This window comes from Carlito syrichta, unplaced genomic scaffold (genome assembly GCF_000164805.1).
Source record: "Carlito syrichta isolate Samal-C Ts95f unplaced genomic scaffold, Tarsius_syrichta-2.0.1 Scaffold312174, whole genome shotgun sequence".
Lineage (NCBI taxonomy): Eukaryota > Metazoa > Chordata > Mammalia > Primates > Tarsiidae > Carlito > Carlito syrichta.
Window position 1 is genome coordinate 389,512 of NW_007256270.1, and position 68,352 is coordinate 457,863.

The window sequence follows — 68,352 nt, forward strand, 5'->3', positions numbered from 1 at the left end:
AACATCCTTTAGAGCTCATTTCTGATGAACACTCTCCTGACGTTCACACCGGGCCCCTCTGCTTGTCTGGGGGCCTCTCTGCCCTCCACAATCTAGGGCCTGGAGTCCATCAGCTATAACTGACCACTTGCCCAATGACAATTTGCCTTAAACTATTTCCATTTGCTTAAACTCAACCCAATTTCTGCAAGCATTTTAAAATGTTTTTTAATCTATTTGTCTAAGGACATTTCTGATAATTGTATAATTCATGTATATACTTATCACATCTGTACCTCTGCGAAGGTTGGGGTTGTTTTGTTTCCCTTGGTTGTTGTTTTTCCCCCTCATTTTATCGACTTATGAACACTTTGAGGATCTTTTAACTAGTGTGTCCAAAAAATAATTCTACTAGATTTGTTGTCATGAATGCAGCATTTCATCTGAGTGTTGCCTCAGTGTCCTGCCTGAAGGTACCAACCCTTTTAACAGGACATAAATTACTAAGGCCTTTCCTTCTAAGCCAGAGGTTGAACATTTTTTCTATAAAAGACCAGTTAGTAAATATTTTAGGCTTTATGGGCCACATAGTCTCTGGCACAACTACTAATTCTGCTAATTTAGCCAGAAAGCAGCTATAGACAATACATAAATGGCTGTGGCTGTGTTCCAAAAAAACTTTGTAGACACTTATTTTAATTTCATATAATTTCCATGTATCACAAAATATTATTTATCTCTTGAATTTTTAAGAAACATTACAAAAATGCAAAAGCCATTTATAGCTGGAGGGTCATACCAAAACAGGTGGCCCATGGACCTTAATTCAGTGACCTATGCTCTAAACCACAAATTAATGCACAAGGATGGTGCTAGCTGGTATCTGGTTGTCAGTGATTTATTTTGTAAACAATACGGGTCAAGCAGGGACTCCTTGAGAGACACTCACTTGGAGGGTCTCAGAAGCAGAATCCTCTCAAGCCAGAACAGGGAGAATGGGAATTGAAAATCCCACTGCCAATTGGGAGGGAATACAGAGTATGATGTGGAGTTCATATCAGCTGGGAGAAAGCCTGCAATTGCTTGAGAGAAAAGGTAGAAACAAAGGCCTTGTAGAGGCTTTTCATACACTGCATTAAAGTTAAAATCTAATTTAGATGAAAATGGATGCATAAAAATTAAATGTGCATGCGTGGCTGTCATCATTAAGTTGTATACCCTGTAACGATAGCTTTACCAAATTTATTCCCTTGGTTTAAAAATAAAGATGCTTTTTGAAATTTGATTTTGTAGTTTTACAAATTGTTTTAGCTTTGTGAATAGTACAAACTCCATTTCTGATCTGCCTCAGACAAAAATAGAGCATTAAAGTGTTTAAGATTCAATCAAAAGCTTGCTGTGAGCGGCACAATATTAAAATAACAGAAAAATCAATTCAATTTTTATTTTGAACATGATTTGTCACAAATAGCATTCTAATAGATAACACTGATTATATGGTAGCAAATGTAATTTATATATACCAAGCGCTATGCCTTTGTCAGAGTCAGCATTAAGGAATTTGACACGTATGCAGGAGAACAATAAATGTCAACTGAAATATATACCAGTTAGATATAAATGGGATGCTGAAATGAGTGATATTGGCACACGCTATACTTATAAGTAATAATATGCAGTCTAAAGTAGCTTGAGTTTTCAAACAAGAACTCTCTTTATGTTGTCATTTAAAATATCTTATATTTCTGAAGGTCAGGAATAAATGGCACTATTAGCATTAAAAGCTAGTAAAAGAAAAAGTAATTTGTTGTTCATTTAACATAACATTTTATGAAATAGCTGTGTAAAGTATTCATTTTTTTCTCCCTATGGAGGCTGAGAAGACAGGATGAAAATGCCTGATTCTCAATGGAGGGCTTTTTATCACACCTTTGTTTGCAGTTAACATCTTGATTCAGCAAGATCTTTGTGGAGTTATGTGGTTTGTGCCTGGGCAGGTTAATGCTATGAAATAAAGATGTCTATCCAACTGTGGTTTTAGCTGTTTCCCACAGGGTGCTGACCTGGTCCTGGGTTTGGTCTTCATCAGTAGTGGTATTTGCTACAGGGATGACAGTTTGACACTAGGGACAAGTGGCAAGTCTATCAGAAACTGAGGATAGAGAGTTTTGATATGAAAGATATAGGTCCTCAAGAGAAAGAGGAGGGAGACTCTTGCTGTGTGTCTCGGAACCAGTGGCAGATAAATCAGGATGCAAATCCAAATACAGATGTGAGACCACCTTGGGGAAAGTCAGCCACAGGAACCCACTCAACCCCGGCCTCAGGTCCTGAGCCCCCAAATATTGTAAACCTCAACCATCTGAGCTCCTGGACAATCCTCTCAACTTCCCTAGTATTAATCAGTCTCTCTCTCTCTCTTTCTCCTCTTAACTTTGGATACAAAAAATTAAAGCTACAAAAAATTAACATTGACAAACACAGTATAAACACTTGGAATTAGCAAAGGAGAACCTTTAACATGTTTACTTCCAATTTCTTGCTAATGGAAAATCAATATGACATTACTAGGAAAGAAAGGTTTTAAATGGCCTAAAAGCCATATTTTGGTATTTCTTACCACATATTTGATAACTAGTATTTTGTAAATAAAAATGTACTTCAGTGGTAATTTCTGTATCTAAATGATATCTTCCTGACACTTGTTTTTCTCCTCAATAGGACATTTTGGGGATCTACCTATGTTGATACATGCGGATTCTAGTGTATCTAGTTTATTTTTATTTATTTATTTTTTGAGTAGAAGTCTTACTCTGTCACCCAGGCTGGAGTACAGAGGCATGCTCGTGGCTACTGTAGCCTCAACCTGTTGGGCTCATATGATTCTTCTGCCTCAGCCTTCCAAGTAGCTGGGATTTATTTGGTTTATCTTGCCAAATTGGTCAGGATGGTTTCAAACTCCTGGACTCAGGCAATCCTCTTGCCTCTGCCTCCCAAAGTGCTGGGACTACAGGTATGAGCCACCTACCTTATTCTTTTAAATTGCTAAAGTTGTACTTTGAATAACCTGGAAGACGTGAATGTTATTTTGTTGGTTTCATTTGTTATTTTGTTGGTTTCATTCCCCTTATTACTAGTGAGGTTGAATATCAAACATTTTTTTGTTTACTTTGTCCCCGTGTGGGTTGCCCGCTCATGTTCTTTGTTCATTTTTCTATTGGGTTGTCCTTTTATTTATGTATTCTGAATACTAATTCTTTGTTGCGTCTACCTCAGATAGCTTCTCTGAGGCTCTCTCTTTGTCTATCTCTTTGTCTTTGGTGTCTCTATTAGCATTTTTTTTTTTTTTTTTTTTTTGAGTTGGAGTCTCACTCTGTCGCCCAGACTGGAGTGCAGCGGCCGCTCCCGGCCACCGCAGCCTCGACCTGCTGGGCTCCAGCGATCCTTCCGCCTCAGACTTCCGAGTAGCTGGAACTACAAGCATGCGCTACCACGCCCGGCTGATTTTTTTTTGATTTATTGTAGAGATGAGGTCTTGCTGCCCAGGCGGGTCTCGAACCCGCGGGCTCAGGCAATCCATTCACCTCAGCCTCCCAAAGGCACGGGATTACAGGCTGAGCCACCGAGTCTGGCAGTCTTAAAGAATAACTCATGCCAACCATTTCTTCCTGCTTCATTTAGTGGCTATTTATTATGTGACAGGCACTGTAGCAAGTGCTCTGCATGCCTTAGTTTATATAATCCTAACATCCATCCACCCTTTGAGGCAGGAGTACTATTATTCCTGATAAGTGTTGAGGTCAGAGAAGTTAAACCCAGGGAGTACAGGTAGAAGGAGGCAAAGTTTCGATTCAAGGCCAGCTCAGCCTGACTGCAGAGCTGAGCATTTAGGTCCTATACACTAGGAGGATTTGTACAAGTAAAGATAGAATGTGTCATTACCAATTTTTACAAGGAAATATACTCAGTGGTTCTCCACTTTGGCTGTAAATCTCCTGGGGAGCTTTACAGAAACCCATCCCAGAAACTGATTGATCTAGGAGACAGCCTGGACATGGGATTTTCTTTCAAAGCTCCACATCGATTCTAACATGCAGCCAGGGCTGAGAACTTCTGTCTAATAGTTGATAGTCTTACTGAGATCTAGAACATCAAGTAGGTCTCAGACAAGGACATATTTTATACCAGGCTAAGGTATTTCAGTGTACCATGCTGTATAGGGCTTAAAAAAAAAAAAGAATTTAGAAAATGCAAAGAAAATGAAAGGGGAAAAGGAGAGTGAAACACATCCTAAGCTATTGAGCTCAAGCATTTCAGTTCCATTATGGATTAGAGACTTCCCCGTAAAGGAAGAGGCAACTCCTTTACCTGCATTCTCTGAATCTCAGTGAATAAACCACAAGCAATTCTCTTCAAGCCCCAGCCAATGCTGTCACGATGCCATTCCCTCTATCTGCTAGATGAGGCCATTTCTGGACTTTAAGAATTGAACAGTGACTGTTCCCACCCTGGCCCAACAGGTGCACCTTAGACGATCACCCACCTCAGGCCCCCCCAATGACACTCTCTGCCTGGCACCAGCCCAGTTACTCACTGGGGACCCCAGGAATGAGTGGGCAAGTCTCCTGGAGGCAGGGAGAGGCGGTGTGTAGGCAGGAGGGCAGGCTAGCAGGGCTATACTCCACACAGGCACCAGTAGCTCTGTACTGAGGAGGTGCCAAGTCCCCCAAAGCTGGACACAGCCTAAAAAGACCATACAGGCCAGTATTAGGCTCAGGAAGGAAAGCTGGAAGCATGGGTTTGGCTGCCGCCCTGACCAGGTATGAGTTCAGGTGGTTAAAGCCCTTGGGACCCTGAATTGTAAATAAAAATTAAAAAAAAGAAAACCTTCTGGGAAGTTGCTGGGATCACAGGCACCTGAACAACCCTCCAAATATGAGCTGGGTACAGGCTGGCCAGATACAGCCTTGTGAACAGCTCCTGTTTCCCACTGACTTCCCTTTCCATCCAGGGTGAGGAATAAAATTAGCACAGTATTTGCATATGACAGATGATTTCAATTTTCTTGATATTAAATTTAAAGCAAAAATTATATTTTAAAATGCCTAAAGTTGGCAAAGAATTTGACCAATTCACAGAGAAATACAAAGCCATTATACACTGAAAAGATATTCACCTTTATTTCTAATAAAATAAATGCAAATTACAATGTAAGGAAAAGCACATTTACCTATAAAATTGGTAAATATTTGACAGTCATCATGTTGGCGAGGGTGTAAAGCACTCTCATATTGTAATGAGCTATATGAGATTGCCAACATTTGACTTTTCTGACCTGCAAAAGTGGCAATTTCATATGGTTTAACCTACTATGTTGTTTGTTGATGTGTAAGTGGGTACAGTCACGACAGAGGGTATTTTGGCAATACTGATAAAAATAAACATATTCTAGCCGGGCTCGGTGGCTCAGCAGGTAATCCCGCGCCCTTGGGAGGCTGAGGCAAGTGGATTGCCTGAGCCCGCGGGGTCGAGACCCGCTTGGGCAACTTGGCGAGGCCTCATCTCTACAATAAATCAAAAATCAGCCGGGCATGGTAGCATGCATTTGTAATTCCGGCTACTCAGAAGGCTGAGGCGGAAGGATCGCCGGAGCCCAGTGGGTTGAGGCTGTTGTGGCCAGGAGCGGCCACTGCACTACACCCTGGGTGACAGAGTGAAACTCCAACTCAAAAAATAAATAAATAAATAAACATATTCTAAATATTTGTTGGTCAGATATCAATAATATTGAAAGTATCATAGAAGGATATTAATCGTGTGAATGTTTATAATAGGAATATATCCTCACCATACATACCATATACATCTCTCAGTGGAATCTATGAGGTCATATGAAGAATGAAGATGTGCTTTCTGAACCACTAGAGATCAATATCCAATTTATTGTTAGTGAAAAAAACAAGATGCAGAATAGCATGTATAGTATGCTGCCATCTGTGTTTGGACAAAAAGGGTATGACAGGGTTGAGATGCATAGGATAGACATATATTAATACATATGTATACGTAGGATATTTCTGGAAGAAACCCAAGTTGTCTTCTTCTCAGAAGAAAAACGGGGCGACTTGAAGGCAAGATAAGAAGAGACTCTCCTTTTATATAAAATACTTTTTGATAAAAATACTCAGTATGAATTGTGTACCACATGTGCATATTAACCTTTTTTTTTAAGCCTCTCTTCCTCCATGTCACAAGCAAATTTTAACCAAAATTATCACGGTTTGGAGCTGCACATACCACGGGCTGCTCTTATGTGTGCATACGCCCTGCCCCTAGGATTTTAAAAGCTGGGTGGGCCACACATGGGAGCAACAATGACCTTTTCAAATAGGACAGAACTTCACTGTCTAAGGAAATAAAATACATTAGAACAAGGCACACAGAATGTCCGAAAAGAGAGAGATGGTGACAGAGGTAGGTGGGTGGGAAGTTCCAAGCATCAACTGTGGCAAACTTGTCTCTAGTCTCAATAATTGTTTCGGAAATATGACCTCAGGACATGGAGAACGTCAAACTAACACCTCAGTCTCAAACCAAGTGCATTCAAAAATTTATTACCACAAAGAGACAGGAGCCACACCATGTTTTTTAACAAGGGTAAAGAGTTTGTAAAACGTCTTCCCGCACCGTGTCACTGCTACAAAAATTATACCTGTGGAGGAAAACATTTTCAGCATGAGGCTCTTTTGCTTATGGAAATGTGACTTCAGATGAGTAAACAGTTTTTAGTCAGCCCCCTAGATCTCAGTTCCCTTTTGACTGAAAAGGTCTGCTATACCAGGCAGAGTCCAAGTGATTCTTACTAAGTAATCCTGCTCAAAGAACATTATCCTCTCTTTGTGGGCACTTGATGGGCTGAAAGTGAAACAGTCACATCAAACCAAAGCTTTCCAAACCTGAGGGTGGGCCTGCTGCTATGGGCTCAGCAATGAGTTCCAGAGGCCAGGGGTAACCTAGACAGCCCAGAGGGGATATGCCCTGTCAAGTTAAAACCATAGAGAGTTGCCTCATACACCGCTTCTGGGAATGTAGACTGTGACAGCCACTTTGGAAACAGCCTGGCAGTTCCTTTAAAGGTTAAATAGTTATCACACAGCCCAGTAATTCCACTATGTGGTATATTCCTAACAGAAATAAAATAAAATCTTGAACATGAACGTTCTTAGAAACATTTTTCATAATAGCTTCTTCAAATAGTTTTCTCCAAAATAATTGTGTCTAAAGTGGAGACAACTTAAATGATTGTCAACTAAATAAACGGATAAATAAAATGTGGTAAATCCATAGTAGAATATTATTTGGCAATAAAAAAGAATGCAGTACTGATACATGCTATATGAATGAACTTTGAAAACATTATGCTAAGTGATTGAAGCTAGTCACAAAGGACTATATAGTATATGATTCCATTGGCATTAGATGTCCAGAATAAGAAAAACTGTAGAGAAACAAAGTAGATCAGTGGATGCCTAGGGCTGGGGAAAAGGAATGTGTGGATTGGGGGTGATGATGGTTAACAGGTATAGGGTTTCTTTTTGGGGTGATGAAAATGTTCTAAAATTGATTGTGGTGATGGTTCCACAACTTTGTGAATATACTAAAAGTCATTGAATTGTACACTTTAAATATGTGAATTGCATGTTTTTGGAATTATATTTATATTTTAGAAAAAACGAGCACAAAGTGTTATCAGTCCTGAGGATGTGGAGCCTGGTCGGGTCACCAAGTCATGAGATGCATGCTCTCAGTCTCCTCCTTCCTGGTAGGTGTCTTTGGCTTAAGAGGGCAGTGGGGTCATGTCAGCCTTCCCTCAGGGCTTAGCTTCAGGATGTAACTTCTTAATGAGGGAGCTCTTATGTGGGGTGGTAACTCTGATGTTTGGAATATATAGTGTGTGAGTCTAAATTGTACTTAAAAACAAGAACTCCCCCCCACCCCACCTAAATACTGTGAGATCCAGACATTTCCACAATGCGTTGCACTGCCAGACTTTACAGACTCCACAACTGCCCATCCGATTGGATGACCAGTGGGCACACTGGAAATAATTCTGGATGGGACATCGGAAGACCTGGGTCCTTGTCGTGCCTCACACTTGAGTACAGTAAACCACTCCCCCTTATCTGTGGTTTTGCTTTCCACAGTTTCCGTTACCCATGGTCTGAAAATATTAAATGGAAAATTCCAGAAATAAACAATCCATAAGTCTTAAATGGCACATCATTCTGAATGGCTTGATAAAATCTCATGCTGTTCAGCTCTGTCCTGCTCAAGATGTGAGTCAACCCTTTGTCCAGTGTATCCACACTATACAGTATGTATGTATAGGAAAAAAGCATGGTGTCTATAGGGTTTGATACTATCTGAGGTTTCAGGCATCCACTGGGGGTCTTAGGACATATCACCCACAGATAAGGGGGACTACTGCACACAAAGTGATGGCACACCAACTGTGACATCTGATCCAACAACACCACTGAGTAACCAGAATGACCACCACTTTTACAGCCAGCAAAGTTAAGTCATGCAGCTGAACAAGATTTTGGTGTGTTTTGTTTTCTTTTCTTTTTTATTTTTTTTGAGTTGGAGTCTCACTCTGTCGCCCAGAATGGAGTGCAGTGGCCGCTCCCGGCCACCACAGCCTCGACCTGCTGGGCTCCGGCGATCCTTCCTCCTCAGCCTTCCAAGTAGCTGGAATTACAGGCATGCGCTACCACGCCCGGCTGATTTTTTGATTTATTGTAGAGATGAGGTCTCGCTGCCTAGGCGGGTCTCGAACCCGCGGGCTCAGGCAATCCACCCACCTCAGCCTCCCAAAGGCACAGGATTACAGGCTGAGCCACCGAGCCCGGCTTTCTGAAAATATTTTGATGTCCAATATTTTTCCTTTTAGCTCCTCTATGAGACCTTAGAGAAGTTACTGGACTCCAAATATCATTTTTCTCCTCTTAAAATGAGAGCAGTTGAGAGGTGACATCTCCATTTCCTTCATACTTTAACATCTCATTATTTTCTGATTATCATCTTTTGAAGTGTCCTTCTTTTTTCTCCATATTTTAAAAACAATTATGCTGTCTCTCAACTCCTACCAATAAGATTCTATTCCCCAAGAATGAGAAGAGCTTGCCACTGTGAGTCAGATTCCCATTCTAGTCTGTATCCCTCTCATGCCATAGTCTCTTAGCAAGCCAATTTACATGAACAACTGCACATCAACTGAAATTAATTCAGAGATTTCCTTCACCTACTTCCTAGGTGTTTTCCTTATTGCTTGAGATAAAAGTCTCATATTTGCCTATTTCTTGGAACTATGCCTACAACCACTGCCTTGCCCCTGCCAAGTTGAATTTTGCCTGAAGAAAATGATGTTTTCTGATGGAGGGTTGAGATGAATAGTTGGGCAAAAAAATGGATGGATGGGAAGATGAGGATGGCTGGATGGCCAGAAGGATGAGATGGATGTCTGGGTGAACGGGTAAGTAGATGGATAAATTGTTAAGTGGATGCACAGAAAAGAACAGAGGAATGGCTATGCGGGTAGATGAATGGATGAGTAGTTGAACACATAGATGGCTATGTGGGAGACTGGATGAATGAATGGATGCATAGATAGACATATAGACACACAAATATAAATAACCATACTTAGCTAGAATAAAAGATACGCACTCAGTTCCATCTTCACCACTTTGCACTGTGATTTGGGAAGCCCCCAGTTTGGGCCGGAGGAGATTTATCACATGGTTGTTCCAGAGGAACTTAACCTTCTGGATTTTTCCAACATTGAGATCCACATCAATATCATGCATGTGACTTGCATTTGGTTTGAGGGATCCTCTGAAAATACAGACATAAAATGTTATATCAGTTGGATATATGAATACTTAAGATGATGGTAGTCTATTATTTGTCTAAATAATAGCTGCTGTTGTTGGTTTTTTGCAAATACCTCGAATGACTTCATGCACATCCTGGGGTTGCCCAAAGCAAATGTCTTTGTGCAGAATACATCTTTAAAAATATTGGACTCCAGGTTCCTAATGTTTTTGTTTGTCCTTAGAGAGAAGTCAAATATTTGTGGTGGCATACTAACCCTATAAGTTCATCTCAGGACCAGTTAATGCAGTGCCTTATGTTTAAAGATGCATGTGGTTCAGCAAGTGCCATTTGTTAGCATCTTCTATGTAGCATAGGAAGTTGTCAAATGAATTTAACTCAATACAAAAGTGATTATGTAAAATTTAGTGCAAAACAGAATCTAATTTTGCCACACAGATTATGCATTAATCCAACATATATTTACCAGCACCTGATAGGCCCAGCAAAACTCAGGTGTCGAGGCCAACATAGTAAGAAGGTAGCACCAAGCTTCATGTGTACCTATATGTGTGAGATGGAGTGTGTGTTAGAGATGTGCCTTACCTGAAGAGAATTCAATATTTGTAAAAATTTAAGCCAGGTGGAATGAGCACATGACTCATTTTAAATAGTGAGTTCCTCTTCTCTGGGTCTCAACTCTTCTTATAGGTAAAATGGGATGATTGAGCTAGATGTTCATACTTCCTTTTAGCTCTAACATTCTAGGATTTAATGGTTCTGAATAATAGATGCCAAGAATTATAAAGCAGTTTATACCCAATCTTATGAATACTGTAGTAGGGAAAGTGTGGTCACTTCACTTTGCTATTTAACTTACTTGAAAATCTCATATTGCTTTGAGTTTCCATTACTTCCATACAAAGCAATTCTTATGTACCCACTCACTTTCTTTTTTCCAGACAGTGTGACTGATACCTGATATCTCCAACCTGTCGAAAGAAATACAACAAGCAGTTCAATGAACTCATCCTACTGAACAAATGACTTAATGGAAGCATTATTGTTTCAAGTTCTGAATCCCCCATGGGTGAGAGGTAATGGGGATGAAACTTAATTGAATCCCTGGGGCTCAGGAATTCAGATTTTAGGTGGAGGCAAGGAACTCAGAGGGCAGTAAATATTATAGTTCAGCACAATCTCTAGCCAATACACCAAGGTATGTGCCCTTGGGTGAATGAAGGGCATGTGGTTACTGTACATGTGTATCTTGACTGATACTTGGTGCAATGGACTGAATACTTGTGTTCCTCCAAAATTATGTTGAAATCCTATACCTCAGTGTGATAGTATTAGGAAGCAGAATCTTTGGTAGATAATCAGGATATGAGGGTAGAGCTCTCCTGAACGGGATCAGGGCCCTTATAAAAGGGAGCCCAGAAAACTCTCTTGTCTTCCACCATGTGGGAGGATATAACAGGGTGGCAGTGTGCACCAGAACCCAATCAGCTGGCACTCTGGTCTTGAGCTTTCAGTCTCCAGTACTGTAAGAAACAAATTTCTATTGTTTATAAGCCACCCAGTCTATAATATTCTTTTATAGCAGCCAGAACCAACGAGACACTTGGTGTACTGCATGTTGTTTTATGACTTACCTTTTCACTTAATGTGCCATAGAGGTTTTCTCTTTTCAGTACACAGAGCTGTCTCTTTTCTTTTAATGGTTATATGTAGTATTTAATGTATACTATTTAGTCATTTACCATATGGCAGACATTTAGGTTTTCCTCTTAACCTTTTGCTATTAAAAGCAATGAGCGCCCTTGAGCATAAGAAATGCACACATGCAAGTATATTTCTATAGTATGTTCTGAGAAGCAGAGTGACTGGGTTAAAGCAATGTGCATATAAGACTTTGTAAATACTGCCAAATGGTTACCTTTTATGATAAATATTATGAGGATTACATGAAATACTGTATGTAAAAAGTGTTTTAAAGTGCTGTATAATTTTTTAAAATTTAAAACTCCCTTGGAAAATAAATGCTCTTTTCTCCAGCCATTATATAATTTTTATCTATAGCAAATGAATCCTGATGATTTTACTGTCTTGTACTTTTTAAATGAGAAACAGGGAAAAATGACAACACAAAGTATGTATGTATGTGTATGTATTGGGAGTGGGGACTGTCTGATTATCATCATTGCAGTGACTTCTCGATTTACAATGACTTTGTCTCATGCTGCCCTCTTGTTCTGTTAATAGATACATCCTTTCTGCTACTGGGTGGACATATGACCCAGTCTGGCCAATCACTGTCCTTTGCTCTATTGAGCAGGATTATTTCTTAAAGGGATTAACTTGAGACCCAAGACCAATTTCATTCTATTGTCCTTACATCACAACTTAACGGATTCTGTCAATTGCTACCAAGTGTCCTCAATAATAAGCCGGGTATATCTTTTAAAATTACTTGCAAGAATTTTAAGTGAAGAAAATGGAAACTTACGAGTAAAGTTACCACTCTCTCCTGTGTTCAGGAAAAAGGTTTGTCCCACAGCGCTGGTTTTCCCCTTAAATTGATCAGCATAGTGCCCCATTTTGGGGCATCCTTCAGCTGGACAAGGAAAACAGCCATTCTAGTGGGAAACACAAAACAAAACAAAACGTAATTTTTCTGTTAGAGGCAGGTCTTTGCCTCACTCACTTAATCAGTTCATCTATCTATGTAACCGTTCATCCTTTCATCTACCCATACAAGCATTTATTTACCCATCCGTCCTCCATCCCTCTTCTCAGGTATCCATTCATTTTTTCATTCATCCATCCATTGATTCTCCCACCTATCCATTAATTCATGTATCTGTCTACCCATGCACGCATATGTGCATGCATCCAATCTCAGAACTGTACTAGGCCCTGCAGAGTATCCAAATAAGTACCTTTAAAACTTAGAATGCAGCTGGGTAGACAAGTCATATCCAGGAAACGGTAAAATTAAAATATCAAAGGGAAATACAAGGCAATCTCTCTAGGGAGAAGTAAATGGGAAAGATAACAAGTTATTTCAAAAGAAGAGAGAAAAAGAAGATCCATGATCATTTTCACTTTAATGTGAATTATTTCTCCAGACTCATTGATTCCTATCTGGGTCTCTTCAAATGGTACTTCTTTAATTGGGCCCAGAGGAGGCAGTTTACTCTCTTCAAATCAGGGATTTTTATCACTTCATGCCACTGTGTCACTGTCATCTGCTCTTTGACCTCAAGTCACGTCCAAAAATGCATGGTGTGCAGAGCTATTTTGTGATTTGGAAATCATAAAACAAGTACTAGAAACCACGTTATTATCCCTGCTCCAACAATAACTAGACCAGTGAAGGCTACTCACTGAACATTCACAGACCTTGAGGATAAAATGTGATGGCCTTTTGGCCTTAGTTCAACCCAAGAATGTCAAAGGTCAAAATTATCTTGAAAATAAAAAATGTGAGTTTAAGCAGTTTTACTTTTACCTTTGAGAAAAATATTTTAAAATACCAAACTTTTGCAACCCCCAATGCGATAATTGATTCAGGAAAAGATCATCAACAGAAACTCAGACCTTTCAATGGGTTTGTTATTGGGGAAAAATATCACCTAATATGTAGATGACTTAAGAGAAATGGTGCTTTCATAATGGAGAAATCTGGCAGTAGCATCTTAACCAAGTAATCAAAATTTATGTCATTAAATAATGGACAAAGTGCCATTAAATGATTCCCCTTGACTGTAATTCACCAGGATGGACCTGATATCACTTATTAAAACACAAAGAAATAATCAAACAATTTCAGAGAGTGTGATATTCTACCAGATACCTGGTCTGGAATCCTCATAGCTATCAATGTCCTGTAAGACCAAGAAAAAAGGGGAAACTGTCCTGGATTAAAGGAGACTAAGCGGACAAGACAGTAAATGCAATGCAGGAAAAAGAAGGGAAGGAAATAACAAAAGGAAATAAAGAAAGAAGACAGACACAGCTCTAAAAGGCATTATTTGGATAACTGGAGAAGTTTAAATATGAGCTCTATATTAGAAAATATTAGTATATTAAAGTTAAATTTATTGAATGTAATACTATAGGAAAATGACCTTATTCTTAGGAGACTAAGACTGAAGTTTTTATGAGCAAAGTGTCACAAGTTTTTATGAGCAAAGTGTCTTTAATTTACTTTCATATGATTTAGAAAAAAGTATACACATATACACACACACACACACACACGTTAGCAACTGGTGCATCTAGATGATGGACGTACAGGTATTCATTGTGCTCTTCCTTTGACTTCTGTGCAGACTGGACATTTTTCTAAATGAAAAGCTGAGGATCTCAGGGAGGATCTGTGCCTTCCCCTTCCAGCCCATCCTGCTCCCACAGGAAGAAGGCTTTGTGAGGCTCAGAATTTCTATCACCTCCTCATTTCAGTCACATCTGTTTGTTCTAGTCTAAGTCACAGTGATAAAAATACCAGCCACAGGCCCACCAATATCTTCCCCAGCTCTTTGGAGTAACCTACCTCTTGAAACTCATGGTAGGAGGCACAGGCATAGCCTAGGAAGCCATCAGGGCTGATGATACTGCTTGAATAATACTTGTAGCTTCGAAGATGATTGCAAGCTACAAAGTCACGGGTTCCTAAAAATGCAAAGGCCACAGGCACTCAAAGGAAGCCTTTCACTTTTAAAATGTGAACCAATCTGACCTAGTGAGGAATCACCTCCATACTTCTCTGATCAGCGCTCTTGAACACTTTGGGGTATTTGCTGAGGAAAGCCTGCTCAGGATTAATCAACTGTGGAGGAGTGACAAGTTCTAACAAGTGCATATGTCCATTCACACAAGCATGTAACACAAATGGATTAGGAGGGCAGGGGGCCAAGATGAGGGTGAGGGAGAGGCAAAGAGAAGTGTGTGCGTGCACACACATGTGCACACACATACAAACACACACACAGAGTAGCAGAGACACACGCAGAGAGACAGAGAAACAGAGAACAGAGAGAGAGAGGAGAAAGATTCAGAGAGAGAGAAAGAGAGAGAGACAGAGACAGAGAAGCAGACAGACATATGTTTCTCTCTCCCTACACACACACACACACACACACACACAGAGAGAGAGAGAGAGAGAGAGAGAGAGAGAGAGAGAGAGAGAGAATGAGAAGATAGCAATCGTTTTTAAAAGAAATCCTACACAGCCCAGCCAGTTGTTGCTGTTAAAGCCCAAACTGCTTGGTCTTCTGATTGTTCATGAGAAACAAGAGTCTCGACTTGTACATGAAAATCTTCCCATGCTTAAGTGACAGCAGTGCACCCCCTTTTAAAAGACAGTCACTGTGCAGGGCCATCAAATGCTGTTGTGGATCACATTCTACCCATGTGTGGATTCTGGATCACCCCGGACAGACCTTTCTTTCCCAGGCACCAACATTTTCTGCGTCTATGGCCAAAGGCCGAGAAATTCCTTCTCTTTGCTATGCCAGGCACAAGGCAAAAGCAGTGGAGAACAAGGCCACTGTGGACTCTGGCGATTCTTTCACTGCATTTTATTTATCACTTTTTTCTTTAAACTAAAGTCCTTTTATTTAGGAGATTGTTTTTTTCATTTTCCTGGCTACTTGGTACAGAACTTCCCATAGAGTAATCCCCAGTGACCATGGACACACCTGGGGACCACTCCTGGGGGGGTCTGGTTGGCATTATTCCCCACAGAGGAAGAAATATTCTGCTTTGTGCCCAGAGTGACTTTGCTCTCCACAGCTCCTGGCTCTCTGTCCAGCAACTTCCCCTCAAAGCCGAGTTCCCGTGTCCCACACAGGCGCTCATCACCAGACAACAGAACCTGCTTCAAACTTAATTGTTTCTTTCATCCAAAATTGCTGCCCGGGGATGCCATAATGGAGGAGAAAGTGGATTTAATTGTTCCTTGGTGCCCAGCGCCTGGGTGACTCGGAGCTCAACACAATAGAAACACACACCAGTGTTCATGGGCTTGTTCACTCTAAATTGCCTCTCTAATTAAACCTGGACTTGTTCCTATTATGTGTGCCCTGCTCGTCATCTGTGGGAGGGGGCAGCTATTATTGTGACTCTGGTGTTCTTTCAGGGAGTGTGAAATAGCCACATCTTCCCAGGAGTTACCCGGTGTGGAGCCGAGAGGTCAAAAGCTCCGTTTATTTGTCAGCGGATGCTTTATCGACTGCCCTTTGACATTAAGCACAAGGAATGTTAGAATGCCATACAAGGCCACTCAACTCAATTTAAGAGTATTTTGGTGCCTGCTTTGGACTAGACCCTGAGCAGTATACCGGGGTTGTCTGGGATGCCCAAGACACAGCACTCAACCTTGAGGAAGTCCCAGCTCAGAAAAATAAAGGCAAATAAAATGATTACAGACCTAGAGCCCTGCTTTTAGAGAGGAGAGGGACACTTGGTCTCAGGGGAAGGGCAATAGGACTATAGGTCAGAACAAGGCGCCACTACGGCAGATGGTGCTGTGAGGCTGCCTGATGTTAAGGGCACAGATCCTGCTCTCTCAGTGAACCAAAACCCACACAAGGTTCACCAGCAGCCACCATGGGTCCCCCAGACTTCCAGGCCTCCCCTTCCACATACACACCCCAAACTTACTTCCTCCTTTGCCTTCTCACCAGCTCTTCCTCTCCTATTTCTAGCACTTTACAACAGCAATCAGCAAGGAAGCTCTTTGAATCTTTGCCTATGCACTGCAGTTCTGCAAGGAGCAAGTGCTGCAGGTAGCATGGGTGGCCAAAGCCAGAGGCAGATATTTGCCAAAGTGCCAGTCTGACCCTTGTCCTAGTATCCTGACAACTGGGGGAGATGCACAGGCTGGGGCATAAGATCAGGGATTTACAGTCAGAAATTGGGTTTAAATATAGAGTGGACTTGGAAAAGCTATGTAACTTTTCTGAGCCCCAGTTTTTGCCATCTGCAAAATGGGTCCAAAAAGAGTAACCATCTCATAGCACTGTTATGAAAATGCATGGCACAGAATAAGCATTCCATAAATGATGGGAAATTTCAGTGTTATGAAGGCTAGACCACACATTCTGTTTTCTTCCCCCAAAAAGAAATTGCTGTCTTACTTGAATTTACGTACCTTCCCATATTCCACTTATATCAATGATGGTTGAAAGGATATTTTTCTGACATCCAGGCATTTGCTCGCCTCCATTTGGAAAGAAATCCAGATGGCCCACCTTTTGGCTCATTCCAAAACCTGAGGCATTTGAAGCAGAGGTGAGCAGAAAGATAAGTGGTCCCAAAGTTAGGCTGTGGCCACAGCAAGATGTTCAACTTGCTTCAGTCGGAATCAGAACCTTCTTGGCAGATTCTCCCCTCAGCACCATTGCCTCTAACTCTGCAGAAAGTTCTCAAAGATGGGTGCTCAGCAAGACAAGGAGTGAGAAGAGAGCAGAAGTGAGAGGAGGGGGAAGCTTGGCCTTAGCTGATGTGCACGTGTGACTGTCTCGGGGAGGTCCTAGACAATACTGATATACCCTGATATCATTATGCATCAGCAGACACATATCAGGACTGTCATTTTTATTACTTTATCCATTTTAAAATTTTTATTTCTACATTTTATTGTTATATTGAGACCACAAAATGTTGTTTCATGGAGAGCCACAGCATAATGGCTAGGAGCTTTGGCTTTTGAGGTACACAGACCTGTGACCAAATCCTGGTTCTACTTACAGACTTTGCAGTCTTAGGCAATTACCTAACCTAATTGAGCCTCAGTTCCTTAGCTATGACACAGTGATAATAATACTCACTTTTTAGAGTGTTATAGGATTAATGAGCTATTCTGTGCAAAACGTTCAGTGTAGTACATGGCAAACACTCAGTAAGTGATAACATCATTATCATCATCATTAAAAAATATTCTTTATTGACAAGTTTTATGAGTGGTTATATAAGAAAATATTGAACAAAGAACACTGATTTTAGAGGAATTAAATAAAGGGATATACTTAGTCTCCAACAAAACAAACTGTAACCAAAGCTTTGACAAAAGAAGTAAGAAAAAAATTCGAAAGTTAAATTTGAATTTTGCAAGTACAGGTCAAGTACTAATAATAAATACACTACCACTTTAGTAATTGGTAGATTGGGGAAGGATACGGGGTTTGAGGACTGAGTGACAACCTTCCATGGACTATAGAAGGGTTTTTTGGGTTTTTTTTTTGTTATCATTTTTGTTTTTTGTCTAACACAGACCACAAACTGATACCACTGGCATTGTACTGGCTGTTTGAGGTTGGTCCATTTTGACTGGTTGGTGCCTGAGCCATTCCTGCAGTTTGTGTGTGTCTGTGTAGGACACCTAGACCCAATGTCATCAGTTATTGTCCTGGATGCCAGGAGATGGGATTGAGGAACTCACCTAGGTAAGGGACTATGGAAGCAGAATCTGTGTGAATCACATCCACAAACATGGCATCGGATGGGTCCAGCCGAACCTCCTCGGGTGTGCCCTGGAAGCATGGCTCTGCCGGATCCAGCCCTGAAAGGGAGGAAGTGGACAAATTTTACCCTAAGAAAAACCAGGATCTAAACCCCATACCAGCAAACTGAGAATGGGGATTCCTAGGCAAAGGGCTCCATATCCCAGCAGGTATGCTTCAGGGGAATTGGGTCTGCAGCTCCTGGTCTGCTTGGGAGAGAGCATGGGACAAATGCTGGGAATGGAGTCATTGCCTGTGGAAGAGCATTCAGAAATTCCTAGTGCCTGACTCCATGGAGGACCTGGATAGAGCCCTTGCCCCACCCCTCATCTCCTTTTTTCTTTTTTTCTTCACATGTTACCATTGGGCCACTCCTGTCAAAGACTGCAAGCCCCCCTGCCTTGTCTAGTCCCTGAGCCCTGCATGCATTTTTGTGTGTCTTTTTTCACACTGGTCCCCAGTCTGCTGCACCCTTTCCCACATTTCCCTCTATCTAAATCTTTCACATTGGTCCCCAGTCTGCTGCATCTTTCCCCACATTTTCCCTCTTTCTAAGACCCAGTTCAAACACCACCACCTCATGCTTACATGGAAAATCGAGCCCTTTTCCTTTCTCAACCCATTCCATCCACATTGTATTGTTTTGCATTTATTAATTCTACTGTGAATTTTATTTCCCTACTTAGTGGTCTGCCTCCTGGACTAGACTGTGGATTTCTGAACTAGGAGCTGTGCCCAGGTCATCCTCAAAGAGAAGCAGGGTGGGAGGAGTGGTACACACAGTGACCTGTATTCTTGCTCTGGTTCTGCTCCAGGTCAAATGCCTATCCTCTCTGAGTGTCAGTGTCCTTATGGGGAAAGCACGAATAATGACAACAACCTACATTACAGGGTTATTGTGAAAAGCCCATGAAAAGATGTAACAGAAAAGACTTTGCAAACTGCACAGTTCTACATAAACATGAACTATGACCCTTGAGCTAAGAGGACGCTCATTAAATGTTGAATTGAATTGTTTGTTGAAGTTACATGCCGATTGGGGCTGCACAGAATAAACAGTCATTCATTCATTCATTTAGTGTTTACTGAACACTTTCCATGTGGCCGGTCTCAGCGAACCATTTTCATTTTCTGTGTGCGCCTGGCACAGCAAAGGCTTTCAATAAAGTTTGGGAACTGATGACTTTTTTCATTACCTCACTGTTTTTTTGTTTTTGTTTTTTACCTTGCCAAACTCTAGCAATAATAACTTTCAAGTCATGGATTTAATAAGCTAGTTAAATCTTTCTTTTGAAAAATAAATGTATTTGGAACCATCCGTTTTCTAATATACATTAAAATATATGGACGTTTATTTCTAAATCAAAGTCTGGGCATCATCTAAATTCAGTTTCTGGCGGGCCAGCAGGGACGCCCCTCGCCGTGGGAAGCTCACTGACGGAAGTTTCCGTACCCCAGGTCTTGAGACCCCGCGACCCCTACCTGTGATCCTGCCCACGCGGCCCTCCAGCCTCCTGCCCGCCTCCGCGGCCGCGTGCGCGCCCAGGCTGTGGCCGATGAGGTGCACGTCTTCGGGGCTGAACCCCCGCTGGGTCTGCGGAGGGATGGCGCGTCAGGTGGCACAGCACCGCGTGAGGACTCGCGGGTAGAAAAGCGCCTGCCAGGGATGGCGAGGACCCGGGCTCGCACAGCAGGAGCTCGAGGACGCCGCCTGGGCCGGCTGCAGTCTGCGAGTCCCGCGGCCGGCTGGTGAGCGGGGCAACAGTGCTGACCAGCGGCCACCGTGCCAACTGCAGGCCTCCGGGGCCAAGGAGGCGCGCGCGCTGCCTGCCGCCCCCGCGCCCGGCTGAGGACGCCCTTGCCCTGTCCCTGACAGGGTGACGCTGTCGGGAGAGCGTGAATAGTGGGTCCGGCTCTGGGGTCTCCCAGAATAGTCTGGGCAGAAGGGTGTCCGGGAGCTTCCCTCAGGGACTGGCTGAGTATGAAAACACATCTTATGCCCTGAGAACTGCTGACCAGCACAGCCTGGAGCTCTAATTCCCAGAATAGACGGCCTTGTTTCAAAAGGGGAAACGGAGGCTCCACGAGGTTAGTTCGTCCCAGGCCCCACGGCGAGGAAATGATGGGGCGTGGTGGCTTCAGGAAAGTAGGCAACATAGGAAGCTTGCCGCTTCTTAGGAAGGGCCTTTCTTCGTTCGATCCTGGACTACTTGCTGCTGGCCCCTATCTTCAGGCTGCCTCTAGGTGCAAAGTGGCGCTTCCCTGCTCCTCTCTCTGCCACCTAACCACAGGACCCACCCAGCCCAGCGGGGTTTTACCGACAGCACTTGTATTAAGAAAGCGATCTCTGCCCCGACGACCCGGATGTTGTGCACGGCTTGAGTGTATGTTGTTCGGGCCCCGCGCCTCCAGTCCACACAGACACAGTTCACCTGCTCCACTTTAAACATTTTCTGAGGAAGACAAATAACAGGGCCAAACCAATTTATAAACAGCCCCAGACCGCACACCTCAGAGATAGGAATTCATATCCATCAAGCACCTAGCTTGTCAGAGCTTTCATATTCCTATGCCCATCATAACTTCATCCTCACTTCAACACCGTGAACGGGATATGCTAATACCTACTTAAAGGATGTGAAACTGAGGCCCGGAATGGGGGAGTGACTTGTCTCATGGATGGTTATTGACATGGCTGAGTCAAAATGATCCCTTTATCAGTAGTGAGCAAACTACTACCCGATAAAATGTCAAATTTAGCTCCTCGGTTGTACCACTCACATTTCAAGTGCTCAGTAACATTCTTGGCTAGTGATTCCTGATCTGGACAGTGCAGATATAGAACATTTTTTGCCATCACTGAATGGTCTATCCAATGGCAGTGCTTTAGAGGGTAAAATTTAAGTGTTTTTTTATGTCATGTGGTGGTTTTATGGAAGCCATCAGGAACAAATGCCAGATGGCTTACTGTAGTCTCCATCTCAGACACCTTTTGACTGGACTCTGGATCTTTTCTGCCTCAGAGGAGATGGTTGGCGATGCATTCTTAGATAGGGAGAGCTTTGCAATAGATGCAATAGAGAACCAGGCTTTCTTCCATGGTTTTAGGGAGAACTCATCTTTCCCTGGAGTATTTCCTTTCCCAGTCTTAGGGAGCTTTGGAGGTACAGTGTTTGAATCTGTGTGTTGGGCACTGGCCTCACCAGGGAGTATTCAGGTGTGTGTGGGGTTACCTTGCACATGTCTGACAGCCAGTTCTCCTCCCCCTTGTCTATGAAGCCATGGATGATGAAGCGTGTCTTGCGGTCCAGTTGGAAGTTTGAAGCTTCAATGGTATCTGGGTCGGTGGCAGTGATTAGCTAGTTTAATTTAAAAAGATAAATTTGAATGCTGACTTTTCCAGTCATGGGTCTGTCAGAGCCAGACTCATTAGGACTGAGATCACAGGCTCAAATCTCGTACAGTTGGGTCAGACTAGAAGGTGCTCCTGACCTGGGGCTATGGACAGAATTCAAAAAGTCCAAGCACATGAACCCCTAACCAAAATTTAATATTTCTGTTAAGTATGAAATTAAGCAATAACCACGGTGGTATTAGCAACATCTGTGACTCTGACCCAATTGAAATCACAGATATTTTCATGTCATATTATTGTTATTGCAGATATCTCAAAATACCTTTTACACTCATTATTATTTTAAATTATAGCAATTATTAGACCAACCTCTAGTTCTTGTTATTTAGTGAGATAATAAAGCAGCACGTATATGACTGTATAACATATTTATACTTTTTATGTTTTGATAACTGTTTTCCAGTATAATCGGTTTCTTTATAATGCAATATTTTTTATTTTATGCATTTAAAAATATTGTCCTGAGAAGAGGTGTGTAGGCTTCCCTCGGTGGTTAAAGCGGTCCCTGGCACAGGAAAAGTGAGGAACCCTTGGACCAGAAGCTTGGGTCTGAGGGCAGATTCAACTCAGTGGGGCAGTGTAACTTTTAGAACACATTCGTAAATGCCCTTAAGCTGGCTCAAGCCTCCTTCCCCCAACCCCCTTGGACAAGATGCCTAAAGAAGGATCATGAAATAAAAATAGCACAGTAAACATGTCCAAGTAGACTCTGGGCTGGGGACACCGGCTGGAAATTTGTCATGCAGAGTCCCACAGTGGATGACTTTGGGAACCCAGGGATAGACACCGGACTTTCTAAACTCTGTCAGGGCCCAGAGCTACAAGCTTCTTGAATTCTTAGCAAGGTCTTCCTTGAAACTACTCCTGGTCATTTCTGACGACCTAGAGTAAACTTGCTCCACTTCCACCTGGTAGGCCTGCTGGGAAGTGAAGGTTGCTCCAAAGGACTTTATCTTTTCTCTTTTGTGGTTAAATGACCCTCTACCTGCTTTCTAGCTCTTGGGAAGGATTTACACCCCTTCACCCCCAACACCTGTGGGGCTTCTCTCCTTCCCATTGCCCAGTCCAGAGAGGAGACAGTCTTTCTTGACTCGGTCTGGGGTTTGCTATACATGCTACTCATATTCCATTCTTCCCATTGAACAAGGTGCTTCTGCTGGAGTAGACCCTGAAGTTCTATGCACCAGCGTGTGTGTGAATGTGTACGTTTCTGGGTTAGGCAACCGTAGATTTCATTAGATACTCAGAGATTCAAGATCCTGAGAACTAAAATGGCTCCAGGTCTAGCATTGGTGAGACAGTATCATCTGGAAAGTCCTAAGACGGTGGATTATGCCTTCGACAGCCAAAGACTCGAGTGCAGGGGCCCACATATACCCACCACACTGTCATTATATGCCCACTCTTACTTGGAAGTTGTTTGGATTTTCATTTGTGTACAGAAGAAAGCGGGTATCGATGTCCTTGGGGGCCCAGGGAAATAACTTCAAAGGTCGCTGAAGGATTTCTGCCCATGGTTTTTCATCAGAAAAACATCCAAGATGTCCATAGCAGATCTCTTTTCCTAAGACAGGAAGTTACAAACAGGACAGTTGTGAAGTTCTGGAAAGGAACAATGTAATCTATAAACAGGAAGACTCTGTAGGATAACTAAGGCCAATGCTGGTCTTTATCTTTACCATTAGTGTTCCCCAAACTTCTGAGGTAATAAGAGTCGCCTGGGGTCTGGAGTTGAATATATATATATATATATATATCATATATGCATTCCTAGACCCCTTCCTCAGACATTGTGATTTAGAGAGTCTGGGTGGGATCCTGGAAACAATATTCAATAAATGCCCCTTATCATCAGGGAAGCTGGGGTATTGCTGACCTACAACCTAGAAACTCTGTAGCACGGAGATACTACTTATTTCTTCTTAACATCTCCATTACATGCTGCATAGGTTGTGCACACAGTACAGGCTGTGTGCCGATATATGTTCAATTTACATGTCTTCATGTCATTCTTTTATGCATTTTTTCCCCCAAATTATTCTCTGCCATTTCAGACTTTCCCTTTGCTTTTTGGAAAGGGTTCTTAAGAACAGGAATGATTTATGTGTGCACCACACCGTAAGTAATAGGAGTTCAATACTTGGAATTGATAGCCCAGATAACCACATGTAAGTCTGAGAGTCCATTCTGTGTCTATAACATACATATTATCATAGGAAATGGTCAATAGTGGTGACAAGATTCAAATTCAAAGAATTATAATGAATCTTCTCTCTTAGGCTTCCTCAACTCCTAAACTGATGGTGCCAAATATTGGTCAATCATTTAAAAACTAGTGATAGTTAATACTTGTTTACTATATGCCAGATACCATGGTAGTGCTTTCTGGTATTATCTCATTTAAGTCTGGAAATATGAATAGGGAATAAGTATTGTCTACATTTTATGGCAGAGAGGCAAAATAAGCTTCTCAAGGTCACAGCTAGTGGTAAAGGTGGGATTTGAACCAAGAATTTGTGTTGAGAATAAAGCTAGAGATGGAGGTTGTATAAAGACAAATTGGATAAAAAACCCTGTCCTGAAAGAGAGAAGGTCCAATGGGGAAGAAATACTGGTGGTGTTTAATTCATTCCAGGAAGAGGGAACACTCTTGGAGTGAGGACTACAGGAGGCTCAAGCAACGTTTGCCCGAGGGGAATGGTAGTTGTGTCCTGATGGTAAATGAAAGGGCCTGAATGCCAGGTTAAGACATTTGGGCCTCTTATGGTGAGAGCAGGGATGTACAGGAGGTTGTTGAGTTGGTAAGGTTGAGGGGAGGTGGTGGCAGAGGGGTGGTGCTGTGCTTTCTGAAGGTGTTTTTGGCACCAGAGTGCAGGTGACTCAGAAGTAAGAGAGCTTGGAAGGGGATGGGGCAGTGGGGTGGGTATGGATGTGGAGGTGGGCAGTGCAGGGCTGGTGGGCCTGAAGAGAAGAGGGCCCATTCTTGTCATGGGCATTCTAATTTAGGTGATTGGGATGATGGTGGAAAGTCAGGAGAAGTGGGGTAATGGGGGAAGGGAGTGGTGTCCCAAGCCTGGTTTACTGAGTCTGAGGTATGGCCCTGGTGGGGCTTCCTGGAACTTGGAAGGAGAAGAGGGAAGCCCCAAGAAGGAGAGAGATGAGGAGAGATCCCAGGGTGAACCTTGGGGAATGCTCACATCTGGGGCTGGAGGAGACAGCAGATCAGCAGAGAAGAACGAGGGGCTGGAAAGGCCCGAGGAGCAGCAGGACCCATGCCAGGCTCGGTCATCAAGAGCTTGCTCTATAGTTGGGATGGAAAAAGAACAAAGCCAAGAAAAGGCTGGAGGCACTGCGGGGAAGAGGAGTGAGGCTGAAGAAAGCCCCTGCAGGAACCCAAGGAGACCATGTCTGCTCCAGCAGGGGTCCAAGTCAGACAGCGCAGGGTCTGACCGGGGAAGAGGTAAGGCAACCCCCACAGAGGGTGAAAGGCTCCATGGATGCACCTGTGGGAAGCAAGCAGGCTGGGAGCTCGGGGAACTTCAGGGGCAAGGGAGGTGATTTTGGCTTTAGGACAAATAGAACTTGGGTATCAGTACCTCCTCTGGACAGACCTAGATGGGAGAAACAAATTGGAGAGACAGAGACAGTAACTGAGAAAAAGAACATGAGCACAGTGGCAGAACATTGGGTTTGCCTGACAGGATTCGGCAATCTTGGTGGGGGGAGGGGGGAGGTGGAAGGAGGGGAGCACACATGTGGCTTAAGTCTGCAGATAAAGATAAGGGCGTTGGGTTCTGACAAGAATGCACCACCCCCCTCCCGCTCCAGCCACCTGCCATCTGCCTCACAGCTGCTGGAGCCTTCCAGGAAGAAGGGGACCAAGCATGAGGAAGACCCGAGATCATCCCTGTCCAACACATTGCCCTGTGCTTGCCTCAGAGTCAATACTCCTTGATGGTGCAATTGTTCCTGTTCTTCAAGTAATGGTAATGCTCTTCACAATGATTATAATCATAATTATTATGCTTCTAGGTGCCTCAAAGGCCAGCCCGGGCATGACACTTTCTCCCCAAAGGAATGGTGACAGTATCCTCACCTCTAACTGTGGCCAGCAGGAGAAGGCTGAGAGTCCAAGTGAGCAGCATCTGCGTGGATGAAAACACAGACACATACAGACACCACGTGCACAGCGTGAGGCTGGTACTGGCAGGACCCAGCCAGGGCAGGAGGCCTGGGACACACATGGGATAGTAGTGGGACAGACACCCAGAGGCCTGGGCCCCATAGGACTCCCCTTTGAGGTGGAGACCCTCAGACTGAGGTATCTCAGGGCACAGAGAGTTGGACAGCAGCACACCAGGATCCCGGGCTCAGGGGCTCCACTGCAGCAGCTTCTCCCCCTCTGGGCCACCTCCCTCTAGCAACCCAGGGCTGCCCCAGCCCTGCCAAGCCCCCTGCCCATGTGGGGCCATGACTACTTACTGTGCTGCACCGGAGCTTCCACTCTCAGTCCAGCAGGTTGGCTGTGGCTTTTTATAATCAGGCTTTATCCTTTGGACTCCTTAGAGGAAAGGCCAGAGCAGGAGAGATAGGGTGCTGTACATGGGCACTTTGAAGCTAAGTTATCATAAACACATAAAGTCAGCTTAACCCAGGGAGCAGAACTGTTTATAAAGTGGAATTGAGAAAAGGAAAGCCGACTTTGGGGAGGGGAAGGGGTCTGTTAATCTGAGTTTACTGAGTCAGTTGCCAAAAGATTGTGTGCCCAAAGTGATAACAGGAAAACACCAAGCTGTGCATAGCACTTCCGGATCCAAATCCCTTCAGACACAGGAACCAGAAACCCATCATGTTGGTCTTGTTGCTCTTGACAGACCATGCAGGGTTGGGAAGTCTGAGCACTTACTGCTCAGTGGAAATGAGTGTTTATGAAGACATTCACTTCATTTACTTTAGAGACAGGGTGGGTGGCAAGCACCCCCAACCCCCTACTGAACATAGACAGAGAATAAAAGTGAAGGCAACCCTGCTGACCAAGAAGCTCAGAAGGATAAAATGAACACTGCTCAAGTACAACTTTGTTTAGAAATGATAGAGTCTATTTTACAAGCACATAGCATTTCTGCACTGCGCTGACTGTACCTTGACCTGGAGATAAGTTAAAATATTTTCTTTCCTTCACTATTAAGAGGAGAACCTGGGTGAATAACCAGGTGTTGCCCTTCCAGGTTTTAAACTGGCAAGTAATTTAGATACACAAAAGTGCATGGATCTTAAGTTTAAAACTTAAGTACAATTCAATTCGTTTTGGCAAATATCTCCTCCTATGTATGCACATGTTCTAGATCAAAATGTAAAACATTTACAACAGCCAGAAGTTTCTCTCATGATCTTTCTACTACAATCCTCCTAATAATGCTTTCATTTCTATCACCATAGATTGGTTTTGTCTATTCTAGAACGTCTTATAAATGGAATGACACAGTATGTGCTCTTTATTATCTTGCCTTCATTCACAAGACATTTTTTAGATTTATTCATATTGTTACATGTATCAGTAGTTGGCTCATTTTCATTGCTGTGTAGTAGTGATATATTCCTGTGAGAATATATTACAAATTGTTTATCTGTTCTGCGGTTGGTGGACATCTGAATTCTTTCCAGTTTGGGGCTATTATGAATGCTACTGCTAGGAACATTCTAGTCTAGTACAAGTCTTTTCGTTGACATGTGAACTCATTTCTCTTGTGTTTATTGTGGGGGTCCTGGGCATGTGCATGAGAAGCTTTAGGAGATGCTGCTAAACAGTTTTCCAATGTGGTTGCACCAGTGTAAACTCTCACCAGTAGTTGGATGGGAGTTTTAGTTGCTTCCCATTCCACTCCTGCCCTTTGAGCAGTCCCAGAAGTGCTAAGGTTGCCAATAATTTTCTGAGGGTTTCAAGTGTAGAACAACAGACTTTTTTTTTTTTTTTGAGTTGGAGTTTCACTCTGTTGCCCAGGCTAGAGTGCAGTGGCACGCTCATGACCACTCCACCTGCTGGGCTCCCGCGATCCTTCTGCCTCAGCCTTCCAAGTAACTGGAACTACAGGCATGAGCTACCATGCCTGGCTAATTTTTTATTTGTTGTAGAGATGAGGTCTCACCAAGTTGCCTGGGCTGGTCTTGAACTAGATTTTCTTTTTGGTGAAACTTTCTTCTGAGAATTCTGAGAAGTGAGCAGTGCAGAGTTGAGGGAAGTCAAGGAATCAACTTCCCTATTTCAAATGGGCTTAAGAAAAGTCAAGGTTTATGGGACTGATAAAGTGTTGATAAGGCCTGAGTGGGGTCACTGATGCCTTAGTGAATCTAAGGCCTAATGTTACCGCCTGCTGCCCCTGGAGGTGTTCAGCTGCTGAGGAAGATCAGGGTGAAGGCTTAGAAGTCATGCTCATAAGGTACCGCACTGAGAAGCCTGGAATGACAATATTAGGGTAAATGAAGCCCTAGGTCCATGACATGGGGTTAGTGTCTGCCTGTAGCTCTTGGGAAAACATCCAGACTCCGTATGTGGCCTTTAGGCGCAGTGTTATCTGGACCTCATCTTTCTCCCTGATCTCGCTTGTCTCTCCTTCACTCACTAAAACTCCAGGTAGTCTCTTGAAAGTGCACATCTCAGGGTCTTTGCACATTCTGTTTCCTCCTCCTGACATACTCTTCCCATTTCCGGCCTAAATCAGTCATCCTTCAGGGCTCATCTTACAAAGAAGCTTTTTCCAACCTCCAAATGGAAAACAGACTTTCCTTAATATCTCTTTTCATGTTCCTTATCTGTCCTTTCATAGAAAGTATCCCAATTGATAATTATATTTCCAAGATAACTTGTTTAGATCTTGCCTTGCTAAAATAGTCAAGGTCTGCATAGTCATTGCTGTGTTGCCAGAGCAACAGGTAGTAAGTGATTAATAAATGTTTGCCAATGTAAGAATTAACAGTTAATGACTCATTGGGTTGGTGGATTGGATAACTCCCATTTGCCTCTCCAGAGTTAGTTCCCGCCTCTTCCTCCCTGCTCTGTGCCCCGAGGCTACCTCTGTGGAATGCCTCCCTGCTCTGTGCCCTGAGGCTGTCTCTGTGGATTGCCTCCCCGGGCTACCTGCCCTTGGTTTTCTGGTTGGGTTCCGGTAAGAGGTGGTACCAGTAGAAAATTGTTGGAGATTACTGAGAGCAAGAGGTTGGAGTATTTATTCCCCAGGTCTGACAGGTACAGACGACCACTGGACTCCTCCTGAGAAAGAACGATTAGGAGATTAGCTAGGTCTTGAGCACCTTCTTTTCCTGATTCTATATTCCTACTGAAGGTTTCTGTCTTATTATGAGAGGGTTTTGGATTGTGTAGTTCTTTGATTTTTGGTTTTGCCACTCATACAGCAGCCAACCCATTTTGTGACTTGACTGTAGAGTTTGCTGAGGTTTAGCTAAGGCACTTTCAGATAATCTGTGGGAGCAATTAACCATGCTCACCTGGTTCCAGTCACAGAATTAGTCAAGGAATCCAGGGAAAACTTCTCACCAGAGTGGTCAGTAGTGTTTTTATCCAGTCAACATCCACCCCAGAAGGCAGAGCTAGAAAGAAGGGAGAGGTTACGATTCCTTTAGGCAAGAAGTGATTCTTGTCATTTGCAGGTTACTAAGCTCGGTTGTAAATGCCAAGGCAGGCCATAACCACCTGTGCCCTTGAGAGACTAACTGAGGCAGATTTGCTCATGAAAGGAAAAATGTTCCAAAGGATAGACTCATTGCAAAGTAGAATAGGGTTTCATTGGTGGGAAGTGAGTTCTCTGTCTCTCTTGAATGACATTAGAACCTTCGTAAAGGTGGACAGAAGTTGAGCATCAGGTAAGGGTTAACTTAGGTGATCTACATCCAAGGTCATTTTCAAATCTGGGGTCTTACAAAAAAATTTTGGAAACTGCAATCTGGAGAAAGGATTCTGCCTTTGTTTTCAAGCAAGAGTCACCCTGAAGGAGCACATCATTTAAATATCCTTTTAAAGAGAAGGTGATGATGATGACCAAGGTAATGAGGAATAAGCTAAACAAACGCATATGGGTAATACAGTCCCAAGAATGGATATTAGGGACCATGGTGAGGAGCTGAGTATATACGTGAAAGAAATTAGGTGGTGGTGGTTCAAAAGGTGTCCGTAGATAAACAGCATTAATCAAATCCAAGCTCTTAGAGCTGTAAAACACTCAACAAATAGTCTTGTTTAATTCCCATTTACAGCTGAGACAACAGAGGCCCAGAAAACTTGAAGGGCTTTGAATAGAAGAGTAGAGCCTTGATCTCTGGCCCTACTTCTCCTACTGTGGTGCTATTGTCTTTCCTACTGCTGGTCTCAGTTTGTTGATCTGTAAAATGGATAGAATCTAGGTTGATCTAGGAACATTGTCCCTGCAACAAGCTGCCCTCCAAAGAAAGGTGGGGACTCCTGTCCTGTTCTATTTTTCAAGATTGCCCAAGGCAGAAAACTGGGCTCCAGGTTGCCACCCAGGGCACTCATGCACTCATTTTCTCCCACCTGTCTCCCCAGGCCAAGGCTAGCTCATCTCCCCTCCCTTCTCTGGGGCAATGTGAAAGACCCAGGTTCTGTCAGCTGTCTGCTGTGGGAAGGAAGTGAAGGCCAGCACCTGTGGGAAAACTCACTTGCTGACCACATGGTTGGTAGGTGGCAGGGTCAGGGCCTGGGTGAGCCAGGACATGGCAGCTGTCCAGGGGATGGGGGTGGCTTGGGTCCTCCTTCACCTGCACTTGAGGCCTGTTGAAACCTATTTTTCGCTCTACTTAATGCTTCATGTATCTGTCCTTTCCTCTCATTCCCCCTGCCCTTGCCTTCCTGTGACTGGCATCACCTCTCTCTAGGCCACTGCATCTTCCTCTTCAGGTGATCCTTTCTTCACTTCCTAAAGTTCCTCCCAGCTTTAACCCTGTAATTAGCTCCTACTATCCTCAGATGCATTATTCCTGTTTTGCTTTATTCATTCACGTTCATTTCTATGTGGCTTCAACATGCTGGATGCTCTTCTAGCCTTGAAGATACAACAGTGAACAAAATATCCCCCTTTCCTGCCTTCCTGGGATTGAGGGTCCCATGCAACACAATGATTAATTATAAATAAATACAGAATTGCACATGATCAGATGCACTAGGAAGAAAAACTATGTGAAGAGGGCTTATATATGGGCTAACACATAATTTGGGCTTTATCTAAAGAGAATAACTGTGGCCAGGAGTCAGAATTTAGGTGGAGTCCAAGCCCCTAAACTGGGTTATGCAAGGGTGGTATCTTAGTCCATTTGTGTTGCTATAATAAAATACCTGAGATTTGGTAATTTACGAAGAACAGAAGTTTATTTCTCACAGTTCTGGAGGCTGGAAAGTCTAATATCAAGGCACCAGCAGATTCAGTATCTGGTGAGGGCTGCTCTTGGCTTACAAGATGGTACCTTCTTGCTGTGTCCTCACATGGCGAAAGGGGACAACAAAAGATGAATGCTGTATCCTCACATGGAAGAAGAGACAGAAGGGCCAGGCAGTTCTCTGAAGCCTCTTTTATAAGGGCATTTGTCATATTTACAAGGGCAAAACCCTCATAATATAATAATTTCCCCAAAGGCCCCACTTCCTAGGGATTAAGTTTCAACATGAATTTTCTTGATATAGTTTGAATTGTATCCTTTCAAAAAGGCATTTTGGAATTCTAACCCCCAGTACCCTAGAATATGACCTTATTTGGAGATGGGGTTTTAACAGAGGTAATTAAGTTACAATGGAGTTATCAGGTTGGACTCTAATCCTATATGATTGCCATCCTTATAAAAAGGGGAAATTTGAACACAGAGACACATACACAGTGACAACATGAAGGCAGAGACCACCAAGGAATGCCAAAGATGACCAGCAAACCATCTGGAGCGAGGGGAGAGTCCTGGAACAGATTCTCTCTCACAGCCCTCAGAAAGAGCCAACTCTGCCAACACCTTGATCTCAGATAGCAGACCTCCAGAACCACAAGACAATCAATTTCTGTTGTTTAAGCTCCTCAGCTTGTGGTGGTTTGTTATGGAAGCCCCAGCAAACTCACAGTCACCATCTGGCCTCTATCCAGCCTCATTTCTGCCACTCCTTTAAATCCTTCCCAGCTGATAATTGCTTAGATAGAAAGACTTACAATTCTGAAAAGAATCTGCTTTCCCTCTCTTCTGAGCCTTTGCACCTGTGGTTCCCCCTGCCAAGGGTGTTGCCACATTTTCCCCTCAATCCCCAGTAAGGTCCCTTGAGCTCATTTCTCATTTCTCTTCTTCATTCCAGGTCCCAGATCAAATTAACCTCTGCTCTCAAAGCTTGAGATGATAGATGTCTCTTCTACATTATTAGTTCCAGATCATACTCCCCAAGATTTCTCAGACCTCAGTCAATATGTGAAGTCTCTTTCTAAAATATTCTTACGACCTCTTGGAATATTCCTATTGATCACATTTTATTAAGCAACAGTTCAACAGTAAATTGTCACATCAAAGAGAAAACTTTATTTATATAGCTGGCAAAAATAGATTATCATTGAAATGAAAACACAGAACTAATAATTTCTCAGAGAAGAATTCACCTGGGAGCCTTTCCTGTATCATGGCAGATTGATTGTCACCAGACTGTATGTGGGAATTACATGTGGGCTTTTTAAAAAGGGCTGTGGTTTATGATTGCTCTTCAGTTGGTCAGGGTGGGGCCTGGGATTTCCCTTTTCTTTTTTTTTTCTTTTTTTAAGCTTCCAGGTGATTCTAGTTTGCATCAAGGAGAACACCTGGCATTTCCTGATTGTGTTTTGGCTTAGTGCCTTGGGTTGTGTGTTGGATTGGGTAGGCATGAAGCCAACCTTAGCAAGCACCAGGTCCAGGGACTCCAAAGCTCTTTGTGACTACAACCTTCTGGTAACTTTGAGATCTTTGGCCAGACTGTGACCACACCCCTTTGGTTGCCTTGCTTGTCTTATAGCATGCTGACTTAAAGATAGAGCTTCACATTTCCATGGTGCTGTTGATTCTATTGTTAGAGCCTTAAGACATCAGGAGGAAGGCAGAGCTCAACTACTGCCTTCATTTTATATATGAGAAAGTTATGGCCCAGAGAGGCCTTGTCTGAGGTCATCTGGTTTGACTGGAATCCTGACTGCTAGCTCAGTGCCCTTACCTATTACTTCCAGCCAGACTGGATGTCCATCTGAGCTTCGCCTTAGTAAACTGAATATGGCCTATTTTTGTTGTCCCAATGACTCTAGCCATATGAATTCTGAATGATGCACCATTTTTGTTATTTAAAAAATGAAAACAAAGTCCAATCACACTGGCTCCATGTAGCCCCTTAAATCTTGAAACTTGATCAGATTTGGCCAGGGCCCAAAGACATAGCAAGTCTACTCATAGCAACCCCAGAGAGTTCCAGACCCTCCATCTCCCCAAGTCAGTGTGTTTGGCTGTGGGTCTATGGGACTGAACTTGGACTCCCGAGTGGCATCAAGAAGTAGATGCTAGACAGTCACATTGATCAGTAGTCAAGGTCCACAGTGGTGATCTTGGAACCTGCTGCTCTTTGCCTTCCTGGGAGTTTTCTCCACCTGCATATTTGATAAAAGGACGTAGCTTCCAGGAAAGGAATGTTGGAGGAGAGAGCAGAGGCTGGGCTCAACTCCAGCTCAGGTCTCCATTCTTTGCCTCCCTTGCTTCTGGAGCTTGGTCATCTCTGCCCCGTGGTAGGGACTCAGGTCATCCCAGTTACCCCAAGGTTCAGGGAATGCCTCAGCTGAGTGCTTATGATCATTGAGGAGCCTCTCCAACTGGCTTCCACCCTCCATGGCTGAACACTCTTCTCAATTTCCTCCCTATTTTAAAATTATTTTCCCCCTGCCAGGGGAGGGTGGTGGGATTGGCAGTTGAGGGAAACTGCTAGAGGAAGGAGAGGCACACATCATCAACAAGGGTACCTGCATAATGAATGTTTGTACACCTAACCCTGAATTGTACCCCACATCTTTAAAATAAAAAAAATTATTTTCCCCAAGTCATTATCCATATCTCTTAGCCTAGGTGGGGGCAGGGTACAGTGAGACAGGCTGTCCTTGACCAGGGAGCAAGGCACTCATCCAAGGCCAATGAGCCACACACCTCCATTATACCTCAATTTCATTTACCACCCTCAGATGGCCTTCATCACCTCTTGCCTCCCAGCCTGCAGTCTCTGCAGGACATCTTCCTTCAAGTCTGGGCCTAGAACCCCTCTTGCTCCTTCTCTTTTCTGGGTCACCCTGTCCTGGGATCTACCTTGCTTTTTGTGCCCAGCAGGCAGCACGGCAGTACTTATCCAGGCGCAGCACTCCCTAATACTGCACACTTCTGGAGGGCAGAGTTGGTGTCTTCTGCTTTCTTTTCTCCACAGCGCCTGGCACAGGCTTGGGCCCAGAACTGGCGTGAGATACATGTTTGCAGAATCTAGTTTCATTGATTAAACTCCTTGCCAACACGGAGGTGCTTTGCCTAGAATGTGAGATCACGGCTGGTGTTGGTGAAAATGTAACAGAGAATCACACGGTGGCAGCCCTGGCCTCAGCCTGGGCTGCCACTGTGTTCTCTCTGCTTGCTGCTGCCACCTAAGGACTGGGCGTCCCCTCCTGCCGCCCTTATTTTTCTCACCCCCAACATCACTTTCCCCATGACTTGCGAGGCCCCTTTCTACAGTAGCTCCTTTAATTCTCACAACTCTGAGTTTGTGGGACCCTCTGGGTTCGCTCGCATTCAAGCTGGAAGTTCAGTAGCAGCTTGAAGTGACTGGGTTGATGAGAAACAGAAGCCGGCACCGAGACTGCCATGGAGGGAGGTGGGGCCTGGCGATCCAGAAGGAGAGCCTCTAGGGGTGACCCTCCTAGACGACCATCGGACAGGCTGAGCCACCTTGAGCACCCATCTCCTTCTGGGACCTGTGGGTGAGGTTGTGGCGATGACTGATTGGTTGGGAGCTCCCACAGCTCCAGCTGATTGGCTGACAGGAAAGCCCATCACTGCAGGGGCCACTCCGTGTGCACGCTCAGAAACCGGCCTTGGACTCCTCCACTGTGCCGGCGCCCTGGGGTGATCCTGCCAGACAGAGGGCTCAGAGGCAGCTCTGGCCAAGGGAGGGGGCTGTGGAAGCCCGTCAGCGTTCTGCGCATGTCCCCACCACAAGGCCACCGAGGGGTCCCGTTGCCACCCAATCCTCGCCAGGGCCTTTCCACGATCTCTCAAGGTGGTCAAGATGCGCGCCGGAAGGGAAGAGAAAGTGGGTCCGGGCCCAACCCTCAGTCCTGATGGGGACACCAAGTCAACCTGTGAGTTTGAACATCTTAGCCACCCCCAACTCCCCACCGCAGTTTCCTCACTGTAAGATGAGAGGGGCTAAAGGCTGGCTGAAGCCCCCTGAGCTGAGCCTGCTCCTCCAACCACCAGTGCTGCTTCTAACTGCCACCCCCTCTTGTACAGAGAAGACAGTGGGCACGAGAACCGAGGACGCTGGGGAAAAGTGATGTGTGATAGGAGGTCAGTGGCGAGTAACCCAAGTAGATGGAGATGCTCATGGTATTTTTAATGGTTGGGTTCCCTAATATCCCCACAGACAGCAGCCGGCATCAGAGAGAGATGTGATGAGCCGACGTACATCAGTGGATGTTATTGATGTGAACACAGCAATCATCTTGGCCGGGAGTTTAGCAGGGTGTAAGAGTGAGCAGCACATCTTCTCTCACAGTGTTTTCACTACAGAAGTTGTACCTGTGGAGAAAAATGAGTGCTTCCTTAGCGAACCCCTGTGGCTTTGAGTTAAGCCAAGGTCATGGCCGACTTGCAATTCAAAAGGAATGAGGGGCCCACTAAAGTTGTAGCTTCAACTGGTCACTTGCCAGGAACCAGTTGCTTTGGGGCTTCCAGTCTGGGGCCCAGACAGGTCCTAGGACATGGTTTGTTGTGACTCTGGAGTGGACCCTGTTGCTGGGTCCTGTGTCCAACATGATAGTGGCTTCCGGAGGCAGCAAATCTCCTGTTTCTCGTTTTCCACAGGTATGTGGTGGACCTCAGTAGGTACAGCAGACTCACTTACAGATGGACACTCTTATCCAGTCACTCCACTGAGTTCTTCCTAACTGCAGGCAGCTGTGCTAAATGACTTAGTCATGTGAACTTCATCTTCACTACACGTGTGAGGAGCTATTATTATTAGTTCTGCATTATAGGAGAGGAAACTGAAGCACAGAGGGCTCTCAGCTAACCAGCACAAGAAGAAAGATGCAAGGTCCATCTGATGCTGATACCATGTTTTCTATGGTAAGGTCTCACTTCAAATGCTGTTTTACCTTGTCTTCCAGATCTGGAGTCAGGAAACCTGTCTTTCCCTCTGGACTCCCCACCTCCGGCCCATCTCACCTTCTAGCTGTTATACAGAGCTAGTTAGTTGACCACTCTGAGCTTTCTGAACAAGTCTTCATTTGTAGGAAAGGGCTCCCTCCCACGATTATTGAGAATTCCATGACAATAATGTAACATTACATGGCAGTAAATGTAAACAGTTTTATAACTAACAAAAAAAAAAATCAATGCAGATCTGAATGGTTATTATTATGGTTATTCAAGAACCCCCAGACTTTTCTCAGTCTTCACCACCATTGAGCTCTGAATCTTTACCCTATTTCCTCACATTACCTTCTTTTTTTGTATTTGCTTTTCCTAGAATCCCTAACCTGGCACTCAAGGCCTCTGACTATATTCCCTGCACTTGAACCCTGTCATCTCTCACACCTATGCCTGTTTCCCTGCTCTTGTGCCCTTCCTCTCTCCTACTCACTGCTTCATTTTGGGAGCCACCATATGGGTCCCTCCTCCATCACAGCCTCCAGAGCCCCAGGTCCTCTGCTTTTCTTCTTGGCCATTCTCTTAGTGAGTTTTATTTATAAAATATAACGTGTGTATATATATATACACACACATATGTGTGTATATATATATACACACACACATATATATACTCACACGTTATAGTGTATATGTATATATAATATATATTATATATATTATATTTTAAAGTTTTAAAACAAAGTTTATTAGAGAAAGAAGAGAGAAAAGAAAAGACATACCAGAGTTGTCATGGGTTAAAGAAAATGCCTAGTATATTTTTAAATGATAACTGGGGAACTGATTTTAAAGGCCGAGTAACTTGGATGGGGGCAGGTAGGAGAGGCCTTAGTTGTGCCTCCAACTGGCATATAGGTCCCCACCAACGTAGCCCAGCCTCCTCTGTACTGTGCTCTAGCTGATAGAATCACCTGGTTTTACTTACTGGCTGGCTTGACCAGCCTCTCTGTCCTCCCTTCCTTGTGGAGATAGGCAGAACCTCATCAGGTCATCCAATCTACGAGATGCATCTATGGAGTCAATCCCCATTCTACTCTGCCAAACCCTCCTTCCCACCTGGGGGAATGACATTTCCTGGGGTTTGAATTTGGTGACCTCATCTAACTCCAAACCTGAAGACCATCAGTGACTGAGAGCACTGCATCCTCTTCCCATAAAGTCACAGCAGGAATGTTCTGCTGACCAGACTTGGGGTCTGAGGTTTGGGAGATTGATTGCTCTGGGCACCACCTCTTCTTCCCTCTATCTGCTCGTTTTTCCTACCCAAGACCCTGTGCTTTCTCAGGTCCAAAGCAAGGGAGATCACAGGTTACGATGAAGATTCTGTAAATATTGCCATCTCAGCATTCTCATGTCTCAAATTTTCTATCTATTCCTAAAGTGATATCTTTTCTCTTCTGTTATCCTGAAATATCACTAGTCTTCTCCTTTTTGGAATTTAGCCTCCCTCTAGCTCATACTTATGAACTTGGATTCTTCAGATATTATTTATTTTTATCTTTCTCACATTTATTCATTTCTTTTTTCTTGAAAGTAGGGCCAAATCCCCTGCATGCCCACATGCAGTGCTAAGAACACCCAGTAAAGTACACCCAACAGAAATGTTTTATGCTCTCTGTCAGCTGTTTGTCAGGGGAGAAAGGATCACAGATGAGTAGGCTTTCTTGGTTTTCCTGGCTTAACTGTAACTGACTTTCTAGGGTGAGTTTTCAGTATAACAGTAATCTCTATAGACATCCTTAGGCACAAACCAGCAAAGATACATACACTGTCTTCTCCTCTCCCTTTTGCACGGTGATCTTGGCTGCACCCACTTTGGGGAAGGTTGGATTTACCACATGGTTATTCCAAAGAAATTTGACTTTCTCAATTGTTCCAACATCAAGGTCTGCATCAAACTCAGTGGAATGGGTGGAGCCTGGTTTGATAATCCCCCTTGAAACAGAGAAATAGAAACATTTCTAGTCATAGAAATGAGTTCTAATGACCATATAAGGCCATCCTGCTTTTTTTAAATTTTAGACTAACAAGATTATTTTTCCAAATTAATTTCCAAAGAAAGGATGAAGAAATGAAAAAACCAGCTATATGCCAGCTTCAAACTATTATTTGAGTATTGTTTTTAAAACTCAGGTTAATTTCTCTTCACAATTTTCTTATAGAAAATAACGTAATTTCTTCATATTACTTTATATTTTTTCTAGAAAAAAAATTTTTACAGTAACAAGTTAGCCACATAGTTTAATACAACAAGCATGTGCTATTGTGCTAATCAGAAAACAAGATATCTGAGATAACGTTAGGTTTATTTTTTTTTAAATCTGATCTATTGAGGGAGAAAAAACTAAATACCTGGGTTTATAATAGAGAAAAAATTATTAGCAGAAGTCTGCAATTAACCTCAGTATGTAAAGTAAGTTCAGTCATGCATTGCTTAATGATGAGGATATGTTCTGAGAAATATGTTCTTAGGTGATTTTGTCATTGTGCAAATATCATAGAGTGTACTTACACAAACCAAGACGGTATAACCTACTACACACCTAGACTGTATGGCATAGCAAATACAAACCTGTATGTATAGCATGTTACTCCACTGAATACTGCACACAACTGTAACGCAATGGTAAGTATTTGTGTATCTAAACATATAGAAACATAGAAAAGGTACAGTAAAAATAGGTATTATAATCTTATGGGGGCACTGTCATATATGTAGTCTATTGCTGACCAAAATGTAGTTATGTGATACATGACTGTAATTTAAAATCCACTGATACATAAGGAGATGATAAGCATTCAAGTTAAGTGCATGGTTTGAAGGCTATGTATATCATCAAATGAGTGTAGCACAAAAAGAGAAAATTACCTGAAGATATCGTACTGGCGAGTGTTTCCATTATTTCCAAACAGAGAAACTTTGACCTGACCAGTGGCTGTTCTTCCAGACAGTGTTATGGAAACCCCATATCTCCAGCCTGCACAGAGGATAGAAGAGTTCAATTTATTTACACACAAAGTAGGTGACCCAAATCCCAGATTTCTGTCTCTCCTTACACTGAGGCATCAAAATCCAAGAAATTCTACTTGTTAATCTACAATTCAAATGAGGCATTAAGGAGAAGTAGTAGCCCCCTCTAGACCTGCACTGCCCAGTGAGGGAGTTGCGAATCACATGTGCTGCCTATATGCAAATCCAAAGACAATAAAATTTAAAATTGGTTTCCCAGGTACACTAGCAGTATTGTAAGTGCTAAATTGCCACATGAGGCAAATGGCTATTGTATTGGACAGCACCAGACATGTTCCTCATTGCAGAAAGTTCTGTTGGACATCTCTGCTCCAGAATGACAGGACTATGCGTAATGGTGGAGAGAGAAGAAAGGAAGACTTGTCTCCACATTTGGGAAGGTAGCTTGGGAGTGCAGCCTGGCAAGCACCTCCAGGGCAGGGGCTGTGTAACATCTCTGCATTTCTAGGGCCTCGAACAGTCTCCAGCACAGAGTAGATGCATGGGCAGTTATCACCTAGATGTCTACCTCAAGTGCTGTTCCAGCACCTGTGTGCATATGCACATATACCCACACAAGCGTACACAAACACATATACACAAACTTATATACATGTGCATGCGCACACACACAGATCTATACACACGTAACCACACACACACATAAACACCTACATATACACCCAATGTACGCGTTCATATACATACATACATATGTAAATACATACACACACACATAAACACACCCACACATGTACACACACATCCATAAACACACACACACACTCTTTTCCTAACTCCTATTCATCTTGCACCTCCTCAGAGACATTGTCCATGACCCTCCCTCTGGTCAAGGGCAGGTCCCCTGTTCCATAATAATGTCATAGCAGGAACTACAAAGCCCAACACACTTGCAGTTGCTGGCTCAGTTTCTGTCTTCTTTGCTGGATTATAAATTTCATGAGTAGAGTATCTTGTTCATCCCTGACCCCCAGTGTCTAGCATAGTCTGAGACCCATAAATGTCGGTTGAAAAATAAATGCATGGCTTTTGAATGTTTACCTTGTTATTAAAATATGAGCAAGTATTTCATGCTTGACTTTACCAGTGGGAGAACTGATTGACCAATGTCTTCTTACAAAGTATACACATGTAGTGATGGAAATGATCTGTATCTTGATTTGGAAGTAGTTGCACAACTATTCATTTGTCAAAACTCAGAACTAATACAATAAAAAGGATGAACTTTGCTGAATATAAATTATAACTCAATAAATCTGACTTTTAAAACTATCCAAGATATGTATTATACTCATAAATTTAAATAAGTATATAGCTTCTGTTTTTTCTGGGTCACATGTTATGGAACTATCATAGGGTAGGTTGGTTCCAAGTGGCCCAAACATGCCTGGTTAGAGTTAGGGTTAGGGTTAGGGTAATATATGGACTATCTTATATTCTAGTCCATAATATAAACATACACGCACACACTCATGTATACACATACATATTTAAATACACAGATACATACACACATAAACACACACACACATGCATTCAGCAGGTTTTGGAGAGAAATCACCCCTCCTTTTGATTCTCACACCTACTCCACCAGAGAGGCAGAAGGTATAGACAGAGGGGAAAGTGTAGAATGGAGCTGGGCTTCTTAAGGGTCACAGCTTGCCAAAAGCTGGTACTAGATAAATGTTTGCTGGTTGAGTAGAAGAACAAGCATGTATGACACAATCTTTAAAACTGAAGGAACAATGGACTGTGAAGGGACAATGGTCTGTAAAAATTCAGGGTAGTTAACAAAGACATGCAAATTGCCCATTAATTACACTATTTGCTTACATAAACACATTCTTAATATATGCTTTCATTAATCCCATTAATTACACTATTTGCTTCCACTCATTTCATGACATAGAAATAAAACGGAAGAAATGCAAACTTTGTACATCCACAAAGTTTGAGTCTTAAATGGGATAGTTTGGGTGGATATGTCCTTTTCTAAGACAATCAAAATATACTCACAAGTATTTCAAATTAGAGGCAAGCCCCTTGTTTGTAATAAAAACTATACATTCTTTACCTGGGCAGGCAATGCAAATGCAACTTACGGGCAAAATTGCTGGCTTCTCCTGTGTTCAAGAAGAATTTCTGCTGCTCTTCACTTGTCCTGCCGGCATATTTATCAGCATAGTGACCCATCTGTGGGCACCCTTGATCTGGACAGGGGAAGCACTTGTTCTAATGTGAAGAGATAGAGGGGACTGTAAGATGAACTTGTCTTTTTATGACCAATACATCTGGGGAGAAGACACTTTCAATGTTCCTACAGCTTGAGTGTTCCCATTTGCAACAGGGAGGAAGTTGGAACAGGTAATCTCTAAATGACTTTTATCTAGAGCAGGATTCCCAACACTTAGGCACAACACATTAGAATTTGGGGAGATTTAAAAAATATTGATGCCTGAAACCCAGGTTAGAGCAATTATACCTTTCATGAGTGGTGAGATATTACTCTTTGGGACAAAAAAGCCCTGAATATAGTGTTTGCCAATTTCTGTGTTGTAAATACTCTGACCAATGGCCAATTTCAGGCTACCAACATGGATGTCACGTAATGTGGAGTTGGGAATGGATGCTTACGCTGGCTCTCCTGAGCCAGAATAGGCAGGCTCTACCCTATCATCTTCCATCTCTCCCCTTGTTGCCAGCTTGGCACATAGGACCCCAGCAAACATTTTGCCTTCTTTCTGGTGTGTGAATTCTTTCCTTACACATTCTTCTTCTCTGGCCTTGCCAGAAATGTGCACACCTCTTTTTTTAAACCTGACCATTTCCAAGCCAGATTCAAATGTTGCCTCCTATAGGATGCCTTTCTAGATCACCGTATTGCCTGCTTTCTCTTGATTTCCCAGAGTTTTTCTTTCCCACATGACTCATTTCATCTAGAATTTTAACCACCCCCTGCCCTAAAGTTTTTTGTTTCCCTTTTCTCCTCTACACGATAATAAACTCTGAGGGGCAATGTAAAACACAGACTGAGAAGGCACTGCAAATCCAAATACAACAGGCAGTCCCACAGTGGGTGGTATCCATTGCTCAAGGCAGGTCAATAGCTTACAGATTCAAAGGACTTGTAGGAAGCACAGGGGTATGCAGCAAACCCATCAGGGTTGAGGATGCTGTCCGAGTAATACTTGTAGCTTCTTAGATGATTGCAAGCCACAAAGTCCCGGGTTCCTGGGGAAACAAATGAAGAAGTCTGCACCAGTTGTTGGGGGACTGGCTGGGACAGTTTCTTTGCCTCTGTCTCTCCAATTGTGATGGTTCTAAAGTGGGGCTATATTTTCAGAAATTTAACATAAGTTCAATATCCACCCACAATAATGAAAATTAACATATAGAGAGTGCTTTCTGTGTGTCAAACAATGTTCACTTCATACACATTGTCAATGTTATCATCTTTTTTCCTAGGAGACGGGTACCATATCTTTCCTATTTACATCTATACCTTACCATATTATTCCTATTTTACAGAAAGATCTACTAATTACAGTTAGTTATTGGGAGAGCTGGTAATTAAATCCAAGCCCATCCGGTGCTTGAGCCCATTCTTCTAACCTTTGTATCATCTTGTGTCCCAGGCACTAGGCTACAGGTCCTCAAAGACATGACCAGGTGTGACATGATCACCCAGACATGACAAAGCCAATGCAAGAACATTTTCATGCTGTACTTATGCAAATAAAAAGGAGAATTGAATAACTTTGGGTGACTTTGTGAAAGCACCACTCTCATAGTGTCATGATCTTTCTTGCAACCTTCTTTGGTAGCCTGCAACTCCTGCCAAGTGGCAAATGTCACAGCACACCTGGCCTGTACTTGCTTGGCCAGTGCTAATGGAGAGTTTAGGCTGCCCTATCCATACAAACTTTCAGAAGTCTAAGACAAAGTGCTCATATCTTCATCTTTTTTTCCCTGTTTCCATTTTTTTAAATTAGCCCTTTCATTCTAGGAAGATGTCCTTATTCTTAATATTTGTTTTGATGGCATCCATACTTGTCAAGCCATTTTGATCCAATTCAACAAAACTCTTTACTCATTAGATTTGGTTAGACTACTAGGAATTTTAACTTATGTGGTGCCATATGACAAGTTTGGCTGAAAATTTTATCAGTATGTTGTTTTTTGACTTCATTAGATAGAGATCAAAGCTGTAGAGGAAGGATTCCCTTCATTCCCAGGTGTGCTAGATCAACAATAGAGAATAAACACCTGGAATAGCAGTGTCTGTGCTAACCTTTACCTGTTGTTCCTCATTCCTACTCAATGTAGGTGGGCTATGGCTGTCATTGTGCAAATGGCTTTGCCGTGTAAACCATTGGGAATATTTTATTTCTAGCTACTGAATTAGAGCTCACTACATAAGTTTGAACCATATCACATATTCCTAAGAGATAATTTGCAGAAAAATTCTCTTATAGCTATTATAATCAGGATATTTACTCTTACAGTATTTCCTTTCTCTGTTAACTACCAATTGATTATTGGAGTTATAGTTTTAAGCTACAGTTTTATAATTCTTTGTTGCCTATACACTCCAGGACATCCTCAACAATGTTTTAAGGAAGTACAAAATCAGCAGAGTTGAGATATGACAAATGATATGTAGCTACACTTTTCAGACATGAGGTCCAGAAGGGAGAATTGCATATTTTTTAAAAAGGAATGTTTTCATTCTTAAGATTTGTGATGAAAAGATGCTGCTCGCCCCAGGGAAATGATGCCTTCCCTTTTCCACTTGCCCCCACCACAGTTTTACCTGCCCAGATGCCATCTAGGTCCACAATCTGCGACAGAGCATTCTTCTTGCATCCTGGCATGTCCTGTCCTCCATTGGGGAAGAAGTCAAGATGACCCATCAATTGGTTCGTTCCAAAACCTGAAATGTTTGGAACACCAATGAGCTTTTGTGACGTAGAGCTCTCGTGGTTAAAACACTATCTCACATGCTCACAACTGGAGCACCATGGGTCTCACCCATGAATGGGATCAGGGGAGCGGCATCCGTGTGAATCACATCAACAAAGTCAGCATCGGAGGGATCAAGTCGCACCTCTTCAGGAGTGCCTTCAAAACTTGCTTCAACAGGATCCAACCCTAAAAGAGATGATCAGCATTGCAGAACAATAGGTATGACTGTAGGTGTCAGCGGAACTCAGGAACCCAGGTGTACTGTTGCTTTAGCCTTGCATTGCCCAACTCAAGGGGTGGCATGCCCTGGAGTTGTGCAGTGCTACGGCTTGAGTGCTGAATATGAGAATGTGAAATCTCAAAGTGGCTCATTACAGGAGGACTCTAGTGGCATGGATAGAGGAGAGCAGTTGTGCAAGAAAATTTAGGGGTTTTGCTTGAGCAATAATTTTTTTTTTTTGGTATCAGTCTTCCATTTACTTGTACATCATTGGTCTTCAGCATCCTCTTTCTCTTCCCAAGTTTGAGGAGAAAAGGGGTGAAGCAGTATGGTATCTTAGTTAAAAATACAGATTCTAGGGCCAGGTTGCCTAGCTCCAAATCTTTACTCAGTTACTTTTTGGGAAAGTTGCATGACCTTGAGCAAGTCACTCAACTTTTCTGTGTCTCAGTTTCCCCATTTTATAGAATGAGTAATAATGGCATCTATTTTATATGGTTGCTAAAGATTAAATGAGTTAATAATGTAGCACTTAGCACAGTATTTGTTATATAGGCATGGGTGTATAAGTAAGATATTAATTATTATTACTTTTGACTATATTTCTTTCTTTGCAGGGCTTCTGAATTTGTTAATAGCTGTTGGAAGTTTTGGCTAGAGCAGCTGAAAAAGTTTGAACATGAATATAGTTGTCTGTGGAAAAGAAAAGGGAGATTTCTTAAGCAAATTTGCTTGGAGCCAGGCATGGTGGTTCACACCTGTAATCTTAGCACTTTGGTAGACTTAGGTGGGAGGATCACTTGAGATCAGGATATTGAGACCCATCTCTACACAAAAACATTAAAAATTAGCCATCTGTGGTGTCCTGTTGTCCCAACTACTCGGGTAGCTGAGGTAGGAGGATTGCTTGAACTCAATAGTTCAAGGTTATGGTAAGCTATGAATGTGCCACTGCACTCCTGCCTGGACTACAGAGTGAGATCCAGTCTTTATTAAAAATAAGTAAATACGATCGTAAAAAGAGAGTTACTTGAGCCAAGCATCAGCAAAACCACATCTGAATCTTATATCCATCACTGACTAGTTGTGGCCTTGGGCAAGTTATTTGCTTCCCTGAGCCTGTTTCTTGAGTTTTATGAATTAAGTGAGAAAATATAAAGCACTTTGTGCAGTGTTTGGGATAAGCAGGCACTTAATCTATGCTTGCTCTAATAGCTATAATAGTGTTATTATTATATTATTTAAGATCTATTTTGTTGTTATAATTAAAATGTTTTGCTTGGAATCAAAGGATGCTTTTCACCATAATGGTGGCTAGGTTTCTTCTACCAGCAGAGGCAGTGGGAAACATAATTTTCAGATTTTACTTTCCCTTTGATTTCAAAGAGAAAGGAGGAAGAATTGACAATAGAATGCCTTCCTGATTATGTTTTGCTCATGTTTATACTAGTTCTACTCAGCATTTTCCTGGGTATCTAGTTGTGCTGAGTGACCCACTCGATCAGAACAATTGGACCTAGAGAGGAGAGACCAGGATGGACATGGAAGATGCAAAGGGGAATAAAGCCACCTCTTCCTTGCCGTGATGGCTCATGAGCTTCTTGGGAACTTCCTAAAATGTTCTTTGCAGGCTCCAATCACAGCCAAGGGGACAGTCTCCTTCAGGGCAGCTATAAACTGGGGTGTGTTCTTGCGATCACAATCTAGGGTTACAAGGATCAAAACCTGGGGCTCTGCCCCTGGGGCCTTACCAGTAATCCTGCCCAGGCCTGGAGTCCTGCTGCCTGCCTCTCCAGCTGCGTGGGCTCCCAGGCTATGGCCGATGAGGTGTACTTTGGAAGGCGAGTAGCTGTATTCTGTCTGGAGAGGGGAGATTGTATTTTCAGGACATTTTTGTGCTGTGATTTTTCTAACATGCCAACCTGATGGTATTACTCCTCTGCTAGAAACCTTCCATGCCTCCCACTGACCTCAGGATCAACCCCAAACACATGGCAAGAGCTCAGAGCTTTCCTAAGTCATTATTTTTTCTAAACTTTTCTCCAGTCAAACCCTTTGTTGAACTTTCAGCCCTCATATATGGTCATAGTCTCTCACCTCTGCGCCTAGTTTCTACTGCTCCTCCTGTTGTTGTCCACCCCTCAAGTACTTGCCAGTTAACATCAACATAGCCTAGCCTTCAGCTCTCAACTTAGATGTCTCTCTCAGGAGACCTTCTTGATCACCCCGCACCAGTCTAGATTGGCTGCCGGCCATGTATTCTCATACAGCCTATAATCTTCCCATCAGAACCCTCTAATAGATCACATGGTAATGTGCATTGCAAGTCTTCACTGCAGACTTCTTGAGGGCCTGGGACCTCATGTATCCTCTTCACCTCCTCACACACCCCTGACCCTGTGCTCCAAAAATATTGGTGAACAAACAAATCTAATGTTGATCTCAGAGATGTTCACCCAGAGGTACCTCACTTATTAGTCTACAGCACCTCTTATACAAATACCATGGTTTTTGATTTTTGCAACAGTGCAGAAGTTGGTTCTTTTGTATACTCTTTAACTATAAGACAGAAATGGCTGTTACCTTTACCTAGCACGGAAAATAGTCACACAGAATTAGTAACTTAAAGAATTAAAGACTTAAAGAATTAGCTAAAATAAAAGACCTGGGTAGGAAGAAACAACTGAAATGATTGTGGTAGAAGAAATCAACAGCATCAACAGAACCCACATCAATAGGCCAACGGAGTTGGCACATGCCAATTGCACATATTACCCTTTGGCTTCATTTGGCTATCTCTGGCAATGCCATGTTTTACCCCAAACAGAGCTCACTTGGTGTTATGGGTAGTCCCTGAAGCAAGATGGTCTTGGCCCAAAAGTCAAATCTTCTATTCACCTACTTTATGATATATATATCATAGAGCAGGTGAATATATATGGGTAAACTCATTAACCTTTCTGGGCTTCAGTTTCTTTATCTGGAAACTGAAGGTAATAACAAAAACTCCCACCTCATAACTCATAAGTGTTAACAATTATTCTTTTTTCTTCTACTGATGTGTCATTATTAAGGAACATTTCAGAGTTTTAGAAGTAAGTTCCCTAGAAAAATAATTCCTTCTAATTATCCCTATAACTCTTAGCTGCATCTCAATCCAACAGAGGTCTGCGGGCACTGCTTCCCTCCACACATGGCCCAGCCAGCTGACTCACCGAGAGGATGTTGAGTAACTGGGCCACCTGGGCGCCCACCACCCGCACGTTGTTGGCGGCCTGTGTGTAGGTGGTTTGGGAACCCTTCTTCCAGTCCACACAGATGCAGTTTACCTCCTCCACCTTGAACATGTTCTGGTGTTGGGGAGATACCAAAGTGTTATCACATGGAGGCATAGGAAATCCCATCCAACCAGGGCTCAGAAAGAGTAACTTCTCTCTTTGCCTAGGTGGGGCATGAGATAAACTAGATAGACTGTGTTAGGGAATCCTGTTGTTAATTAGAAATTATCCTTCAGGATGAATGCTATGAGAAAGGCAAATTGATTTCCTCCTAGTTCACAGATTAATTAAAAACTGACCACTCGAGCCGGGCTCGGTGGCTCAGCCTGTAATCCCGTGCCTTTGGGAGGCTGAGGTGAGTGGATTGCCTGAGCCCGTGGGTTCAAGACCCACCTGGGCAGCGAAACCTCATCTCTACAATAAATCAAAAAATCAGCCAGGTATGGTAGCGTGCGCCTGTAATTCCAGCTTCTCGGAAGGTTGAGGCGGAAGGATCGCTGGAGCCCAGCAGGTTGAGGCTGTGGTGGCCGGGAGCAGCCACTGCACTGCAGTCTGGGCAACAGAGTGAGACTCCAACTCAAAAACAAACAAACAAACAAAAACAACAACAACAACAACAACAACAAAACTGGCCACTCTTTGGTTTTCTTCAATCAAATTCAACAAAGTTGATTAGGAGGGGAAAAACAACTATATCATTAAAAGAGTCCCATTTTGAAAAGGAGAGGCCTTAAGTGCAATCTCCAGTGGCCAGTATCTAAATGACCTTATGGATTTGATTGTGAGGAGGGCTTTTAGTTTCTCCTCCCAGCCTGTTGAGCATTTATTGAGCTTTAAAGTGAGAGGGAAGCATCATTATTTCTACAGTCAGCACAACACAGTATTTCATGGAGGAAACACGTACTGCAGGTATTTGAAAAATGAAGCTGCACTGATTTAAAAGAGACTGAAGAATTCTGAAAGGAAAACTTCTTCCTGTTGTCAAAGGAGTTGATATATCCTTAGGAGTTCTGTCAGGAAGTACATATGACCTGCTTGAGTTTAAAATAGGGCCATAAATTTAAAATCCACTTGGAATCATATATGTGGAAACATATAGTATACTAATATGTGTTTTCATATACACAGGGATACTGAGAGGTGTTCCCTCAGGAATTTTATTTTCAAACAATCCTGAAGAATCTTTCACGAGCCTAGATAATTTGGGGTATAAACTATATCTGTACGGTGCTTGTTAATGATAGGACAGAAGGATAGGTGCCAAGAGTAAAATGTCTGGTAAATCAAGGCCAAATGCAGAATGACTTTAATTTTCTGGGTTTGTAATTTTTTCCTGTTGACATTACTGGTTGGCGTTATTAATGTGTATGTGCAGGCTCCTGGGGGTAAATTCTTAGGTGACAGAAAAATAGATTGAACTAGTGTACCTTTAAAGATAAAGGATGATGGTATACTGTGCATATATGTGTGTGCATGTGTGTCTGTATGTGCATGTGTGTACACCAGTGTGCATTCTTCAGTTGCTGTCCTTCTGACCTATATTACATGTAGTGGGGACATTTTCTATTCTGCTTTTTTTAGTAACCCATTATTAGTTCTCCATATCTTAAATACATGGTCATAGCAAAATATCTCTGACTATCAGGGTTGTGGGAAAGACTTCAACAAAAAAAACACAATTCCCAGTTTATGGGAATGCAAAGTACCCTCACCAAAAATGGAAGCAGAAAATATTGAGCCGTGATTTAAACAGAAATGAGATAGTAGGAGTATTTTTCACATAACAAATGCTGTTGCTTTTGGCTACATATGTAGTCTGAAAACATGGAAAGGAATTTTTATTTTTTTTGAAGAGAGGAATTTTAATAGCAGAAAGTTAACTAATATGTAAGGATTTTCTGTTGTTGAGCTTATTTATTGTTAGTGCATAAAGTGAGGTGGGGATGTTTGTGGGAAGCTGTGGCTGCAGCTGGCTGTAGGGAGGAAAGCTGGCTCCTACCTTGCACATGTCTGCCACCCAGCTCTCTTCTCCCTTGTCTATGAAGCCATGGATGATAAACCGGGTCTTCCTGTCTGTTTGAAAATTTGATGCCTCAATCGTTGATGGATCAGAGGGGAGGAGAATCTGTGAAAAACACAGAAGTGCTACATGTCTTTGCAGTCCAGCCCTGCAGGCCCATCTTTCCCCTTCCTCATTTGTGCCTGACCCAATGTCTTGATCTTTCAAAGCTTAGCTCAAAGTCTCCTCTTCTACGGAGCTCACACTGAGCTACGTTTCCCTGTCCCATCACTCCAGTTCAGTAATCACTGCCTGTACTTTGTCTGGATTGTGGGTCAAGGTCTTACCTTTCCCAGAGTTCTTGTTAGATGGTAAGCTCTCTGCTTCAGAACAGAATCACATAACAGCTAGAGGTTCTGGCAACTATGAATCATTCATTCATTCAAGCCAACATTTACTGAATGCCTACTCTGTCTAGGTCTAGTTAGGCCTGGGAAGGATCTGGAGGAATGGGGCAGGGCAGGGCATGATGGAGGAAGAGGGCACAGAGATAAAAAACTCATGGTCTGCAGGATGGATACAGCCTCTCACCCAGTTATAGTGTCATTAAAATGGCAAAGGTCTCACTTGAAAAGTGTTTGGATTTTCATTGGTGTAGAGCAGGAAGCGAGTGCCGATCTTTTCAGGGCTCCAAGGGAGAATTTTCAGGGGCCTGATTGCTGTCCCGGCCCAGGGCTCAGCATCAGAAAAGCACCCGAGGTTCTCATAGCAAATTTCTTTTCCTGCAGAGAAAGGATTAATCTGCTCGAGGATTAGCTTCTGAGGCTGGGCTCTATGGTGTCACTGTTGGCCAGACCTGGTTACTCTCCTGTCCAGGGACAATCTGAAGACAATAGATGTGTCTACCTCTGTCTCTCCCACTCTCTTCTTGCCCCCAGTGCCCACCTGGGACCAGGTCTTTTGAATCCCACAGGGATGCCAATGGTGCCTTCACTTAGAACCACCTTCAAAACTTAACAGTTCTGAGTCCCATCCCTAGGTCTTCTGACATATCCATTTGACTAAATAATGGGCACTGATAGGGCAGTATGTTAAGTCAGGCAGGTATTTAGTGCTTTACCCAGAAAAGTCTGGCCTTGGGTACCCTGGGCATGAAGGTAGGCCAGTGGGAAGATGCTCTGAAGTGGGTCTCCCTCAATCTGCCTGCTCTTTCAGGAATAGTGTCAGCTCCACCGCCTCTCTCTGGGTCCCTGGAGTTGCTGAGAGTTCAACTGTGGCTAAGGCTTTCTCTGGCCAGTGCTAAGATCTTGAGTTTAAGCCATTCCCAAGGGGCAAGTGTGATGTTTCTTACCTTTGGCTGCCCCCAGCAGGAAAAGCGTAATTGTCCAGAGGATCAGCATCTACAACAAAGTCAAATATACTCATCCTCACCGGGCATTCCCAGAGCAATGAGCACAGTGACTGTCAGGACTTAAGACTGTTTGCTTTTTCTCTATTTCACAGCAGGTGGGGAAAAGGAATGGTAAAGGCTGCTTACCCTGTCCAGCGATTCAGGTGTTCCCTCTCACTGAATCCAATATTCAAGCCTTTTGTTTTTTTATACTCCAACCTTATCATTTGGATGCTACTTCAAAAGAAAAAAAAAAAAACAACAGCAGGTGATAGCACATGCTGTGTGCACTTAATAATTTAATCTGCACAAACACACAAAACAAGATTAATAATAGTGTCAAATCTTCCCACAAGTCTGGGAAGATGAAAGAATGCTTGACTAAAGAGGGGAGAAGTCACAAACTTCATACGTATGTAATTATGCATGTACTTGTGAATTGAATGGACTCCGCTTTTCAATTTTCTATTTCATCTAAGTAGTTTACAAGTCTCAGTAAGTACACAGCAGCAAACCCTGATAATGGAGGGTAGTATTTCTCACTTAGAATAGATGGAAGTGTCCCCCATAAAGCAGAAAGTAAAGGAAAGCCTCTTTTAAGGAAATTTCTTCTCTCGCTGTCTCTTTCTCTTTCTCTTTCTTCTCTGGCAGACAACTAATACCTGGGCAAATGAACTTTGGAGACAGATTTGACAGCCTCTGTAATAGCCTGTGACCACAATCCTCCCATTAACTGCTTGTTCTAGTTATATATTGCCTTGTAATGAACCAATCTAAAAACAATGGCAATTATTGCACTATGCCGTTATAATTTCAATAATCGGGTTCAGGAACACCCAGAACCCCATGCCACGTCTGTTGATTTTCCCCAGATCCTCTGAACGGTGCACACCTGAATGTAAGATTCAGCCCCCACGAGGCCATCATGATTTTTTCACAAATCTGCACATCTGTGAGACGCCCAGCATGTTCACACAACAAGACAGATAAGCCTTCATATTGCAAACACCAAGGGTGCCTCCCCTTGCCAAGTTAAATATGCCTCAATGTCAAAGTTCATAATCTTGAATAACCTAAACACTAGGGTACAGGCCCAAGGGTCCACCTGTTAAGGAAACAGAAAGGACTTCTGGAGTAATAAAGAATAGCAGTCAAATTTATGGAGCGTTTCCAAGTATAGTCAGAATCCCAAGCTTTTTATTTGTGTTACCTAATTTAGTTGTAAAACAACCCCCCCCAGGTAGGACCTATTATAAGCTTCCCTTTACAGATATGGCAGCTGAGGCTCAGAGAGCAAAGTAAATTGCCTTCAAAGCCACACAGCTAATTAGTGAGGAGGTAGGATTTAGGCTATATATGGTGAAATAAGAAGTTGTTGAATATTCGATTATGCTGAGCAAGCAATCAACAAGCTTTGCTAGATGTCACCACACAGAACCAGGGAGATACACAGAGGAAGTCAAAGTAGAAAACACACCTCCCCTAAATTCTGACAGGCCTGAACCATCTAGTTGGCCTGTTTAGATGATGAGGTAGTTAATTTTGGGAATCTGCACATAGAGTTTAGGAAGGTGCTGGAGCCATTTACAGAGACTGGTGAAGTCAAAAGAATTTATGTTTTTCTTTGACATTGGAATGCTTAATGCAGGAAGAGATTTGTGAGAATCTAACAGTGGCTATATAGGTAAATGATTGGCAGATGGTGTTCAGCAACCTGCCTGCCCCTGGGGTCTCTCTATTCTTGCTGGTTGTTACTTTGTGCTCTGCACATGGCCATGCTGGCCTTCATCCAAATCCTTTCCCACCTCAGGGACTTTGCACTCATTATTCCCACAGCCTGAAGCTCTCCTTCCTAGAACTCCACTGGGCTAACTCTTTGTCATTCAATAATTTGTTTAAATGTCATATTTTTTAGTGAGACTTTTACCAGACACCCCTAAAACCGCTCCACTGCCAGTCTCCCATCTGTCCCCAGAATGTGGCTCCCTGGCACCTTATTTGTTTCTTTCAGATGATTTAACACAAGTTATAATAATCTACCTTAACATCTGTTTACTTATTTGCAGTTGTGCTTATCTCATCTAGAACATAATATCATGAGGGCAGAGACCTCATCTGTTTTGGTCATTCCTATACCTCCAGCTTCTAATGCCTGGCATTGAAGTGGTTATGAATTAATGAAAGGGTGAATATACATGTAAGTTTGTAGGCATTTTGCCTTTATTCTCAGAGTAAATTTAAGAGGTGGAAAATATGAGAAGACACAGTTTTAAGGGGATGAAGGAAGAGATTTTCTTCAGAGAGGCGGGAAAGACATGCACATCTTGAGATTATATTTGGGAGAAACAATTATCATTGATCTGCATGGTTTGTCCAGGAGTCAGTCTCCTGTGCCTATTTCCTCTACATCTTATTTCGCTGCTGAGTTCACCTGTAGGTTTCATGCTCACTCTGAAGAGAAAGTCTTCTCCCTCGGAGGCTCAAGGGTTGGAACTGTCTAAAGGTGGTCAGAGGTGATGTGGGTGTCCTCCAAGCAGGGATAAAGGGTTGAGTGCCTTCAGTAGCTACTTGGATCTGGTGGTGAGAATGAGGGTAGGTTCCAGACACTTGGAGGTAGGGGCAAGGGCATTGAGGGGTAATTTTTCTTTCTTAAATTGTTTTAATGTTTACAAATAGGTAATATATACCCCATACATATGATATAATAAAAGTTAAAAATATTATTTTACCAGCCTGTGTGTCCTTCCAGAGATATTCTATGCAATATATTTATATATACTGAATATATATATTATATATATAAATCCTATATATAGGATATTGTATATAATTTTTTTAAAAAGATACAAGTGGTAACATATCCTTAGCACTATTTTGCAAATTGATTTTTAAAAATTAGCTGTATGTCTTCACAATTATTCCTTATCAGAGCATGCAAGTTTGAATCAATATTTTCTGTTTTAAAAATATTTTAAATTAATTTTAAAGTTGTGGGGTACAAGTCAGGCACCTAATAAGTGGAGTAGCTAATAAGTGGTTTAGGTACAAGTGAAGTTTTGGGTCTCCCCTTGGACATCACTTCATCTGTTAGGATCAGGCACCCTTAATGATGTCATGTGCCACCGCCCTTCCCTGGCAGTGTCCCATACTGCCTATCCCTCTTTTGTAGTATTATGTTAGGTGTTCAGGGTCCACTTAGGAGTGAGAACATGTGATACCCAGCTCTTTGTTTCTGTGATAGATCAGTGAGTATGATAGACTCCAAATCCATCCAAGTCTCTGTGAAGTCCATAATTTTGTTCTTCTTTATGGCTGTGTACTATTTTATCATGCATATGTGCCACATTTAAAAAAATCCAGTCCACTTTTGACGGGCAGCTTGGTTAGTTCCATGTTTTTTGCTATTGTGAAAAGTGCTGCGATAAACATGTGTGTACAGGGATCTTTTTTGTAGAGTGATTTGAATTCCTCCAGGTACATTCCCAGAAAGGGGATTGCTGGGTCATATGGAAAGTCAATTTCTGGTTCTTTTTGAAACACTGTTTTCTATAGAGATTGAATTACTTTGCACTCCCACCAACAGTGTAGAAGTGTTCCCTTTTTTCCACACCCTCACCAACATCCGTTGTTTTTTGTTTTATTAATGATGGCCATTCTTACTGGAGTTAGGTGGTATCTCAATGTGGTTTTGATTTGCATTTCTCTGATGATGAGTGAGGCTGAGCATTTTTTCATGTGTCTGTTGGCAGCTCATATATCTTCTTTTGTGAAACGTCTATTCATGTCTTTTGCCCATTTTTAAATGGGACTGTTTCCCTCCCCCCTTGGCATGTTTGAGTTCCTTGTAGATCCCGGAGGTTAGGCCTTTATCAGATAAACAGTTGGCAAATATTTTTTCCCTTTCTGTGGGCTGTCTCCCCATACTCTTGATGGTTTCTTTACTTTGCAGAAGTTTTTCAGTTTGACGAGGCCTCAGTTGTCTATCTTCTCTCTTATGACATAGGCACCTGGGGTTTTGATTAGGAATTGATTGTGTATTCCAATTTCCATAATGGTGTCTCCTGCATTTTTTAATATTCTTACAGTTTGAAGTTTCACATTTAGGTCTTTGATACATTTGGAGTTGATTTTTTGTGTATAATGCTAGGTAGGGTCCTTGTTTCATTCTTCTGCATGTGGTCAGCCAGTTTTCCCAGCACCATTTACCGAATAGGTTCTCCTCTCTCCAGTGGTTGTTGGTAGAGACTTTGTTGAAGATGAGTTGGTTGAGAAATTGAGGTTTTGCTTCTGGAATCGCTATCCTGTTCCATTGGTCTAGATACCTGTTCTGTACCAGTACCAGGCTATTTTGATTTTTGAAGCCTTATAATAAAATTTAAAGCCTGGGAGTGTGATATCTTCCGCTTTGTTTATTTTGCTGAGGATTGTTTTGGCTATTTGTGATTGTTTTTGTTTCCATATGAATTTCTGTATTGTTGTTTCCAGGTCTGAGAAGAATCATGATGTGATTTAATGGATATTGCATTTAATCTGTAGATTTCCTTGGTTAGGATGCACATCTTAACAATGTTGATCCTTCTGATTCATGAGCATGTAATATTTTTCCATTTGCTTCTGTCATCTTTGATTTCTTTGAGCATTGTTTTCAATGCTCTTTCACTTCTCTGGTTAGGAAGATGCCAAGCTATTTCTCTTTTTTTGTGTGGCTATTGTGAATGTGATTGCAGTTTTTATTTGGTTCTCTGTCTTTTTGTTGTTTGTGTATAAAAATGTAACTGTCATTAGATTTTATATCTTGATGCTTTGCCAAAGTCCTTTATCAGTACAAGAAGGTTTTTGACAGATTCTCTAGGGTTTTCCAGGTATAGGATCATATCATCCTCAAAGAGGGATACGTAAATTTCCTCTTTTCCTATTTGGATACTCCTAATATCCTTCTCTTGTCTGATTGCTCTAGCTAGGACTTCCAACATCATGTTGAACAGGAGGGGTGAGAGTGGGCAGCCTTGTCTTGTTCTGGTTATCTGGGAAAATGCTTCTGATTTCTGTCCTTTTAGTAATATGTTGGCTGTGGGTTTATCATAGCTTGCTTTTACTATTTTGAGGTATGTTCCCTCTATATCTAGGTGTTCAAGGGTTTTTTTTTTTTTATCAAGAATGGATGCTGGATTTTGTCAAAAACCTTTTCTGAGTCTAATGATATAATCATGTGGTTCTTGCTTTTACATCTGTTGATGTATTGAATTACATTTATGGTCTTGTGGGTATTAAACCAGCCCTGCATCCAGAGATGAAGCCTACTTGGTCATGGTGGATAATTTTTAAGATGTTTTGTTCGCTCTAATTTGCTATAATCTTGTTGAGAATTTATGCTTCTAAGTTCATCATGGATATTGGGCTGTAGTTTTGTCTTTTTTGTTGTTGTTGGGTCTTTACCCAGTTAGGGTATTAACCAGTTAGGGTATTAGTGTGATGTTAGCTTCATAAAATGATGTGAGGAGAGTTCCATCTTTCTTGATTGTCTGGAATACTTTCAATAGGATTGCTATTAGCTCCTCCTTGTATGTTTTGTAAAATTCTGCTGGAAAGCCATCTGGTCCAGGGTTTTGTTTTGTTTTGTTTTTTGTAGGTAGTTTTCTTACGATGGAGTCAATTTCCTGGGTTGTTATTGGTCTATTTAGGGTCTCTATTTCTTTTTGTTTCAACCTTGGGAGGTTGTGCGATTGGGAGGTTGTGTGATGTCAGAAAGCCCTCCATTTCATTTAGGTTTTCAAATTTGTTTCCATACAGGTGTGCACAGTAATGTCTTCCATAGAGGTTGTACTAATTTACATTCCCACTAACAGTAGTGTATAAGTGTTCCCTTTTTTCCGCATCCACACCAATATCTGTTATTTTTTGACTTTTTAATGATAGGCATTCTGACTGGTGTAAAATGATGTCTCATTGTGACTTTAATTTGCATTTTTCTGATGATTAGTAATGTTGAGGATTTTCATAGGTTTGTTAGCCACTTGTATATCTTCTTTTGAGAAATGTCCTTTCCCCCCTTTTTAATGGGGTTGTTTGTTTTTATCTTGTTGAGCTGGTCGAGTTCTTTGTAGATTCTGGCTATTAGTCATTTGTCAGAGGTATAATTTGCAAACATTTTCTCTCATTCTGTAGGTTACCTGTTTACTCTTTTGATTATTTCTTTAGCTGTGCAGATGCTTGTAAGTTAATTAAACCCCATTTGCCTATTCTTGGTTTTGCTGTATTTGCATTTGGGGTCTCTGTCATAAATTCCGTGCCTAGGCAAATGTCCAGAAGAGTTTTTCTTAGGTTTTCTTCTAGGACTTTTATAGTTTAGGGTCTTACATATAACTGTTTAATCCATCTTGTGTTAATTTTTGCATCTGGTAAGAGGTAGGGGTGCAGTTTGATTCTCTTGCATATAGTCAGCCAGTTTTCCCAGCAGAATTTATTAAATAGAGTACCCTTTCCCCAAGGTTTTTTGTTAGCTTTGTTAAACAACAGTTGGTTGTAGGAATGTAACTTTATTTCTCTGTTATCTATTCTGTTCCATTGATCTGTGCATCTATTTTTGTACCAATATCATGCTGTTTTAGTTACTATAGCCTTGTATCATAATTTGAAGTCAGGTAATGTGATGCCTCTAGCTTTGTTATTTTTGCTTAGGATCGCTTTTTCTATTCAAACTCTTTTTTGGTTCCAATTCTGTGAAAAATAACACTGGTTATTTGATAAGAATTGCATTGAATCTGCAGATTGCTTTAGGGCAGTATAGTCATTTTAATGATATTGATTCTTCTAGTACATGAGCAAGGAATGTTTTTTCGTTTGTTTGTGTCATCTATGATTTCTTTCATCAATGTTTTGTAGTTCTCCTTATTGAGATCTTTCACCTCTTTGGTTAAATATATTCCTAGGTATTTTATTTTTTTGGTGGCTATTGTAAATGTGATGGCCTTATTGATTTTGTTCTCAGGTTGAATGTTATTGGTGTATAGAAATGATATTGATTTTTCTACAATGGTCTTAAATCTTGAAGCTTTCTTGAAGTCATTTATCAAATGTAGGAGTCTTTTGGAGGAGTCTTTTAGAGTTTTCTATGTATAATATAGTGTTATCAGCAAGTAGAGATACTTTGACTTCCTCTTTTCCATTCTGGATGCCTTCTGTTTGTTTATCTTGCCTGAATGCTATGGCCAGTATGTATGTTAGTAAGTCTCATACATACAAACCTTCAAGTTGTGAACTTTCAAAGATGTGAATGTGAATTCACATTTTCAGTCATGTGAGTGAGTTCATGTGTTTGGTGTACATTGTCACATGCATGCATCCTCTACAATGGTTGTGCTTTTGTGAACTTTTTAGATTACAGTAGTACAAGTACAGTATCTTTATTTCAACCCCAGGATGTCCAGAAGCAAGTTTAAAAGCAGTGGTGATGTAGCTGGTACTGCTAAGAAGCACCAAGTGATAACAATAGAAACAAGAGTGAAAATAATTGAGAGAGTGGAGTGTGGTGAGAAGACTGTAGACATTGCTTGTTCTTATAACATGAATCATTCAATCAATCAACATGATTCTAAAGAACAAGGACAAGGTCATGGAACAGATAAAGTCTGCTGTGCTGATGATGTCAGTAATAATATTGAAGAAGTGTGGAAAAGTGATGGAGGAGATGGAGAAACTTCTCAGTGTGTGGATGCAGGATCAGTATCAGTGTTGAGTCCCACTCAGCTTAATGCTGATTCAAGAGAAATCTAAAAGCTTTTATAAATACTTGAAGAAAAAACATGGAAAAGAGTAAGAGGGCACATCTTTTAATGCCAGCCATGGCTGGTTTCATTGGTTTAAGGCTAGAGCCAACCTTCACAATGTAACAGTAAGAGGTGAGGCAGCAAGTACAGATACAGTAACTGCCGAGGAATTTTTTGAAATGCTTTGAGAAATTATTGATGAAGGTGCATATTTACCTGAGCAGATTTTTAATTTGGATAAGACAGGACTGTACTGAAAGAGGATGCCAGACCAAAGTTACATTAGTAAGGAGGAAAAGTTGATGCCAGACTATAAAGCAGCAAAGGATAGGCTAACTCTGTTGTTTAGTGGCAATGCTTCCAGTGATATGAAGCTGAAACCTCCCTTAGTTTATCATTCAGAGAATGCAAGAACTCTTAAAAACAGCCAATGACTTTCTTCCTGTCTTGTGGAAGAGTTACTCCAGAGCTTAGGTTACACAGGCCACTTTCCAGGGCTGGTTTTTCCACCACATTATCTCAAAGGTAGAGAAATATTGCTGGGAGAAGGATGTCTCATTCAACATTCTTTTATTGCTTGACAGTGACCACCCCTCATTTATGGATGACTTTCATCTCAACATCAATGTAGTGGATCTGTCGCCAAATACTGCATCTCTCATCCAACCTATGTACCAGAGAGTTATAGGAACTTTCAAGAAATATTATTTCTGTCATACATTTTGTCAGTCAGTAAAGGTGAATGACAAGTCAGGAACAACCTTGCAACCATTTTGGAAGGACTATAACATCTACAAGGCAATACAAAATATTAACTTTGCTTGGCATGAGGTTATGGCTGTCACCATGAACAGGGTTCAGAAAAACCTTTGCTTACAGCTTGTTCATGATTTTCACAGATTTGAGAAGGTGGTGGACGTGGAGTTCAAAGAGGTTTTCAGCAACCCCATGACTCTCAGTGAGAAGCTGGAACTAGATCTACAAGAGGATGATTTCATTGAACTCCTTGTTGTTCAACATAAGGAGTTTACTAATGAAGACTTGATGGAATGGGAGGCCCAGAGGAAGGACGAAGAGAGACAGGAGGAAGAAGTAACTGAAGACCTGAAGAGATTCATGATGCAGGAAATGGCAAAGAGGTACTGTTAGTTTTTGAGACACAGGACCTGAACATAGAATGGTACATGAAGGTTGCAGCAGCTGTTCAGAATGCAATCCATGCTACTGTGTAAGCTTTAATGAGAAAAAAAGAGCTACTCCTCAGACATCACTGAATCCTTTTCTCAAGAGGGTAAATAGAATTGAATCCAGCAAGAAACCAGAACCTGTGTCATCAACATCAGGGATGAATAAAATTGCTACTTGCCCTTCATCTCCTATTGCTGGCAGTCCTTCACCTCTGCCATCTCCAATCTGCTCTCCATCTTCTAGTCAGTAAAATATTTTTGCTTGATCATTCAATGCCAGCCCCTGTGTTATGACTGAGAAGTGAGAAGAAGTCAAGCCAGCATGCCAAATTTCAGATTAAGAGTCCTTTATTGAAGTGTGTGGTCAAGAGTGGCTAATACCAGGAACTCTTGACAATTGAGTGAAGTTTGTAACAAGCTTTTATAGGTAAAATTTGCAATGTTGGCTACATAGCAGGGGGTGAACGGGGGGCGGGGGTTGAGGTAAGGAGAACTAAAAACAATGGGGAACTTAAACTAGGAACAAATTACAGGGGTGTGGTAGGGGGATTTTTCAAGGAAGTATTTCTTAACAATTCTTGGCATAACATTCTATTACAGTTAACAAAGCATACAATTATACAGAACTTGTGGCTAAGGAGTTTTGTAACGGTCAGCAGGAATGGTCAGTCTGACCAGCCCAAAGAGGACAAAGCTGGGAGTTTGTGGTCATGGGAGCATTACAGCAGTCACATGTAGACATTGAGAGGTTATTCTTAGGTCAGGCAGGCAACTAAGATGGAAGATTTAAATAAAATGGAGATACTTATGTCAAGGTAGTTAGCACTATTATTTTATCAGCTATTTGATTTTCATTAACTGATTTAGATCATTTCATTCCCCCCTTTTATTTGCACATGAGTAAACTCACTGACTCTTCAGTCATAGGAGTGGACTTATAATAGGTTCTTGTATACATGATTTTTACGGAGTTGACTCGTTGTTTAACAAAGTTGACAAACCAGTTTAAAATACGAGGTCCTACAAGTAAACCAAGGAAGAGAAGTATGAGAGGTCCTGCTAGACTAGTAAGTAAAGTAGTTAACCATGGGTTCCAGTCAAACAAGGATTGGAACCAGGATTTATTGTTACTTAGTGTTTTTCGTTGCTTGTTTATGTTATCCCGGACATTTTGAAGAGTTTCTTTGATGATCTCTGACGTATTTGCATAGAAACAACAAGTTTCTCCGAGAGCAGCACAGAGTCCTCCCTGAGACATAAACAGTAAGTCAAGACCTCTTTGATTTTGGAGGGCGACCTTGGCTAAAGAATTTACCTGGTCGTGGAGTTGATCTATTGAAGACTGTACATATTCTAGGTCATTGTTTATATTTTGTGTTAAGCTAGTTAGTCCCGTTAGTCCTGTTTCTCTGCAGACTAAGGCAGTAGTACTAAGTGCAGCTGTTCTGGCTACACTTAATCCAACTAAGGTGGGTACTAACAGAGGAACAGCATGTTTTTCCCGGGTACCGGGTGGTGAAATTAAAAGAGCATCTTTGGGACCGCTGTAGAAATACAACTGAGGAAGTACATGAACAGTAATACAAAAAATAGGCTTTTTGTCTAACATTTCAGCAGTAATACAAGTAGTTAAGCCTAGTGGACAAGCAAACCAAGTATTGGTAGGTGTAGGTGTGGTATAAGTTTTGGAATGGGTTATGGTTATGGTAAGGGACAAGTTACAAATCTTGGGAAATGGAGAAGCTTCTAAGTTGAAATCTGAAGTTATAAGACAAGAAGCATTTCCAGGCACATCTCCTATGGTGACTGGAACTGTCTTTGGAATACAGGTTGTCTTATCTGTATTGCTAGTGATAGGAGTTTCAACCCCTACCCCTATGTAGTAAGGAGGTTTTGATTTTAGGCAAAGTCAGCAATCTGATGCCAACTGAGGCCAACTGACATTGAGTAAATGATGCATATGAGACAAACATAGGAAACAAACTAGGGGGTTTCTGGGCTAGAAAATTTTCCCCTGAAGATTTTGGAGCTGGTTTAGGAGGTGATTGGGATGGACCTGAGGTAGTAACATGACCATTAGGAGGATAGGTCACCTTTGAATAGTAAATAAGGCGTCATGGTCATATTCATTCACATATATCCCAGGTTTTACCTGTTCTCCAGTAGCAATGGAAAGGATCACTAATGTTTATGTATATAGGCCGTTCCGGTCTGGGAGTTAGCCAAACGGTGATTTGGGATGTGTCATTGGGATGTGTGCAACCCCCGCTGTAGGTTGCAATGGTGACACATGTCCTGCTTAGACAAAAGAATTCATTTTCCCACATACAACTATAATCAGTGGGTTTACTGAGGCAAAGGTAAACGTCTGTGGTTCTTATGTAGTTAGGAGTTGCCCACTGGGTGCACATTTCAGTATAATAGTAGTTTGGCACCCTACCTGCCATAGGAATTCCAGCCACCCATTGAGGGACTCCAGGCATTCGAGATACACATTCTTTTTCTATTTGTACTAGGTCTGGAAAGTTTATCTTGAATTGGACCGGATCAGAGTTATGGGTCCAATTTTGGATAGCTAAAACTTTTCCTGAAGTAAGGGAGCTTAAAGTAAAAGTGTAAGTAATATGGTAGGCTAAACCCAAAGGGGTGTTAGGTAGAATAAAACAGGTACAATTTATTGTAAGCATAACAGAGTAATAATACATCCAGTACATGAGAAATAAAACAGCATTAACAGAACTTTTTCACAACATTGCCATTCTGCAGGAGCTACAGTAAGTAGTGCTGCACCAAACACTAGGACAAGTGGGATAACAAAAAGAAGAGGTAAGGGATGAGTACAATGCATTAAAAAATTTGGTACAATAACCAGAAAACCAGGTAATGTTAAAGTCTCATGGTTTCGGCTGTGTTGGCTGGTCAGTTGATGCAGGATGGTGGGCTCGGAGGGTGATTTTGAGAGGATTATCAGGATGTTTGTCTATAGTCCAGATGTTGCTTGGCTGGATAGGAGCATCAGTGTCCCAGCTGCAGGCTTGGCTGCATCAGGTTTCTGCGACTGTAGCTTCCTTGACTTGTGAGTGATGGATCCAGGCCGGTATCCCACCAACTTTTAGTGATGTTGGGGTGATGAGGATGACTTCATATCGTCCTTTTTAGGAGAGGGTAAGTCTTTCCTTCTGAAACTTTTTGACATAGACCAAATTCCTAGGCTGGAATGGATGACACTGTGTGGAGGTTGGAGTTGACAGGGTGGCATGGGCATTGGTGTGGACAATGTCCTGCACCTGTTGCAAAGACTGGAGATATTTTAACAGAGATTGATTAGTAAACTCTTCAAGAATAGGGTCCTGCAACCAGGGTAACAGAGGGGGGGTCTTCCAAACATGATTTCATATGGAGTAAACCCAGTCTTGTATGGGGTACACCTAGCCCGAAGGAGGGCTAAAGATAAAAGGTTTATCCATTTTTCACCAGTTTCTATTATTAATTTGGTTAAAGTACTTTTTAAAGTTCAGTTCATGTGTTTTACCTATCCAAAGCTCTGTGGTCGGTAAGCATAATGTAATTTCCATTTGATATTTAGTGCTTTACTAACCAGCTGTACTATGGACAAGGTGAAGGCAGGACCATTGTCTGAGCCAATAGAGAAGGGGAGCCCATACCTAGGAATTATTTCATTTAACAAGTATTTTGCAACCATAAGTGCAGTTTCATTTCTGGTGGCAAAGGCTTCTACCTATCCTGAAAAAGTATCTACTAATACCAGTAAATAGTTGTATGCTGCCTGTGGAGGCTTTATTTCGGTAAAGTCTATTTTCCATTTTTCACCAGGGCTTAATCCTTGTGCCCTGATTGAGGTTTACGTCCTTCTTTGGGGTTAATGTGGGCACAAGCAGGACACATTATGGTTGTTGAGATGGTCAGGTCTTTTAGGTTGTCAATAATATAATAACAATTTAACAGTTCAGACATTTCAGTTTCTCCTAGGTGGGTCGTGGAGTGAAGCTGTTTTATTAATTCCCCTTGCAATGGCTGTAGGTAGAATAGTTCTGGAGTCTTTAACCCACCTCGTTAGACTTCTTGTGAGCTCCTGCCAGCTCTGTGACCTCTTCTTCTCTGTGTGTATAGCTGGGCCACTGTGGGAGAGAAGGAACTGGAAAAGTTTAAGTTGGTAAAATAATTAGGGGTTCAATTGGGAGTTCTGCTACTTCTTGAGCTGCCTGGTCCACCAGGCGCTTCCCAATTGCTTCTGGAGTGTCAGATTTTGGTGACTTTTACAATGCATTACAGTTACCTTTTTAGGGAGCCATATAACCTCTAGGAGGGCTAATATTTCTTCCTTGTTCTTGATAGTCTTACCTGCTGCGGTGAGAAGGCCACATTCCTTGTAGATCATGGCATGCACATGGAGTGTAGCAAATGCATACGGGCTGTCAGTGAAGATGTTTACCCATTTTTCTGCTCCCCAGTGCAGGGCCTGAGTTAAAGCAATTAACTCAGCTTTTGAGCAGAGGTATCCTGAGGCAATGCCTGTGACCAAATTACGTCGTGAGTTGTGGTTATCGCTGCACCAGCCTTATGGACTCCCTTTATTACCAGGCTACTACCATCCGTGATTAGGTCAGCATCTGCCTGGTTTAGGGGAATGTCCTGAAGATCAGGTCAGCTGACCTGATTGATGTCCAACACATTTTCGCAGTCATGCACCAGCATTTCTAGATTGTCATCAGGCAATAGGGTGGTTGGGTTGAGGCATTCAGTAGGAGAGAAAGGTAATCTGGGCTGGTCAAGTAGTAGGCTTTGATACTGGGTAATGCGTGCATTTGACATCCAGCAGTCAGAGGCTTCCTGGAGCAGAGTCTCAACAGCATGGGGAGCAGTTAAAGTCAGATTCTGGCCAAAAGTCAATTTGTCTGCCTCTTTTACTAGCAAAGTCATAGCTGCAATGGCCCAGAGACAAGAGGGCCAGCCAGAAGCTACCAGGTCCAGTCTATTTGACAAGTAAGCCACTGATCTTTTTCATGGCCCTGGGGTCTGAGTGAGGACCCCTTTGGCAATTCTTCATTGTTCATGAATGAACAAGTGGAAAGATTTGGTAACATCTGGAAGGGCTAGAGCCCTGGGGTCTGAGTGAGGACCCCTTTGGCAATTCTTCATTGTTCATGAATGAACAAGTGGAAAGGTTTGGTAACATCTGGAAGGGCTAGAGCCCTGGGGTCTGAGTGAGGATCCCTTTGGCAATTCTTCATTGTTCATGAATGAACAAGTAGAAAGGTTTGGTAACATCTGGAAGGGCTAGAGCTGGGGCTTGGGTTAGAGCCAGTTTTAGCTGCTGGAATGCTTGCTCTTCAGCACCAGTCCAGTTTAAGTGTTGATCCTCTGCTGTGGCTGAGTACAAGGGTTTGGCAATTTTAGCAAATCTGGGATCCATAGCCAACAATACCATGCCACCCCCAGGAATTCCTGTACCTGTTTCTTGGTGGTTGGTGTGGGAATTTGGAGAATGGTTTTTTTCTGGGCTGAGGTTAGGGCTCGCTTGCCCTCCTTTAGCTGGTATCCAAGGTATGACACTTTGGTGGAGCAAAGCTGTGCCTTCTTTGCTGACACTCGATAACCCAGATCCTGAAGTAGCTGTAATAAAGCCTCAGTACCTTGTTGGCAGGTGTCCAAGTCCACAGCTGCAAGTAAAAGGTTATCTACATTCTGAAGCAGAGTACATTCAGGGTGCTGGGCATGGAACCCTGACAAATCCTGTTGCAAGGCCTCCCTGAAGAGTGTTGGGGAGTTTTTGAAACCTTGTGATAGTCATGTCCAGGTTAACTGGCTGGTACCCCCTGTATCTGCATCTTTCCACTCAAAAGCAAAGATGGGTTGACTGACCGTAGAGAAATAGAGAAAAAAGCATCTTTTAAATCCAGTATGGTATATACCTGATGTTGTGGGGGAAGCAAACTGAGCAAAGTGTATGGGTTAGGAAAAGTAGGATGAATAGTTTCCACCCGCTTGTTGACTTCCCTTAAGTCTTGAACCAGGCAGTAATCAAAAGTTCCCGGTTTCTGAGTTGGCAGGAAAGTTGTGTTCCATGCCGACTCGCATGGTGTTAGAATGTTAGCAGCTAAGAGCCTTTTTATGTGAGGAGCAATTCCTTTCTGGGCCTGCAAACTCATACGGTACTAACGAACTCAAACAGGAGTAGCTGATGCTGGTAAACTTACCACCACTGGAGGGTGATGTTTCGCCAATCCTGGTGGGTTGGTCTTTGCCCAGACAGAGGGAAACTCCTGTTGCAACTGTAGAAGTAAGCTTGGTGGAACACGTTTAGTAGCAGATTTGGAAAAGGTTAAAAGATATTCTTCAGAAAGTGGAACAGTGAAGAGCATTTGACAGGCAGTAGGAATAAACATTTCAGTTTTATCAGGTGAAAACACAATGGTTGCTCTTAGCTTTCACAGTAGATCTTGACCCATGAGAGGGAATGGACACTCAGGAGCTATTAAAAATGAATGTGTGACTTGCTTTTGTCCCAAGTCAACAGTCTGGTTGGAGGTGAATTTGCAATTAGTGATCTTTCCCATTGCCCTTGTATTAAAATTTGTTTTTTAGGCATAGGTCCCAATGGTAATTTTAGGACTGAATGCTCTGGCCCAGTGTCCACTAAGAGTGGAACTGGGTGGCCCCCCAATAGCAGTGGTTACCATGGGCTCCTGAGGGCCTAAGGAAAAAGAGCCCTGGCCCCGTCAGTCTGAATTATTTGCAGCTTCTCCAGCCAAGTGAAGGACTAGAATAGGGTTAGGGTCTTGGTTTTCCTGTGGAGGTTAACAGGAGCAATCTTTGACCCAATGTCTGAGTTCTTTACAATAAGCACACTGGTTTTTTGCTAATCAGATACATCCAAGTTTTTGACCCTTTTGACCTTTATGGTTATTTGACTTTTGATGAGGAGGCTTAGAATCAGCGCCTGGGGCCCTAAGGGCTGTTACCAGGATGTTGGCCTGTCTTCTTGTGACTTTGTCAGCTGCCTGCACTGCCTGCTTTTGTTTCTCAGCATTTTGGTTATTATAAACCTTCTGAGTTACTTTGAGCAGCTGAGAAATATTCATTCCTGTAAAGCCTCCCAATTTTTTGCAACTTTTTCCAAATATCTGTAGCTGCCTGAGTCATGAATGCCAAATTGATGGCTCGAGCATTCTCAGGAGCTGAGGGATCAAAAGGGGTGTAGGTCCAAAGTACCTCTTCAAGACATTCAAAGAATGACCCTGGGGACTCCTCGGTCCCTGGAGAACCTCAGTAGTTTTGGACAAATTAATAGGTTTTCAGGTTGCCCCCTTCAGACCTGATAATAGAGCCCAGTGATATGTATCTAATGCCCTGGACCCCACCGAGGTGTTGGGGTCCCAGTCTGGGCAAGAAGGAGGAAAATCTCTGTTCAATGTGTCTTGATTTTCCTCCTCTGTGCCCCCAATGGAGTCCAGAATGGATTTTCAAGCTTCAGATCCAATGTGCTCTTGCTCTTCAGCAGTAAACAGAGTGACCAAAAGTTGTTGACAATTATCCCATGTGAAACGATGTATATGCATAACACATTCCATTAAAGAAATAAGTACCTGTGGCTTAGTGGAGAAAGTAGGGTTCTGGTACTTCCAATTGTACAAACCAGAAGAAGAGAAAGGGGTATACACCATAAACACTCTGCCAGACAGATTCCCCGCCCCCCACCTCCGTTGCAGACGGAACCTTCTGAAGGGGAAGGAGTGGAACTGGATCAGTTCAGGAGAGGTGGAGAAGACAAAAAAGGGTTAGACCTGGAGTCAGCCTCAGCTGCACCTGAGGCTGGAGAGGGTTGTGGGCCATTAGGAGTGGTGGAAGTAACAATGGGTGAGGAAGTTTCAGGAGCGTACAGTGGAGGGACAGAGTTAGCTGGATCCTCAAGAGGATCTTCATTAGAAGGTGGTAAAACAGGATATAGCCCACAAGAAGGAAAAGATGCTGGACAAAGCGGGACCATTGGATCCTGGAAAGGTGGCTTGGAGTTATCGTGAGGATTGGTTTTTCTAGCCGATTACAAGAGGAAGTGACCAAGACGCAACTAGGGGTTCCAAGAGAACCCCTTTAACCAAGGGGGTGGGTTTTGGACCAAATTTAACCAGTGATCAATATAGGGAACTGGTCTGGATGGCCAGGACTTCTGTAACAGTTTTCCAAACGGCTTCAGTAACCTTTTTTTTTTTTTTTTTTAATAATTAATCAGTATTTTTATTATAGTT

General features: G+C 42.4%; 2 protein-coding genes across 2 annotated transcripts; both read right to left on the reverse strand.

The window, feature by feature from the left end:
• Positions 1 to 6,572: 6,572 nt before the first annotated feature.
• Positions 6,573 to 25,940, reverse strand: PNLIPRP2 (pancreatic lipase related protein 2). Its single transcript, XM_021718405.1, has 12 exons — positions 25,877 to 25,940; positions 23,190 to 23,344; positions 21,599 to 21,724; positions 20,684 to 20,818; positions 19,848 to 19,959; positions 18,305 to 18,424; positions 17,015 to 17,134; positions 14,414 to 14,532; positions 12,365 to 12,494; positions 10,736 to 10,847; positions 9,709 to 9,876; positions 6,573 to 6,691 (listed from the first exon to the last, which is right to left on the reverse strand). Exons 1-12 carry the CDS (start codon positions 25,923 to 25,925, stop codon positions 6,628 to 6,630), a joined length of 1,410 nt encoding a protein of 469 aa, XP_021574080.1. The 5' UTR covers positions 25,926 to 25,940; the 3' UTR covers positions 6,573 to 6,627.
• Positions 25,941 to 35,502: 9,562 nt separating this feature from the next.
• PNLIPRP1 (pancreatic lipase related protein 1) lies at positions 35,503 to 51,317 on the reverse strand. Its single transcript, XM_008069676.1, has 13 exons — positions 51,280 to 51,317; positions 51,094 to 51,142; positions 50,370 to 50,524; positions 49,743 to 49,868; positions 47,681 to 47,815; positions 46,217 to 46,325; positions 44,312 to 44,431; positions 44,094 to 44,213; positions 42,393 to 42,511; positions 41,383 to 41,512; positions 39,119 to 39,227; positions 38,017 to 38,184; positions 35,503 to 35,616 (listed from the first exon to the last, which is right to left on the reverse strand). Exons 2-13 carry the CDS (start codon positions 51,140 to 51,142, stop codon positions 35,553 to 35,555), a joined length of 1,404 nt encoding a protein of 467 aa, XP_008067867.1. The 5' UTR covers positions 51,280 to 51,317; the 3' UTR covers positions 35,503 to 35,552.
• Between the last annotated feature and the right edge of the window lie 17,035 nt (positions 51,318 to 68,352).

What these genes read in the sequence shown, in the direction of transcription:
- PNLIPRP2 (XM_021718405.1), bottom strand. Translation starts at nt 25,925, where the DNA reads ATGCTGCTCACTTGGACTCTCAGCCTTCTCCTGCTGGCCACAGTTAGA. An exon ending in GGCTGTCAGACATGTGCAAG is followed by an intron (nt 20,819 to 21,598) that starts GTAACCCCACAC and finishes TGTCTTCCTCAG; the next exon opens with AAAATGTTTAAAGTGGAGCA. An exon ending in TCTTAATACAAGTGCTGTCG is followed by an intron (nt 19,960 to 20,683) that starts GTAAAACCCCGC and finishes ATCCCTCCGCAG; the next exon opens with ACCCAGCGGGGGTTCAGCCC.
- PNLIPRP1 (XM_008069676.1), bottom strand. Translation starts at nt 51,142, where the DNA reads ATGCTGATCCTCTGGACAATTACGCTTTTCCTGCTGGGGGCAGCCAAA. An exon ending in CCTGCTGGGGGCAGCCAAAG is followed by an intron (nt 50,525 to 51,093) that starts GTAAGAAACATC and finishes CTTTCTCTGCAG; the next exon opens with GAAAAGAAATTTGCTATGAG. An exon ending in TCCCCTGATCCCATTCATGG is followed by an intron (nt 44,214 to 44,311) that starts GTGAGACCCATG and finishes CAAACATTTCAG; the next exon opens with GTTTTGGAACGAACCAATTG.